Genomic DNA, 69,866 nt, shown 5'->3' on the forward strand with positions numbered 1-69,866 from the left:
GTATTTCAATGAAAGTATCACGTAATAACCATTATTACAATCGATATCTTTATTACAATCGCTATCTTTTAATGTTGTTATGTATATTGTTTGTTTGCCTTACCGAGTACACTAAAAAATATAATCTAGGAGGTAATAAGTCACTAAACTTTTTGTTAGTTAGATATGATAAAAAAACTGCAACACTAGCTTATAAGGCGACACTAGCGTATGAGACACCACCGGGAGGACAAGCAATAACAGCTCACATAGGAACATGAAACTAATCACCAAATGTTTTCTATTGTGATGCGAATCTTGAATTCTGCATTTAAGTATGAACTCAACAACAATATTTGTACTATGTGTCATGTTCAAGATCTCTAATTTCTATACTCAGGAGCGGAGCTCTCAGTATGGCAAGATATAAGACTCGCCATACCTTATTTTTCCAATGATTCTTTAATTTAAATTACTGTTTACAATAAATGTGTTGGTTGTTGATCAAACATGAGAGATGCGAGGGGTGGGAAAGAGAGAGAGCCGAATGAGTGAGGGGTCAACCCCCTCTCCACCTTCCTTCTCTCCCCCTTTTATAGGAAAGGTGGGAGGGGAGGTTTTCATTATTCTCCTTGGTGGGCTTGTATTTTACAATAGAGTTTCTAGAGGGCTATAAATGGGACCTAAACCTTATCCTAGAAGTCTGTAAGCTATGTAATTGTGCCCTAAAACAACAATGAGGTCCCTGACATATAGTACACCCCCAACAGTAGTCCCTCGGCTATTCAGTTTTTATCAAAAGTACAAGACCCAATGGCCCAATTACAACTCAGTCCCGACATGCAGCTCTTGTCTATACAGAGACAATGTCTGTGGATGATTTTGTCGTTAGCTAGTCTTCGGTGTCGACCTTCGCTCAAACCTTCATGACCCTATCCCTGGCAGAGCCCTTGATACCTCCTCTCATAATTGAACCATCGTCGAAGACCATTGATGTAGTCAAAGTAGGCGAAGTAATCAACGTAGGCGAGGTAGTTGTAGATGATTACGACAAATCTTCAAGCTTTCACTCACAGGCGCCAAGCAAATCTTTTGTCTTCAAGTAGATTGCTTGTCCAATGCGCTCCTCACCTGCCCCTCTTGGCTTGTGCTTGTGAGAAATTCTTTTGCTTGCTTGAAGTAAATGACGCAGGCATGGTTGATGTCACAGAAGTCGTAGATGGGGACCCCCCACTCCAATTGACGTCGAAGGCGAAGTCGAAGATGCTAATGGCAATCTCTCAACTCCAAAATGTTGGTGAATGTGTAATCGAAGATGTTAATGGTGACCCTCACTCTAAATCGATGAAGGTGGCGTCGCTTACCCCAAAGCTGATAGCGAAGCCCCTTGCAAAAAAATGATGATAAAGGCATAGCCGATGATGTCGAAGTTGGAGTCGAAGCCCCTTGCTGAAACATTGGCGAACACATTGCAGAGAAGTTTAATCGGATGGATGTAGTTATACACTAGAAATAGCCTAGGTGCAATTATTCCATGGTTCAATTCATGTCTTCATGCATCCAATGCTTGGTCTGTTCATGGCCCCATCTTGTTCATTGTTGAGGCCGAGGTAGAAGAGCCCGACCCAGGCAGCCTTATTCGTTTTGGTGGGAATTGAGGAGGTTTTGAAGGGATTGAGTGAGATTGAATCGATAACAAGTCAAAATCTCTCTCAACCCCTTTCAATCCCCTAAGAGAGAGGACTAATCGAACAAGGCCTGAGGACACAACCAACAACAACAATACCAAGACGCAACCAACAACAATGACATCAAGATGCAAGCACAAATTTTATGACAAATCATCACTTTGTTCAACCGCTCACCCCATCTCGTGCAATACACCAAGGAACTTGGACATTAATGATAACAGAAAGAAATTTTGATGAACAATTCAACGCTACGCAGACAATCTGAAGTTACTGCTATAAGAGATTCAAGCAGGGGTCGTGCCCCCCCAAACATAGTGAAATTTTTTAACACCCTATAAGAAATTCAATTTCATAGCACAAAAAAATTATTTCACCTAATTTTTATGATGGCATTGTGTTTTTTTGTTATGAATACTAAATATATGTGTATAAACATTGAAAAGCTATTAAGACATACACTTTTTGTATATATTTACCATGTTTACAATGTGTCGTCGTATTGTCTGGCCCCCTTAATCAAAAGTTATGGTTCCGCCACTAGCGCTATCGACTTCGCCTACGCCAACACTTCGGCTCAAGGGGCTTTACAATATACTTTGGCGTTATCAACTCTGCCTTTACCTACACTTCGGATCGAGGGGCTCGTCGTCAATATCAGCATCTTTGATTTTGCCTTCACAACCAATTTGGAGTGGGGGTCACCTACATCATTAGCTACAACATCCACACCTATGTCATCTACTTCAAGTACGTGAAGAATCTATCACAAACACCAGCCAAGAGGGGCTAGGGATGGATGGATTGGAGATGCAATTCGCCTGTGGACAGAAGCATTGTCCGGCACTCGAGCACTCGAAGGCATCGCAACCATCCTCTATGACTACTTCGCCTACTACGTCCACTTTGACTACATCGACGATGGCTTGTCCATGAAGTGAAGCTATCAAGGGCCCAAGACCACACGAAGGGTCAAGCCGTGAAAAGTCAAATAAAGAAGACTCTAGTGAAGGTTGCTATTAGAGACCAGCTAAAGACCAATGCATCTCTAGTCGATCTTTGTATAGTTGAGAGCTGTGTGCATACTTTTTTCACCATACCCTTTTTTCCACTGGGTTTTTGGTATGGAGTTTTTAGCAAGTCACACACATATAGGTTGTGAAGCGCGATTCTCACAATCGAGATCTAAGAGGGTGTTTGGGACTACTCCACAAACTCCACAAAAAACTAGAGTTTGTGGAGTACCTCTTTAGGTGCTCTCGCAACTCCACCCTTTTTCCTCGAAAGGAGTGCGTGGAGCTGAAACTGTTTGGCTAAAAAAATATGGAGCGAAGCTGAAAAACGTGGAGCGGAGTAGTCCCAAACACCCTCTAACTGTAATTGGGCTTCATGTAGTCAAATAGTTATTGTGTATGTAGTTCCATCCAAAACCAAATAGCTGAGGGGCTACTATTTAGGGGCGTGGCATGTGTTAGGAAACCTCATTAGTGTGTAAAAAAGCTAAATTATTAAGTCTAAGCGTTTGATTATGAGTGTTTTGGGGGCCATTATAATTTGTAGGGACTCATTTGTAACCGCAAGCCACATCAGGGGAAGAAATGAAAACCTCCACCTCCCACCTTTTCCTATAAAGAAGGGAAGAACAAGGTGGATAGGACTCCACTCTCTCAATTGTTCTCACTCTCACTCTCCTTTCTCCCATCTCTCATGTTCGTTACTGAACCAACAATAACTCTCAATACAATTGTTGTCTTTAAATGTGTTGGTGTGTATGTTTTCGTTTGCCTTGCGGAGCATACTAAAAATACAAATAAAATTTGTAGCTGTACAATGTCTATACTAGTTGTTTTACTTTTCTATTCAACTAACTAACTTCTGAAACCAAATATGTTATTCATATTTGTCAATACATGTTAAATATTTGCTATTTTTATCTATGCCTAGTGGCGTCAAGACTCTGGCCCCTCAGAACACTCACCGCCGTGAGACTCCGGTCGCTCAGAGCACCTGTCGCTGCTAGACTGCGACAGTTTAGATGGCCTATTGTTTGTGTTTTAAGCTATAGAGAATGAGGGATGTGTTTGGAGCGATAACCTGCTACTGCACTAGTCAATGCTTGAGCAGATCAACTGGATTTGTTGGAGCAGTTGTACGTGTTTGTGTGTAACAACATTACATGGTATGTCATTTTAATCAAACTTCATTTCTTAATAAAAATGAAAAATTAAACTAATTAGCACATTCTTTCCATACTTTCATTGTAGAAGCACCAGCTTTGGCAGCAACACCAGCACCAGCGGCACTAGCTTATTATGAAGCGGCACCAACTTATGTGGCGACAACAGCTTATGAGGCGCCACTAAGAGAATACCAACAACAACACTAGCCTATGAGGCGGCACTAGTGGCACAGCTTATGAGGAGCCACCGGGAGGACCAACAACACCAGCTTAGATAGAAACAAAAAAAATAATAACCACATGCTTTCTATTGTGATGCAAATCTTGAATTTTACATTTAAGTATGAACTCAAGAACAATATATGTATTATTAACAACTCAGATAGGACCAGAAATCTTGACTGCTACACCAGCGGCACTAGCTCATGAGGCGGCATCAAGGCTCTGATGCCCGGATCAGTCAGTGAGAGGTTGTAGTAGCACTTTGCAGTTCACGAAATTGATCCTCTCTTATTTCTCTTTAAAAACTTCGTACTCAACTATTATCTCTTAGTAGGTATTATACGATGATGTACAATTAGTCCATGATGAAAGGCTATTCTACTGCTATATACGATGATCATTCAGACTTCTTAGGCAGCGTGCACTCACCACAGATCAAAGGCAATCAGCGCAGCGCCCACAAGGTATAGTAAACAATTAGACATGTAATACTCTTGTGTAGGTGTTGTGTGATCCAAATAGTCATTGATAATAACTAACATCATGCAGCCCAATTTAATCGTATAATTCATACTTATCATGTTATTTAGTTCCTGTATACCAAATGACCGTGTAAATTTTAAAATTGTTTGCTAAATTTGTAAATGGTTTTGCCGAATTGTATATATGAAAAATCTGATATGGCATAACCCTTAGATAAAATCCTCCGCGACCGGCCCTCAACTGCAACGCCTCATCAGGTAAGCCCAACAGCTCCTACCTGCTACAGACCTAGAGTTAACCTATTTATTTTATTTTTTGGTTGTTGGATAGTTGGATGATTAATTAGTTAGTTAGTTCGGTTGTTAATTTATAAGCACATTAAATATAAATTATCTAAAGATGGATGGATACAAAAGGAAGAGGTATATATTGTATTTTTGTAGGCATGAGGCAAGATCTGCGTGTGCCCCCAACATGTGGACGTCTAGAAAATTTTCATTTTATTTAACATCTTACTTATGTGACATCTTTGGTTTAGACTTTATTTGCTTGTTCTGTGGATGATGTAGTTGTACTCTAAAAATAGGCCAGGTGCAATTATTCCATGGTTCAATTCATGTCTCGACGCATCCAATGCTTGGTCTGTTGATGGCCCCATCTTGTTCATTGTTGAGGCCGAGGCAGAAGAGCCCGGCCCAGGCAGCTTTATTCGTTTTGGTGGGAATTGAGGAGGGTTGAAAGGGATTGAGTAATAAGATTAATAAATCGATAACAAGTCAAAATCTCTCTTAATCCCCTTCCAATCCCCTGAGAGGGAGAGGGGACTAATTGAACAAGGCCTGAGGACTCAACCAACAACAATAACATCAAGATGCAAGCACAAATTTTATGACAGATCGTCACTTTGTTCAAGTGCCCACCCCGTCTTGCGCAATACACCAAGGAACTTGGACATTAATGATAATATGAAGAAATTTTGATGTACAATTCTACGCTACGCAGTCTGAAGTTACTGCTATCATCGGACCTCCTTAACTCCGTGTTTGAGTTGTAATATACAAATGTCTGCGGCGGGTGCACATTGAGGTCCCAATCCAATCATTGTTGCTTTGGTTGGTTTCGGTTGTTAGCTTATTATTGGTTTTATTATAGTAATCACTATCGTTGCTATGCCCCTATGGGTTTGCTGTTGGTTCACTCACTGATGTATGGGTGAAGTATCTGGTTCAACTTTCAAGTCCATGATGGCCCACAAACGCTACCGAAAAGAATAGAAAAAGTATCCTACTCTTTCATGCACATTGCCTAATCTGGGCCTTTTCTTCTTTTCAATATATATACAAAAAATCAGTAGCTCGTCTAAACAACAACAACAACAAATAATCACAGCTAAAACCAGTTTCATCTGTTGGTATCCTTTTTGCTGAGCTTCTGACATATATTGGCTTATTAACAATGAACATCGTCAGAATGCTAAATCCAGAATGCTAAATCCTGAAAACCGGAGATAGAAGGGAGTTCAGCATCAAGTACAACATGCCAGTGTTCATTCTTCCCTCCTGAATCCCCAAATTCTCTTTTTCTGAGCCTTGTCCTCAAGCAACCTGAAAATAAAAGGAAATTTGAGATGAATGTTTAAGGTTTTAAATCCTGACAAAAGTGTTTGTTGTTATGTAGAAACCCTTCCTTTTAGTATATTTAATAACCTTATGAGACACTCTCTTGAGTGTCTTTCTCAAAACACAGGACATGTTTTAGTAACTAGTTTCACTAATGAGGATAATAGCTTATCGAGGATTTGAGGTGACAGATTAGTTTTAAGTGTGAAAAAGATACTGCCAGAAATAGATGCAGCTCAAGCTCAAGTGCGCAATAATTTGGCCAAATAGTGTATTTCACAAAGGAACAAACATGTTTCCTGTCTCAGAGACAGACATTGGAAAGTGAAGCTGCAAAACCCATCGAGGAGTAATATACTATTATGTCCAAAAGTTCCAGATGGTCAACCCTAAAAAGTACCTCTTATCAAATGCAGGTGGAGCGCCAACATTCAATTACGTAGATATGTGTAAAACTAGTGTTCATAAAATCTTATCATCATCTTCCACATTGCAGCTTTTTCAGATGATTCATTACTGTAGGACCATAATTTCAAGAATAATGCACAATGCTGCTAGAGACTTCACCCCACCTCACTGTGAGCAAAATTGTTGTTAGAATGTCAAAATCTTGATGTTACAAAAAATATAATCAGCGCGTTCGGCTAGTATAGTGCTGGCTTGTTTCAGCTTATTCTCTCTCACAGAATACTATTCAATCATCCAAAACCATCCAAGAAACACTGTTCACCAGACCATCCGAACGCCCCGATTACCTGGTACTCAACTCCCAACTATGTCGCCCCCCCCCCCCCCCCCCCCCCTTCTTTTTGCATCAGCGTAGGCAAAAGGTGCTGATTGTGCGGTGCCCAAAATTACAACTTGTACTACTATCTATACTACAACACAAAACTAGCAGTAATAACAGAAAAACAGGTACTGTAGCAAAGAGAATCATATCATATAAGAAAAAACGTAGAATGCACTCATATGCATGAGCTTGCACAAGATAGATAATTCCGTGGCCTTAATTCTAAGGTCCCCAGTAAGTCAGCATGCTACAACCAATTAGAGAATGCATAGGATATCAGGATCACCTTGTGCTCCCACAAAGGTACCCAAAACCTAGTAGCAAAAACACATGAATAGATATGTTCTGAGAAAGGCATCTTTGTTTTTTCCTTTTTGACCTACAAACCTGCAACAAGTGTATTACTGAGTTACACCCATTTGCATCTCTGGAAAATGATCTATGAAGATTGACATTCAAAATAGGCATGAAGTCAAGTCAAAATTCATCATCCAGATTCTCCTTAAACAATGTGTGGCATGTTAAGGAGCCTTTCTTTTTGGCCTATAAACTGACTAGAGCAAGTGTTGTGCAGAGTTACACCCGTGTGCAGTTCTGAAAAATGATTAACGAATATCGAACATTCAAAATGGACAGCTGAACCAGCACTTGTACATTTCCTAATGTAAGCAAAAAATTCCAACATATTATGCCCCTCATTAACTCAATCATATCGTTCGGATATGCCAATGTCACATAAAATTCACCAGGATACAAGTCCTACTTCGAACTTATTATCAATTTAATTTAATTACCCGTGATTGAACAACAAATTTCACTAGAGTCAGAGTACAAGTCATTTTTGCTCAACTGTGGTGGTCATATTGCCAAATATCGTGCTCTTAACAGTGACCGCCAACATATGAAACTATAAGTCTATAACATATTTTTTTTTTCGAACAATGAAACTATAACATATTGCTTTGACGCTATTCAATTCAAGCTGACAACGCAATGGAAAGTCCATCCCTCCTCTCAAAAGAGAAAAGCAAAGTCCACTCAATTTCGATGAAGTAGTCAGATACAGATTTGTGCACATTTAGATGAACATCCGGACTCCAGCCACAAACTAGGATCAGAAAACTACACGAGCCAATCTGCAGTGCAGCCAGCGATGGGATACGAAACTGAAAAGCGTTGGGCAACCGCGTACCTCAATCGACGTGTTGGTGGATGTCATCCCCGTCGTCGTCCTCATCATCCGACGAAGAAGAGGAAGAGGAGGAGGACGAGTAAGCGAAAGGGTGCGGCGCAAGCTCGGGGGGCCGGAGGACGAGGAAGCGGCGGCTGCGGCGGAGGCGGAGCGGGGCGCGTGCGGGCCCGGGAAGGAAAGGGACGCAGAGGAAGGCGGCGAGGCGCGCGAGGAGGTGGAGCGGCGCGCAGCAGATGAGCGCGAGGACGCGGTCGGGCGGGAGCGTCTCCGGGTTGCACGCCACGCGCTGCCACGCCGCCGCCGAGCCACGCGCCACCCACACCACCCACCCCGGCCGCACCGTCATGAATTGGAACCCCCAATTCAGCAATTCGCCTTCGCGTGCGCGGGGAGCGGAGAACGGAAGGGGAGGGGAGGGGAGGGGAGGCGCGCACGGCACGAAGGCGGCCGCCCCCGTCCGCCTGCCGCGTGGATCTCGCCGCCGGGTTTGGGTTTGCTGCTGTGAATTCTCTGTTTGCCGTTTGCCGCGACCGCGATCGCGATTCGCAGTTGGATTCATAGCCGGCTCTAGCTTTATCTACTCGGCTGTATACGTGGACATGGCAGTTGACTCAGCGCCTCAGCGTCTGCGGTGGAGCCCGCCTATCAGCGGAACATTTCTGCTGCGAATTGAACGCTCGGGGCTCGCTCTCGCATCGCATCTCCGCAGCGGATCCGATTCGTCGAGGCATTTCCGGGGCTGGGACGGGCTCGCGCATGTACCTCTCGTTCCCTACTCTCTCCATCGCTTGGGTGGATGGATACAAGCAACCAAACGAAAGGTTGCTCTGCATCTATTCACGCCCGTACGTGGGCCCGTATGGCTGGGACAAGACAGGCTGTATTGCAACGAAATCAATCACGCCCGTACGGCACTACAAGAATCTAGCTTTGCATTAACACAGAAAATAAGCAAGTGATACAAAAAATCACGATCAAAGAACACTACGATAGCCACCCAGCAGCTGAAAAATTCACAAGTTAATAATAGTGGAAGACAAATTTGCTCCCATTAATTAGAAGGGAAAACAACAGCTACAGCCCATGGTCAATGCACCATTGCATGAACAAGTAAAAAGGAACTTTCGTTGGAACAAGAAAAGAAAACAGTTTCGTCCACTGCATTTTATTTCATGCATTCTGATTTTGCCGTAAAGAGAAGACTTGCGACCATGTCTAATCAGCACTCTAGGGAAGTGTTCTCTGGTAGAGTGGAAGGGCTCCCAGTGCTTCACGCTCGGCGTTTTCCTTTTTCACCTGCAAGAAATGTGATATATCAAACAATAGCCACTTCTCATATGGATTCAGACAAAATAAAAAAGGGAAACAACTTTGCTGCTTTTAAGTCTAAATCAAGAACTTTGCAGCATAGTGCTAATCAACAGCTTGAGCTAAGGAGTTTCTTAAGCAGTGACACATCGCATGTCTGCAGTTAAAATTCTACTCCTAGAATCACAACAAAAATCATGTTAAGTTGCAATGTTGTTTACAAAATGGTTATTGTACACAATATTAGAAGCACGCCATATATAAGTTGTCCAAGAATTTGTAAAAGCTACGATTTATATCTTTCACTGAATATTGGTTTGCAAAAGTAAAATAGCATCAATATGATAGTGACCAAGAAAAGGAGTGAGACCCTAGGGAAATACCATGGAGTCCAAAGGTTTTAGACTCAGTAGAACTAAAACTGAGTATATGAGATGTGATTTCGGCACTACTACTCGGGAGGAGGAAGATGTTAGTTTGGAAGGTCAAGTAGTGCCTAGGAAGGATACCTTTCGATATTTAGGATCAATGCTACAGAGGGACGGGGATATTGATGAAGATGTTAGCCATAGAATCAAAGCAGGGTGGATGAAGTGGCGGCAAGCGTCTGGTGTCCTATGCGACAAAAGGGTACCACAGAAGCTAAAAGGCAAGTTTTATAGGACGACGATTAGACCTGCTATGTTGTATGGTGCAGAATGTTGGCCTACGAAAAGACGACATGTTCAACAGCTAAGTGTCGCGGAAATGCGTATGTTGCGTTGGATTTGCGGTCATACAAGAAAGGATCGAGTTCGGAATGATGATATACGTGAGAGATTAGGGGTAGCGCCAATTGAAGAAAAGCTTGTCCAACACCGGTTGAGATGGTTTGGACATGTGCAACGGAGACCTCCAGATGCACCGGTGCGTAGCGGAATCCTAAGCCAGGACAGTAACGTGAAGAGAGGCAGAGGAAGACCGAAGTTGACTTGGGTAGAGGCAATAAAAGGAGACTTGAAAGGATGGAATATACCCAAAGACTTAGCCTTAGATAGGAGTGCTTGGAAGACAGCTATTCACGTGCCTGAACCTTGATTGCTTCTGATGGGTTTCAACTCTAGCCTACCCCAACTTGTTTGGGACTTAAAGGCTTTGTTGTTGTTGTTGTTGTTGTTGTAGTAAAGGCGGCCATGGAGCCACACAAGAACAAGTCATGATATCTAGGCTGAGATGAACTTTATCATTGGACGATACATGATATGATAATGATTAATGAACTACCTAATACAATGGCTTAATCATTAAAACTACATCCAATCCAAAGTACATTTTCCCTGATTCTTCCATGTTTACGCCTACTTAAATGCTAACTAATCAATGCAGTAGACTTGTCAGTTGCACTCATATTAAATCTAGCAACGATTGATAGGCAACACACTCCCAACCTTAATTCTTATCATGTAGATTAGCTCCCTTGTACGCATGAAAAAGAGGGAGTGGAGTGACACTAATGCAAAGGTATGTGAAATGCCAATGGCATGAAGCAAAAAGATTCTTACCAGAGCCAACATGTCACTCAAATATCCTCTGAATGGAACCTGCTGTGCCTGTACAAAAAGGTAAATGTTTCACAATGTGTAAGTTTACAAGGTTATATTTAACAATATTTTATGATACTGTAAGCATTACATGATGTGGAAAGAGTATCCGGACACAAAACTCAAGTCCATAGAGAAGAAAATTCAAGAACATGTACTTCCAAATTATAAGACGTTTCGGCTTTTCTAGATTTTTAGCTTTTGCTACGCACTTAGATATACCATGTCTAAATACATAGTAAAAGCAATGTATCTAACAAAAATCAAAACGTCTTATAATTTGGAACGGAGGGAATAGCTGATAACGATATGATTTCACACATTGGAAATTCATATTTTAAATTTTTAATGAACTAAAGGCTTTACATTCTCACTCTATTTTAAAATGTTGGCATTTTAGCTTTATCCTAGGTCAAACGTCTCTAACTTTGACCAATCTATAATACCAAATAAATGTACTATCAAGACATATCATGGTGGAATTAGTGAAACTAAGTTCATGCTGTAAATGTTGGTCCATTTTTATTATATACACTTGGTCAAAGTTAAAGAAATATGGCATAGAACAACTGAAATGACCGAAATTTTGGAATAGATGGAGTGCATGACAATATCTGCAAGGCTGAAAAGTACAAACAAAATTCAGATTTAGCATTCATCTAAACAGCTAGGCGGAACATCTTCAAGGAAAAATTTAGGACGAGCATGAACATTAATCTAAATCAACAAAAAGAAATTCTCAATCCAAAATGGTACACTGAATTAAAAAATGCATAAAATGCCTGAAATAACAGAAACAAACTCCCTCCTAGCCAATGTCTACATTTGGAGACTGCATATACAAAGACAGGCTCATCCATAAAAATCCTGGAATCAATCTGCCCATCAGCCTGAAGGCAAATGCTTCCCTAACAAAAGAATGCTGGAATCAATCTGCCCATCAGCATGAAGGCATGTGCTCACCCAAGGCCTGGTTTAGTTCCCAAAAATTTTCACCCCAAACTATCACATCGAATCTTGCGGCACATGCATGGAGTATTAAATATAGACGAAAAAAAAACTAATTGCACAGTTTGGTTGGAAATCGCGAGACGAATGTTTTAAGACTAATTAGTCCATGATTAGCCATAAATGCTACAGTAACTAACATGCGCTAATGATGGATTACTTAGGCTTAATAAATTCGTCTCGCAGTTTCCAGGCGAGCTATGTAATTAGTTTTTTTTTATTAGTATCCGAAAACCCCTTCCGACATCCCCGAAACATCCGATGTGACATCCAAAAATTTTCATTTCGCCAACTAAACACAGCCTAAATTCCTAACGCGGCCGCATCATCAGCCTAATGCTTATTTCAATCTCATCTCTCACTGAAACTTAGTTGAAGTGTCCACCCTATTCAAAACCGTTGGCCTCCTTTGAAACTTCAGGCAAGTAGAACAATATGAATCAAAGGTACAACCCAAACACATCAGCGGACACGTTTCACTTGACATGCAATCATCCGCAACATTACAGCGATAATGAGTCACGTCAGTAGTAGTTTTCAGTAGTGCGACCTAGAACCTATCTAATGCAACCTCGGACGCTACCGTCACAACAATCACGACCATAATATGAATCGAGAGATCCAGATCAAGGGGAAATGAAGGGGCACGAACCTGGAGGTGCTCGGGGAGGTACTGGTGCTTCATGGAGAGGTCCATGGCACGCTTGAGGCGCTGGATGCGTGCATCGACCACCTCCATGGGAAGCCTCCCGAGCGCCTCCTTGATGTCCAGGTCGAAGTAGGGGTCGTACAGGTCGTCGTACCTCAGCCCTGTTGGGTCGGATCACCGGATCACACGCACGCAGCAGATCCGAAACGCAACGCCAGTCAGATCAAGGGAACAAGAAGGAAAATGACGAAATCGAGAAGGGAACCCGGCAGGATCGAGGCCATCTCGGATCCGGGATTACCGTATTTCCTGAGGCGCGAGGAAACGGCGTGCATGTGGAGGCGCGCGAGCGGGTTGCGGCGCGGGTTCACCAGCCAGTTGGACAGCGCGTTCATCAACGACGACATGGTGGCGGCGCCGGGACCGAAAACCTCTTCCTCGTCTCGTGCGGCGGCGGGACGCGTTGTTGTCCTTCACCTCCTCGCTTTTGGGGCAGAGAAGAAGAGGAGCGGTGGTGGGCGTGCGTGGGTGCGTGGACGCCGTCTCGGGCCGGGGCCTTTGGGAACTAAATGGGCTGGGTACTAATAGCCGGCCCGCACCGAAGAATTTGTGGCCTTATGGGCTTGCCCATCGTGTTCGGTTTGGAAAGCCTCTGCAGTGGATACGGTCCCAGATCGCAAAGTTTAATAAGCGACCGGTCGCGCTCCGCCTCCAGCGCGCGACACCCGTCCGTGACGGGCCGGCCCAGTAGTGGCCATCGCCTCCCTAGGCCGAAGCACCAATCCCCACTCCGGGCGTCTCCTTCTCCACCTCCTTCGTTCGCAGCACACCTCTGCGCTCCGATCGAACCTCCCGCATGCCGTGTCCGAGACGAGATGAGCGAGCAAGCAGCGGTCGACGAAACGCCCCCGACGCTCTCATGCCGCACCGCGCTCTGCGGCGCGCTCTCGGTACACGGCCGGTGTGCGGAGGCGCTGGCGTTGCTCGCCGTCCCGGAGGCGGCGGCGGACGGCAGGGCGGTGACGGTGCTCCTGGCGGCGTGCGCGCGCCGGGATGGTGACCGAGGGGAGGCGCGTGTTCGCGAGGGTGCCTCGACCCGCTCTGCAGCACTACACGTGCATGGTGGAGATACTCGGGCGCGCCGGGAGGTGGAAGAGGCGGAGGGCCTAGTGGTCGGGATGGAGGCGCATCCGGACAGGGTCATCTTCGCGGCGCTCCTCGCCATGTGCACGGCCGCGTCAACGTCGCCGAGCCGGTGTCCGAGCTCATGCGCCGGTATGGTATTGAGTGAAAACGCACGGTCTGACTAATGAATCAGCAGTTGAAATGCAGTTCAGACCCAAGATCTGATCATCCATCATCGTGCATCTTTTGCGATGATTGCTTGGACATGAACCTGACTATGTGGTAGTGACCTAGTGTTTCCTGTTAGTACATTGGATTCTATTCAGTCGTTCATGCAGCAAGAGCCCTCCTAGCTTCTAAAATCAGAAATCTATTGACTGTCAGTCTGTCTGCTGTGGTGAAGGTCTTCAGGTCAGTTCTGGCATCACATGAACATTGCGCCTGAATGCAACAAATGGCCATGAGATGTGTGTATATAGATTGTCATGCCAATTTTCTTGTCTCAGTCTGTAAATTGTCACATCAACTTTGTTGGAGCTACCAGTACAGCCAGGACTTGTGAAACATGGATGCTTGATTACAAAATTTTAACTTTTAGTCAAGTTTTGTGCAACAAGGTTCTGATTGAGACTTCCATGAAACTCACAAATTTGGCGTTGTTGTCATGTCAGGGAACTTGTGGTGATGCACACTCATAATTAAGGTCTAGAAGCTGCCGAGTTTCCAACATGTTCCGTGGTATGGAATGTATCTGCTAATATTGTTGAAAATGGAATATTAATGGCCAATGTAAGAATCTTAACATCCAGCGGTACCATATTTCCTGAGTTAACATGAAAATTTTTCTTTTTCATTGTGTCTACATTAGTTTTCAACTTCTATTTGTCAATTTCAGTCTCATTATCTTGTTGTCAATTTCAGTTTTAGTATTATATTTCTTTCTTTCTTTTATTTTATTTTATCTACTTTAGTCCTCAAGAACTAAAATTGTCGATTTCAGTTCAATTTTCTGGATGTTATTTTCAGTTTCAGTTTTTTTCACTGTTTTGTACTATTTACCCACTTGTGATGAGATCTATGAAACTATTTAGCCACTTGTGATGAGATCTATGAAATAAGACCGATGCATGTGTTTTCAAAATAGTTTGTATGTACTAGCAACTTATGTTATATATGTAATAGCTATTTATGTATTAAGCGTGTAGCAACATATATATTAACCTTCCAACAAATTATATAAACTAGCAAACGTGTAGCAACTTATGTATTAAGCGTATAGCAACTTATTTGTCAATTTCAGTATTCATTATTTGGTGTCACTTTCAATTCTAGTTTATTGTACTTTCAGTTTTAGTTTTTTTATTGTGTCTTCTTTAGTTTTTATTTTCTATTTTCAATTTTAGTTCTATTTTTTGTTTGTCAATTTCAGTTCTATTTTTTTATTAATTTCAGTTTCATTTTGCAGCAAGTCATGTTTGCTGGATTTTGTAATAACCGTCTGCTAGTTGGAAGCAAGTCTTTTTTTAATGTTTTTCGTTGTGTCTGTTTTAGTTATCATTTCCTATTTGTCATTTTCAGTTTTATTTTCTGGTTGTCATTTTCAGTATTAGTGTCTGGTAGCTATTTTCAGTGGTTCAATTTTTTGTTCAGGTTTGAATGCCAATTTAAATCCTGCATGTTAACTATTCTTCAATATTTCCTTCTTTTAAATATTTCTTTTTTTAATGCTTATTTTAGTTTCAGTTTAATGAGTTTTGAGCAATTTCATTTTTTTTGTTTGTCAATTTCAATTTTTTCCTATAATTTTACTTTCAATGCTATTTTGCATTTTTTTGTTTTTTAGTCATATTTTTTTTAGTTTTAGATTTCAGTCACCTTTTAGGTCTCCTGCATATTAGTTGCCTCACCTACAATATATAAGTTGTTACAAAAGGGTAGCTATTGAACACATAAGTTGCCACAAAAGAATTTGCCTCCCAGTTTCAGTTTTCAGTCAAGTTTTTTTTTCAGTTTTATTAGCTCCAGTTTTCAGTGTTGTCTTTTTAATATTTCTTAGTTTCAGTTCTCAGTCACCCTTTTAGGTTTGAATGCATTCCTAAATCGTACATATTAGTTGTATAATAACTTATTTCATTTTTTCTCAATCATTTGTTTCGTTTTCTGGTTGTTAATTTCTTTTTTAGTCACCGGTAATTTCAGTTTCTGTTTTTTTCACTGATTTGTACTATTTAGCCACTTGTGATGAGATCTATAAAATAAGACTATGGTACATGTGTTTCAAAATAGTTTGTATGTACTGACAACTTATGTTATATATGTAATAGCTATTTATGTATTAAGCGTGTAGCAACCTATATATTAACCTTCCAACAAATTATATATACTAGCAAACGTGTAGCAACTTATGTATTAAGCGTGTAGCAACTTATTTGTCAATTTCAGTTTTCATTATTTGTTGTCATTTTCAATTCTTATTTATTGTGCTTTCAGTTTTAGTTTTTTTTATTGTGTCTTCTTTAGTTTTTATTTTCTATTTTCAATTTTAGTTCTATTTTTTGTTTGTCAATTTCGGTTCTAATTTTTTTTGTTAATTTCAGTTTCATTTTGCAGCAAGTCATGTTTGCTGGATTTTGTAATAACCGCCTACTAGTCGGAAGCAAGTCTTTTTTATGTTTTTGGTTGTGTCTACTTTAGTTTTTATTTCCTATTTGTCATTTTCAGTTTTATTTTCTGGTTGTCATTTTCAATTTTAGTGTCTGGTAGCTATTTAAGGTGGTTCAATTTTTTGTTCAGGTTTGAATGCCAATTTAAATCCTGCATGTTAACTGTTCTTCAATGTTTCCTTCTTTTAAATATTTGTTTTTTCAATGTTTATTTTAGTTTCAGTTTAATGAGTTTTGAGTTTCATTTTTCATTCAAGGTTTGAATGTATTACTAAATCCTACATATTAGTTGTATAATAACTTACCCTCTAAGTTAGCACCTTATGTAATGCTTCTTCTAATAATTTATGCCACTACTCTTATCTTTTAATAAATCTCCCACCATTTTTCAGCTCGTCATGTTTCTCGGCTCATACAGTGGGTTATATAATAACTTGCTCCTCTAGTTGACAGCTTATGCAATGCTTGTTTTAGTAATATGCTCCTAGGTTACAACTTGTCTTGTTTTGTGCCGCTACCCTTATTTTTTTATAAATGCTCTTAGTGGCAGCAAGTCATGTTTCCTGGTTTTTTGTAATGTGTTGTATAATAATTTGTCCCCTAATTAGCACCTTATGCAATGTTTATTGGAATAATTTGCCCCTCCAGGTTGCAGTTTGTCTTGTTTTGGTCTGCTACTCTCTTTAGGGGTTACTACCTTATGTAAATACTATATAACAAATTTATTATATTCCTATGGTAACAATCGATTTGCATACCATGTAAAAAAATTATTTTATTTTTGGAGTAGCAAGTTTAGTATTACATGGTAGCAACTTATTTCATAAATCTCTTAGCATATTTTTATACATAAATTGCTACTAAAATAGATTTGTTTGAAACATAGATAAGTGGGGTCTAGTTTTGTTTGACTCATCATGTAAAATATACCGGTGCAAACGGAATTAAAAGGGTATATCTACTCACCGCTCGGGTGATTTAGGCGGACATGTTACCCGGTGGTTGTAGCCCCTACAATGCTCCGTTCCACGAGAAACAAAACTCGAGTGTTTTTTAACCATCTAACACTTGGCATCTAGATCTAGCGAATCAAAAAAAAATATTAAACAAATAAAAAAATAGCCAGATTATTTCTATAGAAGGTAAATTAAAAAATTTCAAAAGAGAACCAAATAAAACAACCAGAAAATAAAAAAGGCAAAAAAATCAGATAAATGTTTGAGTAATTTTAATCATATCTCATTTATGAATAATCAATTTACACCAGTTGAATATAAAATTTACATCTAAACTGAAGTAGTAAAATATGGTTCAATAAAATATAACTTGCTCTTACTAAAGAAAGGAATATAGGGGCTAGGTGATTTGACGCTACTAATCAGCTAGTCTCTGCACCTGCCCATGCACAGACATCACTGCATAGCACACCACCGGCGCGCATACAGCCATACAGGGGAGGATGAGGAGATGCAAACCCAAAATGCGTTACGCATAGTTGCTTTGCCTACCGAAAACAATCTCCAACGGGTGACCCAAAAACATCACCCATTTTGCGTACCGGCACAAACCATACGTAAAAAAGCATCACCTCTCTTCTCGCTACCCAAATCTCCGATGCCACCGCCGGCGGCAGCGATTTCTCCTGTGAGGGCTTCGACGCGGCGGACTGCGAGCTGCTAGCTGCGCTCGGCTCCAGTGCGGGGGCAGAGCGGATTCAGAGAGAGAGCGCGGGGAAGAGAGGGCGAAACAGAGGGAGAGCAGAGCTCGGCGACTGGCAGCAGCCCTGGTGGTGCCCGGCTCCGGCGACTGTTGATGGCGAGCGCGGTGGTGCTCGGGCACATCGACGCCGGGGCCGGAGCTCGGCCACACGGTGGCGCCGGATCCAGAGCTCGCGCCCCCCCCCTCGAAGCGTCCGTCGTCCCGGTCGGACCCGCCCGCGCGCGGCCGCGCCAGCCGCTGCAGACGCCGCGCACGCAAGCGGACGGAGGAGTTGGAGGAAGATGATGCGGAGACGGAGGCAGGTGCCTTCGGGCCGGGGCTCGGGAAGAGTGGGGGCGGCGTGGACAGGAGCCGCATCGCCATGGATGCGGGCCGCGCTCGGCCTTCGGACTTTTGCGTCCGTCGTTGGAAACGTGGAGTTTTGCATCCCGGAGCTTTTCCCTGTGCGTGACCTATAAGAAGGAATGCGTCCCGTATTTGCGTTCGGCCCGTTGGAGACAGTCTCAGAGGAGAGAGAGAGAGGAGTGTGTCAGAGTGGAGAGCGGTGTGGTGTGTGGGCTCTCCCAGGCTACCCTCTCCCATTCAACGTGTGGGCCCATTGCCAAAAAAAGAAGTGGCGTAGACGATCTCGATCTCCGCATGAGCAGTCAGCCTGGGCACTTTTTCACCGAAAACCGAACACCGAAACCGAAACCGAACCGAATAGTCGGTTTTTCGGTTCGGTTTCGATTTTCAGTTCTGTGAAGTTCGGTGTTCGGCTTCGGTTTCGGTTTTTATGCAATACCGAACCGAAGTACCGAGAAACCGAACCGAACCCTGTTTTTTTCCTGTTGTTTATCAAAACTGATGGAGTACTGTGGTTTATTATCAAGAATGAACTGCAAATTTGTAATATTTGATTTGAGCATTGAATTGTTAAGTTTGTAACAGTCTTGAGTCTTCAAATAATATGCTGTGCTGTGCTGTCAATTCTAAATCATGTCTGATGTTTTCTTGCATCGGTTTATTCGGTTTTAACCGAAAAATCGAACCGAAATTGGTTGGATTTTGGAATTTTAGCAAACCGATCGGGGTCATTTTCTAGAACCGAAATTTTAGAAAACCAAAAAAACCGAAACGAACCTTCGGTTAAAACCGAACGCTGATGCAGCAGCGGTAGGAAGGCTCCGCCTGCCACCTTGGGCCCCGCGACCGCTCGCTACATCTCCACCGCTGACAACAGCAGGATGGACGGCCAACAAATCGAGTAAGAGAAGCGCTAGGATCAGCCGAGTGAGCTACAAATTTAACGAATTAAAAACGGATATGTCGTTCAAAAGTTATAGCAATTTAAATAACATGATTTTCTTTTTTCAATTTTTGTGCAAGGTACCTGCGCTGGTTTGGTCACGACTCACGAGCGTGGAGCGTGGGGCCCAGTCCTAGGGCTGGTGTCGCTTTGCCGCATGCGCATGCAGTGAGTGGGTCGCTACTCGCAAATGTCTGCTCAACCACTGCACAGGCTGGGGTCGCGGGATTTGCCTATGCGCGACGGGTCGCGCTTTATCCCTGTCCATCGCAGATGGAGAGTCGCCGCTCCAACCGTATTTTTTACTATTTGACTTTTTTTCCGAACAAAATTTATGTTTGATCCCTGAAAGACTTAAACTCATCTTTGGATCATAGGGGTCGGCGCCATGAGTCATGGCGTCAAGATAACACATCTCGGCACCACAGATCTTGACGTCGAGGTGCCTGGCCATGCACTGCAGAAATCCTAGGTGGCGTTGCCGTCGCCGGTACCTCGGCGCCAGAATACATGACGCCGAACTCGGCGCCGAGCATGCATTTAAAGCATGCACCAGTACCGCATGTCTCCATCCAACAAGGACTTCACCTCATCGACCGGTGTGGCGCTGCGTCCCATGGACTCACGGAGCAAGCGGAGGAAGGAGAAGGGGAAGCGAGCGAATCGATTCGAATCCATCTCGATCACGTAGTAGTAGCAGCGTATTGTAGGCTATGCTAGCTACTCCTAGCTGCTAGCACGTCGTAGTATGATCTGGCAACTCAATCGCCATCAGTCACGTCCGTGCGACAGCGCAGCCTGCCGTGCGAACGGCACGTCACTCGCTGTTCGGCGGACACGGCTGCGGTTGCACTGCCTCCGGCTCTGGCCGGTTGCCCCTGCACCATAGCTCCAGCGATATCGACGACTGGCCGTCTGACACCGAAGGGACGGGACGAGGCGAGGGGGGCAGGGGCATCATCACGCCTACCGGCTACCGCTTCGCTCTCCCCGCGCTGGGCGACGTCACTTCTTTACATGGACTCCAAAAAACAAAAGAGCAAAAAAATAGAGTAGAGCCAGGTAGCCGAGATATGACTCCTACACTAGCAGCAGACGAAGATCTTGTACCTTGGAATTCGCGAAGATCTTCATCGTCTGCTGCTAGTGTAGGAGTCGTATCTCGGCTACCTGGCTCTACTATATTTTTTTGCTCTTTTGTTTTTTGGAGTCCATGTAAAGAAGTGACGTCGCCCAGCGCGGGGAGAGTGAAGCGGTAGCCGATAGGCGTGATGATGCCCTTGCCCCCCTCACCTCGTCCCGTCCCTTCGGTGTCAGACGACCAGTCGTCGATATCGCTGGAGCTGTGGTGCAGGGGCAACCGGCCAGAGTTGGAGGCAGTGCAACCGCAGCCGCGTCCGCCGAACAGCGAGTGACGTGCCGTTCGCATGGCAGGCTGCGCTGTCGCACGGATGTGACTGATGGCGATTGAGTTGCCAGATCGTACTACGACGTGCTAGCAGCTAGGAGTAGCTAGCATAGCCTACATTACGCTGCTACTACTACGTGATCGAGATGGATTTGAATCGATTTGCTCGCTTCCCCTTCCCCTTCCTCTGCTTGCTCCGTGAGTCCGTGGGACGCAGCGCCGCACCGATCGACGAGGCGAAGTCCTCAGTGGATGGAGACATGCGGTACTAGCGCCTGTTTTAAATGCATGCTCTGCGCCAGAATACATGGCGCCGAGCTCGGCGTCAAGATCTGCGGCGCCGAGCTCGGCGGCATGTATTCTGACGCCGAGGTACCGGCCACGTCAACGCCACCTAGGATTTCCTGCAGTGCACGGCCAGACACCTCGGCGTCAGGACTCATGGCGCCGATCTCAGGGTTAAAGATGAGTTTAAGTCTCACAGGGGCTAAACGTAAATTTTGTTCGAAAAAATGGCCAAACAGTAAAAAAAAAAATACGGCCGCTCCAATCTCGCGCGCGCCGCTGGCGGCTGGCGAGGATCCGGTGAAGCGTCCTCCTCAGTTTCGGTGAGCGAGGGGCGAGAAGCTGCTGGGACGGAGGCAACGAGCGCATGGACCGGTGAAAAGAGACCCAAGATCCAAAGCACACCTACACCTTCTGGGGATCTCGGCAACGTTGCGCGCGATGGTGCCGGCCGCTCTTCCGGCGAGATTGTCCACGGACAAGACCAAGAGCAAGAGCAAATCGAAGGCCTTGACTGGGATGGCGAGAAGCTCACCAAGGAGATAGATGGTTTGCGCAAGTGGATGGACGTCCCATCCCTTGATGACGATTATGCTTCTGCTCATGACGATGAGCTTTGGGTTCACTTCAATGAGGAGCAGCAGACAGCATTGAACCAACGCCTCGCCCTGTGTCGCGTCAGGGCTCATGAGGTAACTTTTTGTTACTATTAGAGCATCAGATGCAGAATGCCATGTCAAGATCATACAAAGTTAAACTTTGCTTTGGGGACGTTGATACAGAAGAAATACCGGGGTCTGGACAATGCAATTCTGTTAAGGTCTGTCTGGATGTAGATATTGGATGGCTGGCATTGAATTGGGTACCAATACCAAATCATCCTATATTGGAAATGAGCTACAATACCAAATAAGATGTTTGGATGTAGATGAAATTGCTATTTGGAATCAAGGACATGGCAAATACCAAATAAATGTTTGGATGTACATATCTCGTCGAATTGAATCGACTCGCCTTCTTCCCCACCGACGATGTCCTCGGACGCGGCGCGCTGCCCCAGAGATGCAAGACCTGGCTCGCTGGTGACAGAGAGGAAGAAGGGGATCCTAGATCCCCGGCTGCAGACCGCCGGCGGTGGGGATCCAGGCACCTCAGTGGTGGCCTCGAGGAAGAACTGCTCGGTCTCCTAGATCCATTGTCGAGCTTGGGAAGAAGGAGAGGATCCCACACCTCACCGGACATGGGGAAGAAGGAGAGGGCGGCGAGCTTGACCGGTGGGGGAGGGGTCGGGGCGGCGAGGGCGCTCGACGGGGGAGGCGTCGGGCCGGTGAGCCGGCGGGGGAGGGGTCGGGGCAGTGAGGGCGCCCGGCGAGGTTGACCGGCAGGGGCGCGAGAGGGAAATGTCGGAGCCGCAAGAGGGAAGCGTCGGGGCGGCGTCGGGGACTCGGGCAAGGAACCGCTCGGCCCAATTCCACCCAATACAGAGCCTTACCCCTCTGTATTGGGAGAGGTCACTCCTAGTTCTGGTCCAATACCAAGGCATTGGGGTTGCAATTCTAAATCTCAATGCCATGGACATCCAAACACCAGAATTCGGGAAACATTATTCCAATTCCCAATTCCATGCTCCAATATATACATCCAAACGGGGTATTAGCGATATTCCCTCCCTCGGTTCTTGAAGACAATGGGTACTATGATCATTATGAGTGCGATTTTGATTGGTTCTTTGACCCTACGTACTGCAAGTTTGCTCGTGTGGAGGATTACCAGCGCATGGTGCTTCGAGTTACTGTAAGTGTTAAACAACTATATTCCTTAGTATGAGTTGTTTTCTGTTTTGACTGTTACATTATCACGACCTGTCATTCTGAAGCTGAGAGATGCTGAGGCCATATGCTAGGAAGGTTTCACACTTTGTATAGACCACTAGGTACTCAAATCCCATTGTTGGTTTGGAGTTTGGAATGTGTCACTTTGCAAGAAAGAATGCAGTCCAGTCCTTGTGCGTTGTGCACAAAGGTAAAACAACTTATGCACAAAAAAATGCTGCTAAGCCCACATGGCCACATTATGTTGTGGTGGATCTCTTGTTCTCCTACAATAAAGGCAGAGCCCTGTTGATATAATCGCACGGTTGCCCCCTCTGATGCCTAACTATGCGTTTCCCCTCCTTTTCACTTTGCACCACGCCTCTACTGCAGCATGATAACATCACATACAATGGAAATAAGCTGCTAGTATGCTTGAAATACAAACAGAAAGCTATCAACCATGTCATCAAAACGAGTTCTTTACTCTCTATTGAGAGAAATGCAATAGTGGACAGCATATCTTTAATACAGATGGTGGAGAGCTCATCCTGTCATGTACATGGCCATGTGAGCTTTGTGGCCAGATCGATGATATATAGAACTTTATGGGCAGATAAGTAGTGAAATCACTACATTCAGGTGCACACCTATGGCCAAGAATTCTTTAGCATGCAGGATTTAGCTTACATGCAATTAGGTGATGCATAATGACAAACCCAAAGTTTGGGTGTACCTGTGGGCACAAGGCACCCGTCCTAGCTCTGCCACTGCCCTACTGTTTCTGAATTGTTTGCAGTTCGCACCATGCCTACTTTGTTTACAAACCATGCAAATGCAAATAGACAACAGTCCTTGCAAGTGCCACATAATTTTTTTCCACAACGGCATAGCCGAATTTCATTACTTGACAGCAACAAAATTACATGAGTTTGATGCAACCAAAACATAAAACGAGCCTGGCAAGAAGCCACTTTGGAATGAACACATAGGGTTCATCCAACTGGCGCCAAGAAACTAATCCGCAAACGTTTAACATAGCAAAGTGCCACATAATACATCATTTTAAACTTTAAACCTCCACAAGGATGATAAACTTATCCCATAGTTGCTAAAGGTGACCTATGTGAGACGTTTAGGAGACAGATGATGCCATTGACTGCCGCTATAGAATTTCTGCAAGGATAGTATAGCACTGGTTATAGTGGTCTATGCATGAATACTGTTGCTAGCAATGAATGTGCTACAGATAATGTTTTCATTGTGCAGGTAGAGTTCGAAGGCTTGGGAATTTGCCCCTACACTCGTAATAAGCTTGCAGATGACCAACAATTTATCCATTTCTGGGAGAAGTTATCAAGAAAAACTAAGGTGTGCGTAATGTGATCTTTGTACACTACTGTTCATATGTCATCAGTGTTCTGATTTGCCTTCTTTTCTCATGCAGTTGATTGGATTGTACATAACAGAGAGGTCAGGGAAGGTAAATATTCACCAAAAGTCTCATGGTTAAAGGTTTCACTGAATGCATTTGGTTCTTTACTCTTGCAACTTACATTCTAAAAGCTGCTTTGTTGTTTAGTGTCAAAGAATTGAGAATCTGCTCTTGTATCATGCATTGAAGATCGCAGAAGAATTTCCCTCTGTTTACAACACTACAATTGTCGCAAGATTCTATGTAATGCCCTGCCATCGCATGTTAATTTAGTTGGCATTGCAAATTATGACGATGTTTGATATTTTATTTTTTATTAAGGAATTTGTGTGGGGGTGTGGAGGATGATTATGCTTATGCTGGTTTCCTTACTAAGATGTGGGAGCTGCTTGCTAGGAAACAGGTTTCATTCTTGCCTGAATATGCTAAACCGCCAAACCAGGGATGTTGTGTTTTCCCCTCTATTTGTTCAAGCTTTATATGCTTGCTGACAGAGACATTTCTTTGCTTTCAACATTGCTTAGATGAATTTCACAGATGCTTTGAGATTCGTGTACAATGAAGACATGTATCAGTCCATGTTTCTATGGGGAACTCAGTTCGAACCGAATCTATTTCCAATCGAACGGCTTGTAAGTTGCCTTTCTCCACACATGTTATGTTACTTCAATTTCTCTAGCCTTTTGGTTCTGCCCCCCCCCCCCCCCCCCCCACACACACACAAAAAAAAAACTATTTTATCATCTGTGTTTAATTGTTTTATATCTTCTTGTCCAGTATAAACCCCATTTGGATCGCATTGTTAAAAAGGTAACCTTCTTACATGAGACCAAGGTCTAATGGGAATGTTTCTCCACATCGACTTGTTTTTGCTCGTTGTAGTCTCAAGATGGTGATGTTCATCAGTTGGTCATGGACACCATTGTAGAAAACGTCAGTGGCTTCTTTTTCTTTCTGAGATGATAGATGTACCTCTGCTCTAGCTTTCAATGCACACTCAAATTTACTTTACTTTGCTGATATGGCAGCTTTTCATTTTCAGTTTTGGAAACCAAGGACGTACTATGAGTATGTGAGAAAGAAGATGCGTATTGCTGAAGAAATCGGTTTGATCCCCAAGCGACCCCCACACAAGTATGTACAATTTTTCCAGATTGCATGTTTATACAACCAGATCGGACATTTTTGGTTTATAATAACATACTGTGTATAATTCTACCTTTAGGCTCTACGTCCCTGGCTGTTACCTCCGATGATGTTGAAGCGACGATGAAGACTTCAGGCGGGAAGATGGTGTGCTCTGCTGAAACTTATTAGAAGTTGCGCCTAGAACCTGAATTTCAGACGGGAAGATGGCGTGCTCTGCTGAAACTCAGGAGGAAGCTGCGCCTAGAACCTGAACGGGTGCACCGGCCCTATCCACAGCGCTATGGCCCAGACTGAAGCCCATTGTATCGCATGTGTGTTTTTGTGTCTCCAACTATCTGGATTGTTCCTCTTTTGGAACATATGAAAGGTCGTCATGAACTTGGAGATGATTATTATGTTTGAACGAGCTATGGCTAGTTACTAGTTGGACAAAAAATTAGCTGAGTTTTAGACTTGGTTAAAAAATTAGCACATCTATTAGCCCTCTTGTTTGATGTACTGGGATAATTTTAGCTAACTAGTAATTAGCTCTTGTATCCATACTGTTGGCCGATGGCCTTTGGTGATAAGGAAGAAGGTCCTCAATTGAGGGATGAACCAATGCCAAAAAAAAAAAAAAAAAAACTTGGCATTGGTCCAGGTTACTAAACTAATCTTTATATAACTAAATATACTCAATTTACTGTTCATGATGGTTGGTTCAAGATATATAAATAATAATAATATATTCTTGTAAAGTAATATGTCATATCTCTTTTTAGATATTGTCTTTTCTTATGTTTTAAGACGCTGGAAAACCCCAAGAACAGAAATTGATGTTGTTGTTGACTATAAGTTTATTGGAAATCTATGAGTAACTGTTGATACATTTTAAATTATTTAGGTTTGAATTTTTAATTTATCTAAATTAGATGATAATCCACGTTTTCATTTTTATTGATGAACTCTAGCATTTGAATTGTTAATATCATCTAAATTAAATATACACATTATGCTACTTTTTAAAATTTACCAGGGAGTTACGAACTCATTAATGCATTATAACATATCTAAAATAATAATCAATATTTGTAATGAAATTCTCTCTAGAACTAGTAATGTTATATACATAGTTCAAATACTATGAAAGGGGAAAATGATGTTTTGTGACACGCTGTAGAAGAGGTGCTAGCATAGAATAAAACAAGTTTTTCCAAGCCATTGGTTGTGGAAAAGCAAAATGTCAGGCTAAACTTGTAGATTGATGACGAGGCACGAGAGTACAACCACATTAGTAAAGGACTACCTAGGATTAAGGCTTATAGAAACACGGCCAATCAGGGAAGCTTTAAAGCCCAGGCGAAAATGGCCTAGGAGAGCATGGCGCCAGCCAAGTCCGGGAGAAACGAAATCTTTTTTTTTTCGGGGCCGGTCCCTACCGGTCTCTAGGAAAACAAACCGGCCCTACTGCACCCGCCAGGCATGGCCTATAGGCGGAGCCGGAAAACAAACATGTTTGGACGTATGTGTATCTATAGCTTTGTTCCAAATGTTTCCAACCAAAGCTCTCGGATCGGACGGATATCCGGCACATTTTTTCAGCGTCACTAGGAGCTGTGCGGGGAGGAGGTAACGTCTATTGTCTTGCGAGTGTTGCGAGGAGAAGATGACCTCTCTATTATCAACAACACAAGCATTGTTTTGATCCCAAAAGTGGAGAATCCGGAGGAACTTGGTCAATTTAGACCGATCAGCCTATGCAATGTGCTTTACAAAATTGCATCGAAGACGGTGGCTAATAGGTTGAGGGGTATCCTTCCAGAGGTAATATTTGAGGAGCAGTCGGCCTTCGTTCCAGGCCGGCTAATTACATATAATATAATTACAGCCTACGAGTGCTTGCACTTTATAAAGAAGAAGAGAGCAAGGGATAGCAGATCACTACGGGAGAGACAAAATTCCCCGAGTGTCGCTGGCTTCCCCGAGTGTCAAAAATCGGACACTCGGGAAAGAGGATCTTCCCCGAGTGTTGCACTCGGGGAAGAATTGCACTCGGGGAAGAGAGGCTTTCCCGAGTGCCGCAGAGATCCTGGCACTCGGTAAAGAGCAGCACTCGGCAAAGGCCCTCTTCCCCGAGTGCAACACTCGGGGAAGATCGGCACTCGGCAAAGAAACATGTTACTTGACGGTTCACCCCGCCCACGCCGTTAAAACTTAAAAAAAACAAAAATTCTTCCCCGAGTGCCTTCCCTGGCACTCGGGGAAGAGGCACTTTCCCGAGTGTCAGAACAGGACACTCGGGGAAGAGGCTGCCTTCCCCGAGTGCCCTGTCCTGGCACTCGGGAAAGGGCCTCTTCCCCGAGTGCCAGGGAAGGCACTCGGGGAAGAATTTTTGTTTTTTTTGTTTTTTTTACCTCATTTTTTTTGTGAGGCCTTCCCACATTGTTTAAAACTGCATGTTCATATTTGGGACAATTTTGACTTATTTTGTTATATTTTGTTAGTTTTTTTCATTTCGTTGAATTTTTTTTGCATACTTCGAATTTGAACTGCAGGTGCATGAAATAATGGAATTTGGTGATTCAAAAAATTATATTAATGATATTTGATGTATGTTGATGCCTTATCCAGGAACTTGCATGAAATGTCGAGCATCTTGTTGACGTAACATGACGAACAACTTGCGGGAAAAATGTATTTAAATTATATAAAATCCGAACGAAGTCCGAAAATCACGAAACTTGTCTGGGCGTCGTGTTATCGCATGTAGAGGCTATGATAAAAAATTGAGAAGGTTTCGATGAAGTTGCGGCGTCGGATGCCTAAAACACAGACATCTCCGCATGCCTATACAAGTGATCACATGCGGAGATGTCTGGGTTTTAGACATCCGATGTCGCAACTTGCTCGAAACCTTCTTAATTTTTTATCATAACCTCTACATGCGATAACACGACGCCCAGACAAGTTTCGTGATTTTCGAACTTCGTTCGGATTTTATATAATTTAAAAACACTTTTTCCGCAAGTACCTCGTCATGTTACATCAACAAGATGCTCGAAATTTCATGTGAGTTCCTGGACACGGCCTCAACATACACTAAATATCATGAATATTATTTTTTCAATCAAGAAATTCTATTATTTCATGCACCTGCAGTTCAAATTTGAAGTATGCAAAAAAATTCAACGAAACGAAAAAAATTAACGAAATATAACAAAAAAAAAGTTAAAATTGTCCCAAATTTGAACAAGGAGTTTTAAATAATGTGGGAAGATCTCACAAAAAAAATGAGGCAAAAAAAACAAAAAATAAAAATTTCTTCCCCGAGGGCCAGAGAAGGCACTCGGGGAAGACTTAAAAAAAAGCCCACTAGCCGGCCCGCCGTGGCCTTATCCTAAACCTAACCGGCCACCACCCCCACCCGCGCCCCACACCACGCGCGCCTGCACCCGCGCCGCCAGGAGGCTCTTCGCCGCCACCCGACCCGCCGCCGCTGGCCCCCCCGCCGCCGGCATGCCCCCGGCCCCGCGCGCCCCCGCCCCTGCCTCCCGCCCCTGCGCGCCGCCGCCCCGGCCCCCGCGCGGCCTCGGCCCTGCATCCCCCGACCCGCCGCCGCCGCCGCATCCCCCCCTGCCGGAGCGCCGCCGGCCCGCACGCCGCGGCCTCCGCGTCTCCCCGCGCCTCCCCTCCTCTGCGGCTGTGCCTCCCCTCCTCCGCGGCCACGCCTCCCCGCAAGCAGCACGACGACGCGACGAGCCACGTCCCCGAGCCGTCCAGCCCCGATCTGTCGCGGCGAGCCACGTCCCCGAGCCGTCCGCCCCGACTCCAACTCCGGCGAGCCCCGACGCCGTCCGCCCCCCAGTTCGCCTCCAGCAGCCCCGCGGGCTCGGCGTCTGGTCTGGAGGAGAAGCTCGCGGGGCTCTCAACGGGCGGCGACGGGCAGAATCCTCCGCCGGCGGGTGAGGGCGGAGAGGAGCCTTCCTCTCCCTTGAGCCCGTTGGTTTTCCTTGGTATTTCTGTTCCTGATTCGGGGGTTGGTTGTTCCGTGTTTGATGTGTGCAGCGCGAAGAAGAGAGAGGAGAAGAGGAAGAAGCTGGAAGAGGAGCGGAGGCTCAAGGAGGAAGAGAAGAAGAACAAGGTGAGGAACATTTGTGTTGTTGTTTCTTCCTGTTATTGCAATTCTTGTTATGTGCTAAATCAGTGAGTCCTGGATTAATTTTTGGTCAGAACATGTCATTATGTATTAAATCTGTAGTTGGCAAGTTTAAGCAAACAATCTGCTCTACCTGATTTATGTCATTATGTATTGTATAAAATTCATATAGCAATCCTTCTCTTTCCTATTCTTGATTTATTGTCATAAAAATCTTGCAAACACACAAAAAAAACTAAATAGCACTATCAGCCTAAATTTTAATAGCCAGAAGGCTTGAGTATTTCACTCCCCCCCCCCCCCCCCCATGAAATGATGCGCTAGTAAGTTGTATAAGTGAGGTTCCATTTCTGTGTTCCTCATTTAATTAACGTCTGCTCACTTAGTTCAAATGAATAAATGATTTTCTAACTGGGGCCTTTACAGAATTTGTATGATCATGTGAATGCATCATTCAGTATACATTTGTCTTGGCATGGTTTTGCAGAATGGAGAGACAGTGTCGTGAGGATGAGTTGAGAAATAACAGATCATCTAAGAAAGGACAAGATGCAGAACAATCCAAGATGAACCGGGTTTGACTTCTGCCTCTTTTCTCAGGATGCACAAACCTGTTTACTTAAGAGCTGTACTAAAAAAGCGACCGCTAGACTCGGTATTAGTTTTTTTCGTTTCTGTTAACATTCTTTTTCATTCATTAGGCTTCAAGCCCCCAAACTGGATCGGATGAAGCTGGTGGTAACCTGAAATCAATGAAGGATAAATCCAATCAGCAAGATAAGGATACAAAAGAGGGACCAAATTTGCAGGTTGCTGGGCCTGGCGGCGAAATAACTGCAGGTATGATAATGTGCCATAGGGTGGAATAACCATCATATTCTCTCATAGCAATTTGGCAGTGCTTTTTTTTCCTATGTAACTGTACTAGAACGCTTCAGATTTTCTAAAATTTCATTGCCTTGTCAATTTTAGTTTACTTATATTGCCTGGAGGTGTGCTTAGATGTCAATCTTACTTATATTCTGAATACTACAATCGCTGTTTGATAGATGCTAGTGAGGTTTTATTCGAGATAATTGTTTATTTGATTGTACCTCGCATTGATCAGGATTCCTGCAATAATCAGTACCACTCAGAAAATTGAGTAACCCATAGCTTCTGGTTATTCATATGCGTGTTCACGTGCCGGTTAAATTCTACTATTATTATTTAGATTGATCGGGTTACAACATTCATTTGTCCTTTTCAAATATACAATGCTTGATTATGATAATGAATAAGGCATCATAGCTTATTGACTTTTCTGATAACAATTGTTTCCTTCTTTGCCAAAGTAACTGTTGTTCTTCAAGTGATATGTATGACATAAATAGTATGGTAAAGGCATCAATAATTGTTGTTCTTCGAGTGAGATGGCATATATAGTATGGTAAATGCATTCAAAATTTGTTTTTGCTCTTTGCAGCAGCTAAATCCTTAATTGTACCCTCCTATGATTGTGTCTGATGGATGCTTGTTATTTGAGATTTAAGATATTGGTTGGTTAGGTAAATTTGTTAGCGCTCTTTATTGCAATATATACTTACTGCTTCAGTACACAGGTTTTTGCGAGCTTTGACTTGGATATGTTACTGTGATGCAAAGAACATGAATTGGCTCATTTATCTGCAAAACTGTGACTTTTCCATGCTATAATTTGAGTGTTTTTTAAACAAGTATTTTTCTAACAGTGTTGATCGATTTGGTTTCAATAAAAATGACAGGTTAATTTTAATTCTAACTTTCTGGAGTATGTACTGCAATCTATTTATCTTCTTTTACAGCTTGCCTTTATCTTTTGCCTGTGAAGTTTTCCCACTTTATGCAAAGCTTGTCCTGCAAAATTATATGTGTATGCTTGTTTCACATATAGCATCATTCAGATAACATGGAATGTCAGTTAACTAACATACTAACATGAAGTGTAGTATGATCTCTCAAGAAGTTAATCAGTTTTTTACGTGGTTTTTCCAGAGCAATAGGACTTGTTTGGATTAAATAAATTACTATGCATTGGAACAAGTTTTTGTATATGAACATGTAACTGCTGTCACACATACAGTGTGGGCTGCTCTAACTTATAAAGTAGTATTTTTTTAAAAAAGGAAAGAACATCAAGTTCTGGCTTGCTAGTTGGGAACTGGACATGGTTGAGTATTGGCGTGGCTTCACTCCGTGAAGATTTGAGGCCAAACTAATGCTTTAGAAAATTAAGCACTTGGCCTACTTGGAGACAATTGTATTTTTCTTTTATATTTCTGAATTTTCATGTATTAGGAAAATCCTTTATGCTATCTCTTGGTACCTGCTGCACATAGGGCTACATAGATGTATGTACTAGTGACCATTTACAATGATTTGTATATGTACCTGTGACCATTTTCTTTCAAAATTGCACTAAATTTCCTAAGTCTGGCAACGTGAACATGTTATGCAATGCATATTGTGAATTTATCATAATTGGCCCATTGAGTAATTTTATAGTTTGGGTACCTTGCTCTTCTGCTATTGTAATCTTTTTCAAGTTATCTTAGATCCAAAAATTGTGGCTGTACTAAGAAACGATTTTGTATTGTATATTGTGTTTATTTTGGTATTATAGCACTTCAGTGCAATAATACCCATTGGTGTGACCTACAGAGCATGTACTGTTACTACAATCAATAATATGCCATAATAGACATCTTTTTTTTTAAAAAAAATAAGAAAACAGGCTTCCACGAGTGCCTGGTCTGCGGCACTCGGGGAAGAGGGTTTTTTAAAAAAAAAAACAAATTTCTTTGCCGAGTGCCACAGCCCAGGCACTCGGGGAAGAGTTTTTTTTTAAAAAAATAAAATTTCTTTGCCGAGTGTCTGAGCTGCGGCACTCGGCAAAGAGTATTTAAAAAAAAATCAAAAATCTTTCCCGAGTGTTGCACTCGGGGAAGAAAATAAAAAAAAAGAAAAAGAAAACGGCGTCGGCCGTCGGCCAACGGCGTGAAATCTTCCCCGAGTGCCAGCACGGCACTCGGCAAAGCCTTCCCCGAGTGCACGATTTTCGACACTCGGGGAAGGCGCCTTTCCCGTGAAAGGATTAGCCGGAGGCTCTTCCCCGAGTGTTGCACTCGGGGAAGGCTTCCCCGAGTGCAACTGGGCCTTCCCCGAGTGCAGCTGGCACTCGGGGAAGCCAGCAGTTCCTGTAGTGGATGTTGTGCTTTGAAATTCGACATGAGGAAAGCATATGACAGGCTGGAGTGGGATTATTTGCAGAAGATCATGGTTCGGCTGGGATTTCACCAGTTATGGGTTTAGATGATTATGAGGATTACGTGGCAGAACCGTCTAATCTAATGTTTCACAGAAGTACTTGTCTTTCATTAGACACTAAGTACTTAGGAGAGGACACTAAACTACGCAGTTCCGTCGAACACACCTCAAAGGAGAATTCGAAAATCCATATTTTTCCATCATGATCATAAATGAGAGAATAAAGCTTATAACATTCTTAAGCCATTTCTTACATCACTTTATTACCGTAACATAATATTACCTCAATTGATTATAACAGCGGAATATAACAAGGTTATCGGAGTTACAGAGGGAACAAAGATTAATTTAATGACATGGTAGAGCATTAACGTAGTGGACATTTATATACAAAAGACGCTAGCAAATTTTATATCTTTTCTTATAAAAAAACTTTAGTGAGGGTTATAAATAAATACTACGGTCGCAGCGAGAAAGAATCCTCTCTGGGCCCACCAGGAGGTTTCCACACACAAGAGTCAGCTCTAAGTATCATCCGATCACCTGCAACAGGGGGGAATAAAACCCTGAGTACTCGATTGTACTCAGCAAGACTTACCTGACAGGAGAAAAATAAAAGACTCCAAGGATATGCAAGGCTATCTAGCTTGTGGGTTAATGCATCTGCAGGAAGCATTACTAAACGTGCGTCTTTATAGTCAATTTTATTAGCAGTCATCATTAGTTCATTAACTAACCATTCTATGTAAGCACCTATGCTACTTTCAAGAAGGTGGTGAGCAATCAGAACCATTTTACCATCTTTCATATTCCAGTTCTTACTACGCTGCTAGACCATAGCCAAGTCGTCCCGTCTCACGGAAACGGCGATTCACGAACCAATGTATCACAGCTGGGTACCCCAAAACACACGCCCCGTTTGTACCCCAGGCACAAACGAGACCAACCCATTTCACTCTTGTCAAGGGGTCCAGGTCCCTGTCCAAACTTAGACTCCAAGCCCCCACACTTGAGACCCGATCTCAGTATGGTGCTTAGACCTCCACCTTTCCCCGCCTCCAATCAGTCGGTCCAGAAAGAGTCGGAACCCACGACAAGAGCGTAATGAGTCTTTCCGCTCCCATAAGTAAGTATGTGCTCAGGATAATAAGTCTGTGACCTGACTACCATCCACAGCAACGGACGGTCCTCAATCGACATAGGCGGAACAAATGCAATCTGAGCCTCGCTCGAATGCCTAACCAAGTCTAGATCCAAAGTACCATTCCGCCCGGTCTCCAGTTATCATCCATATATATTCCATGTGATAGTAATATAATAACAACAATAATATCTTTACTATCTCTCGCGAGTGACAGGTAATCACTCGACTTCTACCGAATTCTATAGCATAGCAATCTACATGATCCTGATATACTAGTAGGACTCATAGGATAAGGATATATATATGCAAGTGGTTTTCATTCAACTCCTTAAAACTTAATGCACAAGCATCAAATAAAGTGCAGAATAATAGGGGTTATGCACCGGGGCTTGCCTAGGTAAGATATAACCAAAAGTTAGCATTCCTTTATGGTAGCACGATCATCAAGGCACCATCTTTTCCGCTACTTCAGTCGACTCCATGATCCATCATTGTTCCTATTATGATATACATGGGTGCAACGTAGAGACATAAATAATCAACGACAACTGCAACTCTAAAATACGATTACGCTCCGCAAGCTATGAGCTAGCTTTAATGACTAACGTACTAGTCTACGTATCCACGTCGTCAAGTAAGGCTTCGTTTCCCATAAAGTGTTTTAGTTCTAAACTCTCAAGGTGTTTCGACATGTTATTGATTAACTCCGGGTGCTGTGCCGACCACTCCAGTGGAACAGGGGACTCCATCGACGCCGATCGAGTTCGTCTTACCTCCAAGCGACATCATAGAGTTTGTGGATGTTTTCCATGACGGTGAGGAGGTATGGTTCCGTAAGCTGGACAACATCATCGGTGGCACAGGGTCCTCAGGTTTGGCGGGTCGGCTGCTCAATGACCTAGAGCTGCTTTTTATTAGTGTAGAGGAACCACCCACGTTCGCGCTGGCCGAGCGCGATGCAAATTGGTGACGCGCGATGCTGGAGGAGATTGTAACACCCTAGGTATTTGGCTTCCACTAATTGCATTTTATCTTATAAACATGTGCATCATCTATCTTATCATGCCATTGTTGCTGAAACATGCATATGCAACATTTTCAACTGTGTGTGTTTCATACTGGATTGTTGTGAATAGTAATGGTGTAACCTGTGAATGCAACATGAATTTCTCATACCTTGAAACATGGCAATATGGTAGTAATGTGACAAGTGTAAAATAACAACCAAGTCATGAAACATGTGAAACATGGAATTGAAACATATGAGTGAATTGCTTGTTTTATTTGCTTTATCACATGTGATCATTAGAAGTTAGTATAACAATGGTGTAAGGTGGTTGATCATGGTCTAATACGCCTTAACTACACTTAGGGTAATTGTTTGGACATTGTTCATGTAGATCTAAATGACAAAATTGCCCTCAAGTGGAAGTTTGACTGGAATTGACCCCTAGAGTGCCACAGTTTGACCGATTCAAAAGACCAACTTAGAGACTTTGCATGGTTGTGCACTCTTTACCAAAGTTGTAGCTAATTTATCAAGGAACAAAAGTTGTTTTATGATCAACTCATGAAAATGTGTGGAACAACCTCAAACATGGCCCACAAGTCAGAATTTCATGCTGATTTCACACTTAGAAAATATTCTAAGTCTTAACTACATTTTCAGTTGGATCAAGCCCACTTTGACTTGATGTAACTGCTGATCCATGGTGAATTAGAGGATGGTCCTTGAAAAGAAGTTGTAGATGGATGGTAGGCCTACATTTTTCATGTACACTGTTTTCACAATAGATCGATGGATTAGCCGTGTTGACGCGTCGAATACGTGCTGTCAGTCATCACCATCGAACACTGAATCGCCATTTTCAGAAAATGGCCAGTGTCGCCATGGCCGACCGGCTCAGGAGACGCTCGCCGCATGGCGTTCATGCGCTGCCGAGGTCTCCACGTCGCGCGTCCGTGCTCTAGAAGTGGGCCAGTGCCTGCCCGAATGCACCCGCCAGCCCCATTACTTCCCTTTCGCCTTCTCCGCGCGCAGCGCCGAGTCCACAGCAGCTCCACCATTGTCGACCGGGTGTCGCCATCGCCTAGCTCACACCTCGTAGCAAAAATGCATAGCCCCATTCACCCTGAGCCTCGCCGTGATCCCCTCTACCATCCCCAATGTGCAATCGGGTCAATCGAGTCTCGGTAAGGACGAATGCGTCGTTTTCTTCCACCGCCGCCATGGCTGACCTCGCCGGAGTTGGCGCTCCACGCGGCCAGCTATCCTCGTGCCCTTGCCATCCCTCCACTGCCTTGCGCTAGGTCCTAGGAGCACTGCTGAAGCTCGTAGGGTCACCATATAGGGCTGCGACGCCGTCATCTCGCCGGAGCCAGCCATGCCATGGCCGTGCGCCGCCATGCTCGTCGCCAACCCCTGTAGCCGTAGTACTAGCTTCAATTGAGGGCACCAATAGATGCGCACGAGTGAGTTAACCGCCGTAGCACCGCTGACCTCGCCGGAGGAGCCACCGTCGACGAGCTACGCCATCGTCTCCTTCTCCTCCCCTGCCTGTCTCTCTGTTGCGTGGGTCCCGCGCGTCAGTCGCCGCGGCTGAGGTGGGAGCCTGGCTGGGCCGTGCCTACGCCTGCTCGCGGGCTGCCATTTCCTCGGGCCGGCCCACCTGTAGTTGAATAGGTTTTCTTGTTTTGTTTTGTTTTATTTATTTCACAGATTTGTGTACATATTCAAAAATATGTAGCTCTTAGATGGTAGATCCAAATGACGTGGTTCTAATTTTGTTGAGTTCATGATAATGTCTAGTTTCTACTAAAAATATAATCCATGCCATGTTCTGTTATGAAAATGGGAGTTTCTATTTATCTCTTTTAATCATGCAAGAAATAGGGGTAATTATATCTTTTTCTAGGTAGCTCCAAATGGCATGAAATAGGGGTAATCATGCAAGTCATTTGAAGTTATAGAACTCTGGTTATGAGTGAATTAAGAAACTACTCGTTGCATGTAAAACCTTAACTTTGATTTAAGTATGCCTTTACTATTTCTAAGTTGTGGTAATGTTCCTAGGTGTTAGGCCTTTAACTGAAGATGAGCACCTTTATCTTAGGTTATGCAAGTTAGGTAAGTAGATCTCGTTCTTCAAGTTAAGTGAGATACATGTTTTAAAGTGATTTGAATAGAGCTATTTTAAATCGGTAAACGAGTGTCCAGTGATGTTTTTGTTAAACATTTACTGTGATTCATTCATCATGAGCATCATGTCATTCCTTATGCATCCATGATATTTATCTTGTGCATCGGCATGCAATAGGTGTACCAGAGGGAGTAACACTGCTAGAATTCGAGGAACTGAGCGAGCAGCAGCAGCCGACACCGAAGGTTCAGGAGGTGCAGCCTTCAGGAGAAGTGCCAGACGAGGTCGCCGTTGAGTGCCTGGATCACCGGCCGTGCAACTTTGTGAAAGGCAAGCCCCAGAGCATATTAAGCCTCCTAATTTCCGAAATGCAGTTACAGTATTATTGTTACATATATATATTGTTGCATTAAGTTTAGGTGTTGGATGCAAACACTTGCTGCATTGGTTATCCAATCCTTGTCCAGATATTGTTACCCTGAGTCCTATGTAGCTCAGGTTAGTGAGAACTTGACGGGCTTATCTCCAATGTAGATACACTAAATAACATGATGGTTCGGAAATGATGATATGATGATGACAGCCTTATTATACCTGCTATGGTTAATATTATTTGCTCCTAATAAGTGAGTGCTCTAGTACATGTGCTAATCTAGTGGACAGGTAAATGATGATAAGCTTGATGCTAAGTTTAAATTAGTTACTATAATCATAAGCTCTTTTATGCAACTGTGTCAAGCTAGCCCACCTGAAAAGCCTTGCATGATCCTTGGTGTCTTTTATTTCTGGTTTTGACGGGTAAGTCTAGCTGAGTACCTTCTCGTACTTAGGTTTTATCTCCCACCTGTTGTAAATGACCAGTTCTACTTTGGTTGCTGCAAGTACCACCTTCTCCCAGCTGGGGATGAAGACTAGACCGTTGGGCGCGGTCTCTACTAGTTCTCGTACCTGATGATACTTTTGTGGGACATGACTCAGACTTGGCAATGTATTTGAAAACTATGATGTTTTGTACTAAACTATGTTGCTTCCGCACACTCAAACTTGGTTTGTAATATGTTATTTGAACTCTGATGGATGTAATTCGAATGCTACTTATGAAATATTGTAACGGATGATGTGTTGTGTTGAATCACTACGATCTTGGTTTGTATGTTGAGAGTTGGTTGAAATCCTTCATGATTTTCGAACTACCGGGATTATGGGAGCTTAAGTACAGGAATTTGATCGCTTCGGTGATTGTTTTTGTACTTACGTTCTTAAGATTTGGTTGGTTCTGTTACAGAGATGAAGGCGATTGAGGAAAATAAGATGGGAGCTCGTCGATCCACCTATAGGATGTTGTCTGATCGGCCTGAAGTGGGTGTACAAGGTCAAGCGGGACGAGCGCAGCGCCATTAGTCAAGCACAAGGCATGCCTCAGTCGCCTGAGGCTTTGTCCTAGCAGTGAGGGCATCGACTTCGAGGAAGTCTTTGTGCTGGTAGCGCGCATGGAGTCTATCCAACTGCTACTAGCTTTAGCAGCAGCGAAGGATTGGCGCGCCCATGACCTGGACGTAAAATCAGGCCTTCCTCAAGGCGAGCTGGTGGAGATGGTCTTCGTCATACAACCTCTGGGGTTTGCCATCAAGGGAGTGGAGCATAGGGTGCTCCGACTACGCAAGATGCTCTATGGGATACGATAGGCCCTGTGAACCTGGAACGCTAAGCTTGACACCACGCTGGGCGAGCTTAGGTTCATACGGTGCACAACTGAGCATGCGCTCTACACACGGCAACGAGGGAAGGAGGAGCTCATCAGTCGGTGTGTATGTGGACGACTTGATCATCATCAGCGTGCGTGCGAAGGACATCAACAGCTTCAAGCGTGAGATGGAGGCTCGTTTTTGAATGAGTGATCTCGCCATTCTCTCCTACTACCTCGGCATCGAGGTGAGACAGGGGAAGGAGGTGCTCACGCTCGGTCAGAGCACGTATGCCTCGAAGCTATTGGAGCAGAGTGGCATGGCTGAGTGCAAGCCATGCGTGACTCTGATGGAGGAGCGGCTAAAGCTAACAAAGGCCAGTACTACGGCGAGGGTAGATGCAACACTCTACCGTAGCATCATCGGTGGTCTATGCTACCTAGTAGTCCACACAAGGTCAGATATTACGTTCGTCGTGGGCTACGTCAGCCGCTTCATGGAGGATCCTTGAAAGGATCACTGGGCCATGGTAAAGCGGCTGCTACGCTACGTCAATAGGACGGTGGATCAGGGGATCATCTTTCCCAAGACCGGCAGAAGTGGGCTATAGCTCACTATGTTCAGCGAATGCAGACATGGTGGGGGACATCGATGGATGGCGGAGCACCTCTAGCATGCTCAGTCTTCCTCAGACCGGCTCCAATCTCGTGGCTATCGCTGAAACAGAAGGTGGTGGCATTGTCCACGTGCAAGGTAGAGTACGTGGCGGTGGCCATAGCGGCGTACCAAGCTGTGTGGCTACATCGGCTGCTGGGCAAGCTGACTGGTGTGGAAGCTCACCCACTAGCACTGATGGTAGACAACCAGCCCGCCATCACCCTCACAAAGAATTCGGTTCTCCATGACCGGAGCAAGCACATCAACATCAAGTTACACTTCCTTAGGGACTATGTCGATGGAGGACAGATCATCATCAAGTTTATCGAAACTGGTTGGCAACTCATGGATGTCTTCACCAAGTCGCTCGGCCGTCTTTGGTTCAAGGAGCTAAAGAAGATGATTGGCATGGTGAAGGTTCTAGGGTTAGCAGCAGGATTAGGGAAAGAATTGTAAAGTAATCTGCTGCTCTCCTATCTCTGAACGCATGGCAGGGGCAGGCACCGAAAGGGATCCCTGCTGCTGCACTAGTAGCGACAGCAGGTGCAGACGCCGAAAGGCTTGAAAGCTCTAGTTTGGTTTTAGGTTAATTGATAAACCATAAGTGCTAACCTAGTTTATCAAAGTGATTATGAGATAGGTAGTACTATTCCAAGTGGTGAAGCAAATGAAGATCATTACATTATGATGGTGATTCCATGGTGATGATCAAGTGCTTGGACTTGAAAAGAAGAAAGAGAAAAACAAAAGGCTCAAGGCAAAGGTATAAGTTATATGAGCCATTTTATTTCGGTGATCAAGACACTTAGCGAGTGTGATCATATTTAGGATCGATAGCCTGTACTATTAAGAGGGGTGAAAACTCACATCGAAATGCTGGTTATCAAAGTACCACTAGATGCTCTAACTCATTGCATATGCATTTAGGATCTAGTGGAGTGCTAACACCCTTGAAAAACATTTAGGAAAATATGCTAACACATGTGCACAAGGCTGATACACTTGGTGGTTGGCACATTTGAGCAAGGGTTAGAAACTTCACCAGCGGAGTGTCCGCCGTATAGTACAGACAGTCCGATGGTGCCACCAGCACACTGTACAGAAAAGATAGGGTTTCACAGAGCGTAACAGATGTGTTCGGTGGCTAAACCCAGGTGAACGGAGGTCACTGTAAGTGACCGAACGCTGGTCTCGGTAGGACCGGTGCATCCGGTCAGTGGCAGCAGTGAGCGCGTAGTTTCGGTCTCATGACCGAACGCTAGCGCAAGAAATGATCGGATGCTCAGGGCCTGAGTCCGGTCAGTATGATGTATGATGACATATGCGGCGCACAGGGGAGACATTGAGTGACCAGACGCTGGGTGAGTCCGGTCAGGCATGACCGGACGCGCCCGGTCGTGATTTTTCGCTTCTGAATGCTTACTGGAAACGACCGGACGCTGAGATCCTACGTCCAGTCACTTCGAAGCAGCACGTCCGGTCACAACTTAAATGTACTGATGATCGTTGAGATCGGGCGATTAGCGTTTGAAGTAGGGGACATGTGGCACACATCGCGCAACCGAACACTATGGTCCAGCTTCCGGTCGATCTAACCTGTGCTGTCCGGTCGTCCTGTTTTTTAGTGGACTGAGGAGCCAACGACTCTATTTCATGGAGGCTTCTATTTAAGCCCCATGGTCGGCTCAAGCTCACTCTCTTGGCCATTTGCATTGACATAGCAACCTTATGAGGCTTAGCCAAAGCCTCTCCCACTCATCTCCGTCATTGATCTAGCATCAGTGTGAGATTGGGAGATAATCCGAGTGCATTGCTTGAGTGATTGCATCTAGAGGCACTTGGTATTCGTGTTTTGCTGCTGGGATTCACTTGTTTCTCTTGGTGGTTGTCAGCCACCTAGATGGCTTGGAGTAGTGAGGATCATCGAGCGGAGGTTGGTGATTGTCTCCAGGCTTCGATCGTAGGTGATTGTGAGGGGTCTTATGCCTTCCCCAATGGAGCGCCAAAAGGTAACTCTAGTGGATTGCTCGTGTCATTGAGTTACCTCACTTGTGGGTAGGTTCTTGCAGTGTCCAATTGTGTAGACTGAGGTTCATACAACACCTCTTAGCTGCTGAACCACCAAGTGTTGGTCGACATAATGGGGACTAGCGTGCCGGACAAGCACGTGAACATCGGGAGAAAAATTGGTTGTCTCTTGCCCTTTGGTATTCTCCTAGTGATTGATTTAGTATTCATCTTGTGATTAGGTTCACTTCTCTACACGACGGTATAATCACCCTACTCACTCATTTATATTCTTGCAAACTAGTTGTAGCAAGCTCTTTAGTGTAACTAGAATTGAGAGCTTGCTTTATAGTTTAAGTTCATCTAATGGAGCTCTTTAGTGTAGCAAGTGTGAGAGCTCTTAGTGAGTAGTGACATAGCAAATTGTGTGTTTAGTGATCATAGCAACTAGAATTGTTGGATAGGTGGCTTGCAACCCTTGTAGAGCTAGAGTAAGTTTACATTTTGCTATTTGTTATACTAATCAAATTGCTCTAGTTGATTTGTAGATTTTTAAATAGGCTATTCACCCCCCTCTAGCCTATATTAGGACCTTTCAAGGCTCCCTTGCCGCACTGTAGCCACTAGCAATGATAGACATCAAAGTCTGCCCTGCTATCATATCTAGTCACTATAGCAGCATGGCAGCCTGAGCATGTCTGTGTACTTAGGATTAGATGGGTAGAGTTATATATATAGCTTCCCACTGTAACTCAGTAAAGTGAGAGAGTTCAGTTTTGCCATCTCCTTTATATAGCTTCGACCAACGCTGGTGCTTGTGCTGTGTGTGTGCGCGCTCTGTTCTCCCTCCCTCTTCTACCTCCAGCCATAGTGTGTGTGCGAGAACGCCGGTGACCGGTCGGCTCACCCAATGACCGGTCGGCTTACCCGTGCGGGAGATCCTAGGCCCAACACCCACCCCGCCCTTCTCCCACCCCAAAACTATTTTATCACCTATCTAATTCTTTCATATGTTCTTGGCCCGGTATAAACCCTATTTGGATTGCATTGTTGAAAAGGTAACCTTCATTTACATGAGATCAATGTCTATTGGGAATGTTTCTCCACACTAAAGCAACTTGTTGTAGGCTCAAGATGGTGATGTTCATCAGTTGGTCATGGACACCATTGTAGAAAGGGAAAATTGTCTGGCGGACATCCAAAGTTATGGTCATTTGCTGGCGGACACCCCTGTTTTGAGCAGTTTGCCAGAAGATACTCTGGTTCATTAAAATTAGGCCACAGGACACTGTTGCCCGGTTTTAGCCGGTTGAGGAGAGAGAAATTTTAGTTTTGGACATCCGGTGCCCCTGAGCCACAGTTGGGTCTGCGCCCCCAACCTGGTCTGGTTGGACCACGTAAGAATCGGTCATTTTTCTTAGGCCAGGCCCAAGCCAGCCTCGCGCTGGTTCCTGTCACCGCCCCCGCCATTACTCTGCTACTCCTTCCCATCGTTCTCCTCACCTCTACTGCTCCTCCCCACCAATACTCTACTGCTCCTCCCCTGTCGGTGGTGTTCCCCTGCTTGTCCTCTCATGGGTGGTGGTCCTCTGCTTCGATGAGCTCCTCGACTTATGCACGCGAGCTCCGTGGACCGCGCCCAGAGTGAAGGGGTTATGCCAGAGGGAGAGAAGACTATGACGGTGCCATGGTCGTTGGCGGTGAACCGTCGCTAGCGCAACCCAATCTCAGGCTACGAAGCATGAGAGACCATGATATCAAGTACGTTGGACTCAGGAGCTCACTGTGAAGTCGATGGAGGGTATCTCATCGACGGGAGTGGCACCGAGAGGGGAGACATTGTGGAGAGGTGGATGGATGGCGTTGACATGCTTTGGTGAGCTCAGTAGCACCCCCACAAAGGCCACGCATTGGTGTCGAAGAGGGTCGCAACGGGTACGGTGTTCTTCTACGAGGACCAAGAGCATTAATAGCAAGGCGAGCGTGGGCCTGTAGTAGGAGAGCAAAAGCTCGGATGTGTGCTCGCCAATGGCGGCGGTGGCTGTAGGAGGCGTTGTGGGATAGGGAGAGGGAGCGGGAAGCAGTGGGGTGGGGGCGGTGTGCTTACATAGGGGTCAGGGCTTCCCTTGAATAGGTTAGAGTGGGGGGAGGAATGAGTGGTGGGGGAGCTCGGTCATATGCCACCCTTGATGGCTACGATATAGAACCACACGAAGAGCGTGTCCGTGGTGGACTGGGGAGGAGCGGACGAGGTGGAGCAGGGAAGGGGAGGGGCTTGGTCCTCGCGATAGGCTCATTCTCGTGGAGCAGCCTGGTCGTGCGGGAGCCGGTGATGGCGGAGGTTAGGGACGACTAGAGGTGGGAGATGGTCCTGACGGGTGGGGACTACATGTTAGAGAGAGGGAGGCACGGCGTAGGCCAACTGTGGCTGGGTCTAGACCGCTGGGTGACCGTGGGAGAGGAATAGGCTGGCCGGATTCGGCTCAGGGAGCGAGAGAGGTTTTCTTTTCTTATGGGGTCCAACTAGGCCAGGTTGGGGGCGGATCCAAGAGTGGATCAGGGGCATCGGATGTGCAAAACTATTTTTTCTCTCTCCTCAACTGATTGAAACTGGACCTGTGGTGTCCTATGGCCTAATTTCAATGAACCAGAGCAGTCTTCTGGCAAACTGCTCAAAACGAGGTGTCCACCAGCAAATGACCATCACTTTGGATGTCCTGCCAGACAATTGTCCCTTGTAGAAAATATCAGTGGCTTATTTTCCTTTCCAAGATGTTAGATGTACCTCTGTTCTAGCTTTTAATGCACGTTCAAAATTTACATTATTTTGCTGAATGTGGAAGCTAAATTCATTTTCAGTTTTGGAAACCAAGGACATACTATGAGTACTGTGAGAAAGAAGATGTGTATAGCTGAAGAAATCGGTTTGACCCCCCCCCCCACACACCACCACCACCACAAGTATGCACAATTTTTCTAGATTGTGTGTTTATATAACCAGATTAGACATTTTTTGATTAACATACTATGTATAATCCTACCTTTAGGCTCTACACCCCCAGTTGTTACTATAGAATGGAGATGATCAACTGGATGATTTGCATTGATCGTATACGGCATACATATATAGATTACAATGGCCTTTGGCCATGACTACACACACACAACACACGCGTGAGTGGGCGAGCGCCCAGAATGGAGAGTGGGCGCCGTGAAGACCGAGCGCGCGTGTGGGCGTGGTAGAGCACGCTCTCCAGAGGTAGTTGGCGCGGCAAGCGCTCGGGAGCGCAGGACGTGGGCGACATAGGAAACTCGGATGAGCTCTAGCCATTAGAGATGTTGATCCGCTGACACCCCCCGCAGTCTAGATGTCATTCATGGTGACAGAGAGGCTGTCCCTAAAGTCGTTAAGCAACGCCGACGGAAGGCCTTTGGTGAACACATCAACGAGTTGTCGCGCACTGGGAACATGCGTGACATGGAGCTCACCAATGGCGACCTTCTCCCTGGATGAAATAAATATCAAGCTCTATGTGCTTGGTTCGCCTATGGTGCACTGGATTCTAGGACATATACACGGAGGAGATGTTGTCGCAGAAGGCGATCGTCGCGGAGGGGACCTTGCAGAGCAGCTCAGCGAGGAGGTGACAAAGCCAGGAGCACTCGGCGACGGCGTTCGTGATGGCTCGATACTCCACCTCGGTGCTCGACCTTGAGACCGTAGTCTGGTGCTTAGAAGACCACAAAATGAGGGAGTTGCCGAGGAAGACGCAGAAGCTTGATGTAGATCGACGTGTGTCAGGGCATCCAGCCTAGTCCGCATCTGAGTAGGTGGTGATCGTCGGTGTCGTGGAGGTGCGTAGCTAAACCCTGAGTCCAATTGTCCCTTTGATGTACCCGAGGATGTGCTTTAGCATTGTCTAGTGCATGTCTCGCGGCGTGTGCATGTGCAGACATACTTGTTGCATGGCGTATGCAATATCCGGATGAGTTAGCGTCAGATACTGCAGGGCGCCGATGATGCTCTGGTAGGAGGTAGAATCATCGATGAGCTTGCCATCTATCACCGAAGCCTTTTGCCTTGTGTCTAGTGGTGTTGTGACAGGCTTGTAGTTCTTCATTCCAGCGCGCTCCAGAATTTCTTCAACGTACTGGCCTTGGGACAGGAAGAAGCCCTCACGATTCCGGTGAACGCTGATGACGAGAAAGTGATGGACTTGTCCCATGTCCTTCACGGCGAATGCATCGTGAAGCTACGCGATGACATGCTGAAGTAGGCGTGTCGACGAGGCTGAGAGGATCATGTCATCGACGTAGAGCAGGAGATATGCCGTCTCGCCGTTGCAGTGGTATACGAAGAGCGATGAATCAGCCTTCGATTGGGCGAAGCCCAGTGATGTCACATGGGCGACGAAGCACTCGAACCACGCCCGTGGTGCTTGTCGGAGCCCATAGAGCGACCTGGAGAGGAGGCAGACATCGTCGGGGTGTTGTGGGTCGACGAACCCGGTGGGCTGCTAACTGTACACCTGTTCCTGTAAATTGTCGTGAAGAAAGGCGTTGGAAACATCAAGTTGGTGAGCCAGGCCAGTTGTTCGTGGCCACCAGCATCAGCACTGTATGGATGGTGGCCGGCTTGACCACTGGGGAGAAGGTCTCCCCAAAGTCGACGCCAGGTCGTTGATTGAACCCATGAACGACCCATCGAGCTTTGTAGCGCTCGAGGGTGCCATCGGGATTCATCTTGTGCTTGAAGACCCATTTGCCGGTGATGATCCGAGCACCTAGAGGTCATGGCACAAGAGTCCATGTTCGGTTGGTCTGCAATACATCAAACTCCTATTTCATTGTAGCGTACCAGTTTGGATCCTTCACGACGGTGCGGACGCTCCGAGGGATTGGTGAGATGATGGCCACCAGTGCGTACTTTGGATTGGGCTTGTGGATCCCGGCGTGCGCCTGAGTCACCATCGGATGGCCAGTATGGCCGACGTCATTTGAGGGTGTGCTGGGTGATGCCACGGTAGGTGAGGATGCAGACGATGCAGAGGGGTCCGCGATGCTGTGCGCAACAGATGTTGATGATGTCGCGGTAGTGTCGGGAGCTGGAGATGTGCTATGCCGACGCACGGTGCGTGCGTGTGTCGGATGAGGCGTGAGCTCGGTGATGAGGCAGGGCGGTGACTGCACCAGTGAGACATGTATGACTGTCGTTAGTTGGTGAGGGGGGCGGGCGGTTCACACGGCACGAAGCGCGGTGCGTCGGCGTTGGCTGTGGCGTTGTCGCGGAATGGGAACACTGCTTCATTGAAGACGACATGCTGTGACGTGATGACATGGCCAGTGGTGAGGTTGTAGCAGCGATACCCATGATGATCCGCTGGGTACCCAATGAAGACGCACGTCGTGAAGCGTTCGGTGAGCTTGTGGCTCGAGGTGGCGATCAGGTCGGGGAAGCATCGGCGCCCGAACATGCGAAGCTCGGCATAGGAGGGCGCCACACCGAAGAGCAGGGCGTACGGCATCATGGAACCGATGGCTCGGTAGGGACGGCGATTGATCAGGTACGTCACCGTAGCAAGCGCCTCAGCCCAAACGTCAGGGGAGCTGCACTATGAATTAGCATGGTGCGCAAACAATCGTTAACAATGCGGAGAATTCTTTTGGCTTTCCCTTTTTGCTGCGACGTATACAGGCAGGAGAGACGCAGTTGGGTGCCAAGAGAAGAAAGCAGGAGACGCATGGCGGTGGAGTCATATTCCCGTCCATTGTCAGTCTGGAAAGCTAGGATGGGTAGGCAAAATTGAGTATGAACGTAAGAAATAAACGCTCGAATGGTGGGGAAAACATCAGATTTATTGCGAAGTGGAATTGTCCATAGGTAATGTGTGTAATCATCAAGAAAAACAACGTAATATTTATAACCAGAATGACTATGAACGGGTGATGTCCAAACATCTGAATGAACAAGTTGAAAGGGGAAAATGTCTGTGAAGTAGATTCAGTAAATGGTAAACGAACATTCTTGCCCAACCGGCAAGAAGAGCATGAGTGAGCATCAGCTTTATTACACTAAAAAAAAGGTTTGCAAAACTTGAGAGGTGACTGGATCTCCAGGGTGTCCCAGTCGCTGATGCCACAAGGATGTCGCCGAGGAGGCCATGAGAGCTTGATGATAAGACGAAGAGGGTAGAGATCGCCACTGCTCTCACATCGGAGCATCTTCACCCTGGTAAGAAGATCCTTGATAGAGAAACCAAATGGATCAAATTCAATGGAAACTGTTATTATCATGAGTAAGACGACGAACAGAGATCAAATTCTTGACGAGTGAAGGTGAAATAAGAACATCATTGAGGTGAAGAGGGGAAGTGGCAGTAGGAATGAGTGTCTGTGCCTGGTGGGTGACAGGGCATCCGAGCACCATTCCCTACTGTGATGATGGAGTTAGAATGCCGAAGGGTGGAAGAGGGAAAGTTACCAGGAGAGGACGACATGTGCGACGTCACTGCCTGTGTCGAAGTACCAATCCGAGGCACTCGATGGATGGTGCTGGACGCCGGCGGATTGGAGCACTGCGTAGAGGGCACTGTTGTCAAAGACGTTGGATGGACTGGCCGGTGAAGGCGGTGGAAGATGGGTGGCCGCCATCGCTTGCTGTGGCTGGAACAGAGGCCAGGGTCCCAGAACACTAGCACCAGGGGCACGGAATGGCATGGGCTAGGCCTGCACCATGCCTTGCCATGGATTGTAGTCCACGGCCCAAGGCACGGACGAGTTGTTGGAGGAGCGCGAGGACCCGCCACCATTGTCGTGGCCGCGTCGCCGATCGGAGCGGTTGTTGGATCGGTTGCCGCCACCGTTATTGGAGCAGTTGTTGGAGCGCGGCACGTTCGACGCTAGAGAATCGTCGTTGGTGCCGGCTGCGGCAGAACTAGAGGAGCCGTTGGATCGCTCGCCATGGGTCGCAGCGAGAGCTTGTCCAGCTTCGGCGTTAGTGTCGTGCTGGAAACTGAGTTCCTCGAGGAGGAGGAAGGAGCGGGCGCTCATGAAGTTGTGCGACGGGGACTTGGAGGTGATCACCGGCTTGACGTAGCGGTACCGGGGATTGAGGCCACGGGAGAAGATTAAGCACCTGACTGGGCTCAGAGACGGGGTGGCCGATGTCGCGCAGCTGATCGGCGAGCCGCTTCAACTTGGTGCAGTAGTCGTTGATCGACATGTCCCCCTGCTGCAGAGAACGCAGCTCGGCTTCCAGGTACACTGCGCGCTGCAGCTCATTGTCCTGGAAGAGGCCCTTGATGGCGTGCCAGAGGGAGAAGGCGGTGTTCCGGTCGCGGCGAACGATGTCGAAGACGCCCATGGAGACTGGTGGTGAGGATCCAGTTGGTGACGCATGAATCCACCATGCGCCATTCACCATTGCAGCTCATCTGACGGGGTGGGCGAGTGAACGTGGCTCTCAAGGCCGAACTTGCCGAGAGTCGAGTCGAAGAAGAGACGCCACTGGCCGTAGTTTCCCCTCGTCCATGTCGAGGGTGACTGGAACGTGGTGGCGGATGGAGATCGTCTGGATGACAGTGGCAGGGGCGGGGGCGACGAAGGAGCCGTCATCAGAGGAAGAGTCAGAGTGAATGGAGGAAGGCGCCATTGGTGCGGAAGGAGAGTTCGGCAAGGGAGTTCTGGAGGATCGAAGAGGAGGCTGATACCATGTAGAATGGAGATGATCAACTGGATGATTTGCATTGATTGTATACGGCATACATATATAGATTACAATGGCCTTTGGCCATGACTACACACACAACACATGCGTGAGTGGGCGAGCGCCCAGAACGGAGAGTGGGCGCCGTGAAAGACCGGGCGCGCGTGTGTGCGCGGCAGAGCGCGCTCTCCGGAGGCAGTTGGCGCGGCGAGCGCTCGAGGAGCGCAGGACGTGGGCGACATAGGAGACCCGGATGAGCTCTAGCCGTGGAGACGTTGATCCGCTGACAGTTACCTCTGATGATGGTGAAGCGACGATGAACACTTCAGGCGGGAAGATGGCGTGCTCTGCTCAAACTCAGGAGGAAGCTACGCCTAGAACCAGAACGGGTGCGCACAGGCATCTGCTAGTTGAGCATATGAGCGACACAGTGACAGTCGAGGAGGCATCTCGTTGAAAGCAAGAGAAGAGAATGTCGGTTTCATCCTCGTGGGCCTGTAGATGGGCCGTCCTCTTTAAGGCCTTGGACCTGGCAGCATTCTAGAGATCTAGTATAGTACTTCCTCCGGTCTCAAATGTAAATCTCGCTTCTCAGTAAGTCTGAAGATTCTTAATTTGATCAAATATATATATAAAGAAGCATTGATGTTTATGATGTGTAATAAGTAGGAGTATTAGATTAGTCATAAAATCTGTTTTCACAATAAACATATTTGGAGATCTAAATATAGATAATATCTTCTATAAACTTAGTCATACTTAAGATTTTTGGACTCCCCGTGAAGCAAGATTTATATCCTTTTTGGGTCCGAGGAAGTAGTATACTATATAAGTGTTCTAAAAAAATAGTACAACTTCGACAGGAAAAGAAACTCACAATCAAGGTAGCAATCAGTAGACAATAACTACCATCAGTTGTGAGGTTCTTCTCAAAGGTCACCATCCAGAGGCGGCCATGCATTTGTCTGCACTTATCAGAAACGCCACATTGCATAAGCTTCAAAGATTAGGCAAGGCAACTAATCAAGTTGGGCCCATACTAAACTGGTGTAATGAATGGGTATGCACTAACACAACACAAATGAGTAGTGGCACTGTTTATTAAAGAAAACCAAGCATCAACTGGCTTAATGAGACACCCAAAACTTTCTGTATGGAAAGGACGCTTACATTGATTTCTGCAGGAAGGTTCTGCTTGAATTTTTAAAGAGTGAAGTAATCAAGGATCAAATCCTGGTCTGGCCACTTTAATGGAAAGGAAAAATAATAAATTCTTGGCAGCCCCAACACTAGAAAAGAGGGCAAAGAAAGAGAGAGAAAAATTAGTGAAGAATTTAAGTCTGATACAGACAGCACAACAGTAAGGCAGCTTTGCAACAAAATTCATGACAAGAAATTTCATTGAGCTGCAATTGGAGAGGTTGTCAATGTATGAGGGTTTTCCGCTATGGCATCCCATACCCATATAAAAACAATTCAATGAACATCACTGCCCACCTAGAAGACTGTTAACCCATGGCTTTCTTCGTTTAATATTGCTCATCCATTTCAGAACCCACGACTTGCTCAACAGTTTCAATGAATTCCTGTATGGAGGTGATGATGATATTTGGCAATCTTAAGCTGAAAGGGAAACGATAACAGAAAATGGGAAAATTAAGAAATACTGAACATTCAAGTGATGAAATATGAAGTGGTGTTCTTATCAGTGAAGAAAAAATTGGTGGCTGGAGAGGTTCAATTTATTGTTGCCGGCTCAAAGATAATGCCTCATTCATTTTATTAATTTTTCAACATCAGAGCTGAAGTGGTCCATCAGCTGGAAAAGCTGTTAAGTTTCATGATCCATTCTCAGCGTCAATACGATCTCGTATGAAAAGCACTAGACCTGCACCCAACTTATTGGGTGGGCAAAGTCGGCAAACAGAAGGTGTGACTAAAACCAGAAGAAAAATGCTAAAAACGATCCAAAAATGCACAAAACAATCTCTTTTGAGTATTAAAAGTATTCACAAAACTGAACAGAATTCCCGTTGACTAGAGTTGCTTCATCTGGACTTCAGAATCCTCATCAGGATGATCAGCTTGCTGCAGAAGACAAGCACATTCAGGTGCCCACAGACAAGCACAAAAAGGGGCAGCTACCAGTGTTACAAAACCTTGATTCTCACGTATTCACGTGTCCTGATTCCTTAAAACTCCACTTCGAACTTTTCCACTGGTTCAAAGTTATATTGAGATGTACTCCTAAAATTTTTCTATTCAATAACTGCTGAACTAGATGACAGTTTATACACAGGAGAACAAGAAGCAATTCAATGTTTTGTTGAACGCTATTTATCACAACAAATAAACTGTATAGGAGCTGAAAATAACTCAATATTACACAAAAGGAAGCCACGAAAGAATCACTTAGACAGTTAGACCAAGTTGTTTTATCTCAACTTCAGGATACTCATCAGAATGATCAGTCTCTTACAGAACATAGGCACATTCAGGTGCCCACAGATAAGCACAAAAAGGCAGTTATCAGTGTTACAAACCTTGATGCCCACGTCTTCACGTGTCTTTATTCCTTAAAACTCCCAACTTTTTCACAGGTTCAGTTCAAAGCTATATTAAGATGTATTCTATAATTTGCTATTCAGTGGCAATTGGGAGTGATCACAAGACAAACAAATGGAGAACAGACAGAACTCAAGCTGTTGGACGTTACTATCACCAACAAATAATCAGAGCTTTGATATACTTTACATAATGACAACATTCTCTTTCTTTGGCATGGCCACCGATTGAACTATTTGATCATCGGAATTATCCTCACTCAAGGCAGAAGAAGAAGGGTGAGAAGGAACAGAGTGGCAAAAAGCCACTGGGATATCACATAACTTGCCAACTATCCAAACAAAGCGTTTATAAGAGATGGCAAAACAAAAAACAAAAGAAAATGAAAGAACATATATTGGAGAGCCTCCATAGCATTCTGATGAACAGACACTCAACAAAACGTCTTTTGTTAGCACTAAAGAAAAGGAGGCAGGTGCAGAAGCAAATTGTGATCCTGCAAAAAAACCTATTCAACCTTCCACGCATGCAGGATCAGCGAGAAAACCAAGACCTTGCAACTGGGACTCCCTAAAAATCTGCGAATAGGACCATGGCAGCGACTTCTCAGGTGCCTGGCATGTCTGAAACATGAACACCGCGTTGCTTGCCGTTGATCCAAAGAGCCAACTGTGAACATCCCAGAACACCTCCACAGGCAAGCCATCAACGAGAATTGTCTGATTTCCCCTAAACTTCCATGCCAGTCGCTTCACCTGCATCACGGGCTTCTTATCAACTCTTATTTCAAGACATGGATCCTTCAAGCCGACGGTATCGCACTCTATGGCAATGTCATGGAACTGGCCATTGTCGCAGAATTGCGCCTTAGCGGAGTAGATCTTCTTCCCATATATGTGCTCCCTCCTCGCCACAAACGCGGCATTCAGCATCGATCGGCTGGCTCCAGTCTTCTTGTACGCATCCTTCTTCATGTCGCCGAGCAAGAGCACGAGCTCAAGGTCGAACACCACCGCAACATAGAACCCCTCCACCGGTTCTGGCCCGGCCCCGAACTTGGCGCCCGACAGGTCCCAGAAGATCTCGATCTTGCCGTCCTCGACGTCGAGGCTCTTGGACCCCTTCTTCTTGGAGAAGAGCCACGGCTTGATGTCCGCCTTGCAGAGGCAGTGTCCGGACAGGTCGTCGACGCCGATGCTGAGGCCCTGCCCCATGAGGCTCTTGCTCCACGTGAGCAAGATCACGCAGGGCCGGCCCGAGAACTGCGTCTGGTAGAGGCAGGTCACCAGGTTCTGCGCCGCGCCCTTGCCGGCGCTGGACGAAGACGACGACGCGTCCGCGATCTGGACGCCGCTCTCGCCGAAGCAGGAAGGGAAGTCCCTCATGGCTGCCTGGCCCGGTCGGGGTCCTTCGTCGAACACCTGGCGTGCAGCCACCCGCCGCTTGGATCACAGAGCAGAGCACCGCTCCTCACCAAAGCAGTCCGCACCGCCCCGCGAGCCCGCCTCGCAATGCCGGTGAAGAGATGACCAGCCGCGCGCAGATCAGCCACGCAGACACGCAGGCCGCCGTCGGAAATTGCTCGATCCGGCAATGCCACCGCCGGCGGATGCGAGATCCCGCTTTTACTTGCGAAAGGCAGCACCGACAACCGCCCGGAAATCGAGGGGCAGCGGAGGGAATGGTGTCGGGGCAAGATTCCTTCACGGCCCCGCCCCGCCCCCTTCCCTTTCCACCGCGATACGACACAGCGGCGCCGCGTAGGCCACCTTCTTCGCCGCGAAACCGCGGCGACGGAGCAATCTTCCCTCCGCCGGGACTCCGTCGAAGGACGGCTCAGCCCTCCACCTTTATACCGCAGCAGCGGCAGCGGCGAACCAGAAGCTTTCCCCCAGGCCAGGCCAGGCGAGAAGAAGCAAGCAATCAGCGGTAGATGTATGGTTGCACACCCATGGCCATGGGAGAGTGGATTGAGAGGAGCAAGTGGGGGAGAAGACTGGCAACCACTCCAACCAGTGTACAGGCTAGAGATGAGGGAAGCAAGCACCAAGCAGCCGCAGCAGCAAGGAGCTCAGAAGAAGTAGTGGGAGGGGTGGAGGTGGTGGTTTGGGAGGGGAAGGAGACAAAAGGTTAGCGAGAGGAGGGGATACAGTACAGCCATGCAAGATACAGCACGCGCTGGCAGCCAACTCACTTCACTTCATCAGCTCAGGCTGCTCAGCTCATGGAGATGGAGGGAGGGAGAGGGCATCTCAGCAGCTCAGGGCAGGGCAGGAAGAGCTGCAGGCTGCAGCCGCTGGATCACTGCTCCTCAGTCCTCTCTTTCTGTGACTGCTGCTGCCATGCCATTGCCCAGTGCTACTGTGACTACCGCGCGCTAGGTACCAGTACATTTTAATGCTAGGAGAGGGACTGGACTGGACTGCCTCTGTGAATTGTGATCTTGCAGATGATATTCACATCTACTGACTTTACTCGCAAAAGATCTTGAAATCTGGGACTATGAACGGCCAGACAATCAGGAAAAGGAATCGGTCAAAACACTTGAGCCCATGCCTCAAGAAAACTCAGACAGACAGACAAACACAAGTGAACAGGTGACGACGACGACGACAACAACAGAGCCTTACACGGGTACAGAAAACGTTTTGACAGGTGGTGGTAGAGGCATTTATACAGGCGGCCAAGTCCACCGCCTGTACTAGGAGTCAGTACTAATCGGCCCACAGTACAGGCGGCGGGCCGTGAGCCGCCTGTGAAAAAAGGGTTTTCACAGGCGGCTCACTTTATCAGCCACCTGTGAAAACCCATTTTTCATAGGCGGCTCACTTTATCAGCCGTCTGTGAAAACCTATTTTTCCACAGGCGGCTCACTCTGTGTGCCGCCTGTGTAATTATTTTTTTTATTTCAAATTTTAATATTTGCCTCCACACTGTACTATATTTGTCACACACACACACACACATATATATATATATATATATATATATATATAAAAGATATGCAAATATGAACCATAAAATTGCATCATACATACAACATATATAAATATTACAGATATGTACACATGAAATCAAACATCAAGCATAAAATTACATATAATACACGTCATTTCATGTTATGAGTTCAACCATTTGGTGTTTACATGTCATTTCGTTTCAAGTTTAGACCTGCTAGGTCTGTCAGCGCTCTAAATCTTTCATTTGCTAAATCACCGGCTTCATAAAAATATGATCCGGTACTTGGAATTATTTCTCTCATAATAAAACCGCACAAGTCTGCTACTATATCTTCCATAGTTTTTGGAGTGAATGGCACGTCCTTTCCTTTGCTTCTCGGCTGGAAACAAAGTTTAAAAGCATCATTGACACATGTCCAATATTAATATTTCCAACTTTAATGAGAAAACTTCATACATAGATATTTTTTACCATATTTTTGTTCCTGACGTATCGTCCCCGCTGCCTTATGAACTCACACACATAGTATCCACAGTAGACCGATCCAGGTGGTTGCTTGTGGCACTATATAATTAATGAGCAAAAGATTAAACTAAAATTGTCATGCCTTCTGTATTATTTATATGATGATATGTGTTCGGACAACTTACCGGATAATGGTGTTGTATCGTCAATGGCACACTAGGATCTGAGCGAGCGGCGTCGACCGGTCCTTTTTGCTTCTTATAAAACCGCCATGCCCTGTAGATATCGAATATAAAACACTATAGTTATTTAGAAACTCTAATTCATATAAGTACGGATGTGGTTGCATGTTGGCTCACCTTTCTAAATGAATCAGGAATGTTTGATACGACTGAGGAGGATAATGTAAGGAGTCTAGGATAAGCACCTTCCCTTCGAATGGATAAATATAAAAAACAATCCAATGGTCACTGCATGAATAAACGAGTGAGCGACACATGTACTTAGGGTTAACACGATAATTTGAAGTACGTATACGAGGTCACGCTTACCCAAAGTTGTAGGGTGCCAATATAAAATCCCTGTACTTATATCTCAGCATTGCTCTACCGAGATAGAGGGCATATTTGTCCTCGTATTTTCGTTGCAATTCCTTTACAGCTTCTGCAACTTGTTCTGGTGTTTTGTCCTTCTCTATCTTTGCTCTATCTTCATTTGTAAGTACAAATTTGTGCATATTTTCTTGTAACCTGATTGGACTCAGGTAACCGACCATCGATCCTGTAGTTAACGATCTCTGCTCGTGGTCTTGCAAACTACATACAACATCCACATATTAGAGTTTATCACATTCCAAATTTAATAATAACAATGTGTGTGCATGAGTGATACTTACAGGCACCAGATTGTAATGAGTTGGACGTCAAGTTTCCTATAGTTCAACAGCAGGTGCATGTCCTCGAAGGTAACAAATGCCCCGCTTTTATCCTTGCTAGTAGCAAACATGTCTGCTGGTATGTCAACACTAACTGCATGCAGGCCAGCATTCACTGCTCTCATGTACCAGTCATGAAACCTTTTTATCGTCCATGGACCCTTTTCAAGCACCGTCCATTGCAGCATAGGCCTTCCGGGCACATAGTTACTGGGGACATTGACATAATCATCAACCGTTGGCTTTCTTATATCCTTAAGGGTCAATGGTGTATTTGATGGCGGTTCGACATGTACATCGCCACTTGGGGCTTCCTTTGTTGGTGGCACGGCTTCAATTGCTTGGCCGGCGGCTTCCTTATTCTGTGACGGTTCGAGCTCAACGACTCGTGCCGTCCGCTGCTTTCCAAGCCCTTTCAGAAATAGAATTGTGCCTGCTGCTTTCCCCTTTTTTGGCTCATAGGGAGAAACCAATTTTGGAATTGGAAATTTCTTTGCCTTCTTGGAGGCCGGTGCTTGTGGGGGAGTTTGCTCTGCTTCCTTATGCTTTGGTGGTGGCGGGGGAGTTTGCTCATCTTCATTCTGCTTTGGTGGTGGCGGGGGAGTTTGCTCTACCTCCTTCTCTGGTGTTGTGTCCTTCTTGGCTGGCGGAGTCTGCTGCTCAGGCATGTTCTTGGCTGGCCCCTTGAGCTCATCCAGCGAGAATGACATATCATGTATTGGGGATGACGACGGTGGCTCATAAATATACGGGGATGCTGGGGCATGCATTGGCGATGCTGGCTGTTGACTTGTTTCGGCCTCTTGGGATGCTTGATGCACTGGTGGAGAGGGTGCCGTTGGTGGATCAATCAACCTTACGTACCATCTCGGCCATTGTATGAAGTTCTTGATTGCTTGTCCAAGCTTCTCTATACCCTCAGAGGTCGGGATGTCGATGAAGTCGTCTTCATATCCACTCTCGACCGTCAACACTTCCACCCTGCAGTATGCATCTTGCATCTCGACACCATGGAACCTACGTCCAGGGATGGCATTGCCTGTGGCCACTTGCTTTGTATGCTGATTCCTAAGGCCATATCCAATTAACAATGAGCAAGGCCAAGGTTTATCAATATCGTCAACTGGATAATGGTCCTGATTTGATGTTGACGCTATACTGCTTGGAAAGGGCATAGATTGTGTGGCCATCTCCTGGCTACCCAAGGGTTGAGCTAGGACATGCTGCATATATGAAGGAGCTTGTGATGACATCTGTTGAGCAGACACTGCTCCCGCCAACCGCTTCATCACTTCAGGATCAGGGTTTTTAACGAAGTCTTCCATCAAATCCCTAAATTTTTTGGCAGCCTGCTGCTCAAAAAAATCCTTCATGTGCTCCTTATGTCGTTCTCTTTTCTTATACATGCCTTTCCACTCTTCACCAAACCCTTCTTTCTAGGTGGTTCTGGATGAGACGCCCCGTACACGACCTGGATGCTCGGGGTTACCTACAACATGATATTTAATGTCAATGCCGATTTCTATTTTACTCGAACAAAATGGAAAATATAATTTTGTTACCTAGAGCATGGGAAAGGCTGTCCCTCTCCCTCTGTGACTTGAAGGCACCTATCTTTTCCAGGTTTGTTGCTTCCAAAACCTTCTCGGCAACTGGCTTGATCTCATCGGGACAGGAGATCTCATCGCTCTCAGTGTTTGCCTTCCGAGCGCGAAGCCAATTCGCACTTCGTTCTGGCACTATATCTATCAATGCCAACTTGCCCTCTCTCCTCTTTGCTTCATCTTCTGCCCTCCATTTAGGAATCTTGGTCTTGTAACCACCAGTGCCGAGGTGGTGGTGGTACTTGTTCTTCTTCGCAAGTCTTAAGGCGGCTTGGCTCTTAGCCTTGGAGTCGTCGGAGTTTTTTATGACACTAAAACGTGCCCACTGTTCTGCTGTGATAGGGTACCGCTTCGTTGGGTCCCGCCCCTTCTGCAGCCACTTTTTATTCATATCGTGCCTATAGCCCCGGAATGATATTGCTAACTGCTTCATGACATGACCTCCTGTCAATTCAATTGTTAGGTACATACATACATATGCATTATTCTCTCGTATAGACAATCTACGAGCATATATACCTCATCATCATTTGGCTCATCTTCAGGCTCGTAATTAGGGTCACATTCCAACTCAAGACGGGCCTTCTTAGCTCTAGGAGATTCATGTGGTGATACGCTCGGGCTCCTATAAGGTTCGGATCCAGAGGAGTCAGATCCCGGTGTACCTATCTAGGCATCGGCCTGCTCAGCATTTGATGGAGTACTCATCTGCATGAAATATAAGTATAACCACGGAATATAAGTATAAACATGGAATACAAGTATTAACATGGATTACATAGCCTAATCAATTAGCGAACCTATTATTAACAAACCTAATTAACTAACACTAATTTGCAAACCCTAAATAATGAATATTAAATAGGAAACCCTATTTAACAAACTAATTATTATTTCACAAACCCTAATTATGCATGAAATATAAGTATTAACATGGAAAAAACATAGCTAAATTATGGAAAAAAACCCTAACAAAAAACATAGTACATACCATTAATTACTAACTAAACTAATTCACAAACCCTAAATAAAGGGAATAAATAACCGTTAATTACTTACTAAATTAACTAACAAACCTATTATTGATAAACACTAACTAAATTAACTAATTACTAAATAAACCCTAACAAAAAATATTACTAACTATTAATAAAAAACCATAACAAAAAACATTCCTAAATTTTGCAAACAAACCCTAACTAAATTAACTAACTAAATTAACTAATTACTAACTAACTAAATTACTAACTAACTAAAGTACTAACTAAATTAGCTAATTACTAACAAAATTACCTAACAAACACTAATAAAACATTACTAATTAATAAAAAAAGGCAAGGCGGCCTGCCAAGCCCAGCAGGCCCAGCAAGGGCCTGCCAGGCCCAGCAGGCAACGCCGCCGGCGCTCGGAGGGGCGCGCGCGCGGCGGCGCACATGGCAACCGCCACCGCACCGATCGGAGCCGCCTCGGAGCGGAGCTCGGCGGTGGCGGGTGTGTGCGGCCTACCTCTCGGCGTTCCGGCGAGGTCGCGGCGGCGGTGCGTAGGCGGATTCCTGGCGCGGTGCGGCAGCTGCTGGCGGCGGCGGCTCACTGCGGCGGAGCGGAGGTCCCTCGGCGGCGGCGTGGAGGCGTGCCGGCGGAGTGGAGGTCCCTCGGCGGCGTGGCGGCGGTAGCTCACGACGGTGGCGGTTCGGCGAGCAGTGGAGGAGCGGCGGCGGATTTCGGCAGCCTGACGGCGTCCAATTTCTGAACTCGCGCCTCCGGGACTTAGAAATTTTCGCGGGCCACGCGCGGGAACTTATATTGGAGCACATTAGTACAGGCGGGCCATATTGACCACCACCTGTAAAAATCTTTTCACAGGCGGGCGTCATTGACCGTCGCCTGTACTAATATATTAGCACAGGCGGCTGTTAATGAGGGCCGCCTAGTACAGGCGGCCCTCATCAACAGCCGTCTGTACTAATGTTTTTTTTATTTTCCACAGGAATTCAGATTATTTATTCCCTTTATTTAGGGCCAGCATTGCCTGCTGGGCCCACCTTGCCTACTGGGCCTGCTGGGCCAGCGTTGCCTGCTGGGCCCGTCTGTACTAATTTAGTTAGTTAGTAATTTAGTTAGTTAGTAATTAGTTAATTTAGTTAGTTAATTTAGTTAGTGTTTATTAATAATAGGTTTGTTAGTTAATTTAGTAAGTAATTAAAGGTTATTTATTCCCTTTATTTAGGGTTTGTGAATTAGTTTAGTTAGTAATTAATGGTATGTTAATTAGGGTTAGTTATTATTTCATGTACTTAATTAGGGTTTGTGGATTAATTTAGTTAGTAAATAATGGTTTGTTAATTAGGGTTATTTATTATTTCATGTACTTAGTGGATTAATTTAGTTAGTAATTAAAGGCTTGTTTAATAGGGTTAGTTATTATTTCATGTACCTAGGGTTCGTGAATTAATTAAGTTTTTAATTAAAGATTTGTTAATTAGGGTTAGTTAATATTTCATGTACCTAGGGTTAGTAAATAATATAGAATCCAAAGGTATACAAGAAGGGGAAAGAGGTTTTAATTAAGATTTGTTTAATTAAGTTAGAAAATAATATCATAGTCCAAAGGTATACAACAAGGGGAAATGTAAACATCTTGCTTAATAAGAAAGAGTAGCATTAGGTACAAATGATAAGTGATACATTAGTTACATGATAAACAATCTAGCGTGCTACAGTCCTTCCTTGTCCATCATGGCGCACCCAGGGCAAAGAGGTTTGCGGGATACTTTTCTCCACATTTTTGATCTTTTCTTCAAAGTTTGTAAAAAGAGACATCTCGCTGAACTGGTTAACATCCTCTAAATCCATTACACCATCAACTCCTACAATTTGTTGCTTTCCAGGGATTGCTACGTGCTTTGGCTTTTGGGTACTTTTCTTTTCATTCGTAGATAGAATTTGTTCCACATAGAACACCTGTGCAGCACGGTTAGCAAGGATCCACGGATCATCTTTGTAACCTACTTTACTTAGATCAAGAACTCTTTGGCCATAGTTATCCACAGTGACATGTTTATCTTGAACCCATCAACATCGGAACACTGGAATCTGCAGGCGTGGACCATATTCAACCTCCCATATGTCATCAATGAATCCAAAGTATGTAGTTTCTTCACCAGTTGTATCATCTACAGCCTCACATCGAACGCCACTATTCTGTGCCATGCGCTTGGTGTCCCTAAAACTGGTGGAAAATGTGAAGCCACTAATGTCATAGCTCTGCCATGATATGACCTGGCTTGATGGTCCAGATGCTAAAATCTTGATGGTTTCTGATTCATCTGTCATGTCCAAATTCTTTAGCCATGCGGTGAACCGACGCTTGTGTTCCTTGTGTACCCAATCATTTGTGCATCCTGGATTCTCCTCACGAAGCTCTTTCATGTGCTGCTTGGTGAATGGGTCCATTATTATGAGTTGTTGTAGTATGCTATAATGTACCTCTAGGACTACGTTGTAATATGGCGGGATGAATGATTTCTGTCCCATCCTCCCTCGTCCACCAAGCCTTCCCTCATGTCGCAACGGAGGCAAACCAATTGATACCTGGTCTTTTAGGAGATTATTACATAATGGTCCTCCAGACTCAATGGCCTCTTCTGTAGTGTATGCCTCTATCATGGAACCCTCCGGATGAGCACGATTTGACATATAGCCATTCAATATTGACATGAAACGCTCATACGTCCACATTTCATGGAAATACATGGGGCCCAATGCCTCAATTTGAGGCACCAAATGAACAATAAGGTGTACCATGATATCAAAGAATGATGGGGGAAAGCACATCTCCAACTGGCTCAATGTCTCTACAGCAAATTTCTATAGGGACTCTAACTCATCACGGATAATTACCTTCTCAGATATCTTATTGAAGAAGTAGCACAACCGTGTGATTGCCATCTTTAAGAACACTGGATTTATAGCCCTAATGGCAATAGGAAGAAAAGTGGTCAGCATTACATGACAATCATGTGAGTTGTAGTTGGTGAGTGTAAGGTCTTTCATCAAAACAAGACTCCTTATGTTGGAGCAGAAACCAGATGGAACTTTTAAATTCTTCAACCACACACACATTGCATGTTTCTCCTCTCTATTTAGGTTATAGCTTGCTGCCGGTAGATGGTACTTCCCATTCTCTAGGAGTACAGGGTGAAGTTCTTTTCTGATCTTTAAATGTTGCATGTCCAAACGTGAATTGAGACCTTCCTTTGTCTTGCTCTTTATGTCTAGCAAAGTTCCAACTACGCTGTCAAACACATTCTTCTGAACATGCATACCATCGATCGCATGTCGTACGTCTAAGTCTTTCCAGTATGATAAGTACTTAAAGAAAATAGACTTCTTCTTGAATGTGTCCCCCTCATTTGCCTTCACAACCTTTCTTGGTTTCCCATCTTTGGTCTTTTTTCCAAATACAAACTTGACATTCTCAACTATCTTATACACTCTGTGCCCTTTACTATAACCTGATGGAGCAGTAGATTTTGATTCATCCATATTGTCAAAGTACTTATTCATCTTTTGTAAGCGGTACTTATGGCCTGCCGGTAGCCACCTCCTATGCCTCATGTACACTATCTTGTTAGATGGAGGAAGAGACACGTGCCATGTTCCATCTATGCACTCTACACAACCAACCTTTCCCTTGAACTGGCCTGATAATGAGAAGAGAGCAGGATAATCATTAATTGTGACAATAATAATTGCTCTCAGTGTGAATGTCTCTTTGCGGAACGCATCGATCATTTTCACACCCACTTCCCATAGTATTTGCATCTCTTGCATTAAGGGCTCTAGAAATACATCCATATCAACTCCAGGTTGTGTAGGTCCAGAAATAAGAATGGTTAGCAAAAGATATTTTCTTTTTTGACACAACCATGAAGGAAGGTTGTATATTGTCATGATCACTGGCCATGTGCTGTGCGTGCTGCTCATCTCGGCAAATGGATTCATTCCATCAGTACTCAGAGCAAACCTTACATTTCGTGGATCCTCGGCAAAGTCTGGATATTTCTTATTGAATTCTTGCCATTGCTTTGCATCGGCTGGATGTCGTAACTTTCCATCATCTTTCCTTTCATCAGAAGCATGCCAGGTCATAAGTTCCGCATCATCAGGGTTTGCAAACAAACACCTCAAACGATCAACCACAGGGAGATACCATATCACCAATGCAGGAATTCTTCTCAACGCATAATAGTCCACTTCGATATTGCTAGTGGGCTTTGAACGTTTGTCTTGTTGAGTCTTTGTTTGCGTCTTCTTTTGCTTCCTCCCTGAAGAAACAGAGGCTGCATTCTCTTCCTCTCGATAATCTTTATTCGTCTTGTACCTACTAGCACCATAGTTTGGACAACTATCTAAGTCTTTATACTGATCACCCCGATATAGAATACAATGATTTCTACATGCGTGGATCTTCTCAACACCCATCGTAAGTGGACTGACTAGCTTCTTTGCATAGTACGTGTTAGCAGGCACTTTGTTCTCCTTAGGAAGAAGGTCTCCAAGTACACGCAATAAATCATTGAAACTAGCATTGGACCAACCATATCTAGCCTTAATCGTCAAAAACTAAAGAACAGCCCATAGTGTCGACCACTCTTTGGTACAACCTTTCGACTCGTCGTACAAAGGCTCTTCTGCTGCCTTCTTCAAGGCTTCCATTCGCTTCATGAAGAATATTGATGGATCCGCACAACGGTTCATTATTGCCTCTAAGAAATCTGCATCTTCAATGGCATCAGTGTTAACATGCTGAGTTTCATTAACATCAGACGTAGAATTATGAGTTTGATTGACATCTGGCATAGCATGATGGGTTTCATTGATATCTGGCATAGCATCACATTCATTGAGATATGGCATTGGACCCTCCACATTGATGTTACTTGCAGTGTTGTCAGTTGTCCGCATATAAGGTGTAGAACTACCCTCACCATGTTTTGTCCAAATCAAGTAGTCCTCCACAAATCCTCTGCAAACCAGATGAGAAGTGATTGCTTCCACATTGTCAAATACCACGATATTTTTACAGTCTGCGCATGGACAACATATGTGCTTCGCCTTTGTTCTCTGAGCATGTATCTTCACGGCATCAATAAATTTTTGGACCTCCACTACATAAGATGGGTCTAATCTTGATAAGTTGTACATCCATAATGACCTCTCCATATTTATCTGTAATTAGTTAGGAAAATATTGTATGTTACTCTAAAAACAAAACGAAAATAACCCCTCATAACTAAGATTCTATCCTCCATCAATTAAATAGATATGAAAACCTACCTCTTACAGAATTTACAAAATAAAAAATTTAAATAATTATTTAAACTCATTTTTATAATTATAAGAATTAATTAAACGGAGATGGCATCTTGATTAACAAACCCTAAGTATAAGCAAAAATAACAAACCCTAATTAACAAACCCTAAGTACATGAAATACTAACTAACCCTAATTAATAAACCATTAATTACTAACTAAATTAATTAACTAACCCTAAGTACATGAAATATCTAACCCTAAATAATAAACCATCAATTACTAACAAAAATTATTGAAAAACCTAAGGTACATGAAATAATAACTAACCCTATTTAACAAACCCTAAGTATAGACAATAATAACTAACCCTAATTAACAAAACATTAACTACTAAATTAATTCATAAACCCTAAGTACATAGATTAAAAAACTAAATTAATTCACAGTTTATAATTACAGGAAATAAGTATAACAATTGACAAGACTTTATAAAGTGTTAATCATTATTCTATTATATAGATCTACTCACAAGAATTCTAAAAAGTATTTATTTTCTATAATCCGAGCAAGATACAATTTACTATGAATTTACAAAAAAAAATAGCTAAAACTCTCTCTCTTGCCCTAGCTATGAACCCTAACCCTAACCCTAGATTTAGAGCACCTCCAATACAAGAATTGAGCCAAAGAATCACTAAAAAAATGGCGGCAACGACACTAACTAACCTTTTGGAAGTTTCTCACCAAAGAAATGAAGTTCAAAACCTCCCCCCTTGGAATCGCCACTTCTCTGTCCGCCACTGTGCACACAGCACGCGAGTAACTGTTCTTGTCTGGAGGTGGACGAAGGGAATTTATAGCAGCATTAACATAGGCGGTTGGTAAGGAGGACCGCCTGTGTAAAACAATTTACACAGGCGGCTCTCCTATCTCTACCACCTGTGTAAATACCTGTATTTACACAGGCGGTTTATAATGTCAGCCGCCTGTGTAAATGGTATTTACACAGGCGGTTGTCATTGTAAACCGCCTGTGTAAATACACGTATTTACACAGGCGGTAGAGATAGGAGAGCCGCCTGTGTAAATTGTTTTACACAGGCGGTTCTCTTGCTGGGCCCACCCTATTTTTTGTACTGGCGTCATGAAATTGTGAACCACCTGTGAAAAAAAACAACGTGCCAGCAAAAATGATTTCTGTAGTAGTGACAACTGCAACCTAGGTCTGGTTTAGTTGGCGAAATTTTTTAGAAATAGTACTGTAGCACTTTCGTTGTTATTTGACAATTAGTATCCAATCATAGTCTAATTAGGCTTAAAAGATTCGTCTCGTGAATTTCGTCTAAACTGTGTAATTAGTTTTATTTTTTATTTATATTTAATGCTTCATGCATGCGTCCAAAGATTCGATGTGATGAGGAATCTTAAAAAATTTTGCAAAATTTTGGAAACTAAACATGCACCTACTACAAATTGTTTGAAACTGACAGACTGAAAAGAGACAGAATTAAAGCCATCTCGGCAGAACATCCAGACTAAGCCCGTGTTTAGTCGGAGCACTTTCGTTTTTATTTGGCAATTAGTGTTCAATCATGGACTAATTAGACTCAAAACGTTCATCTCGTGATTTCCAACTAAACTGTGCAATTAGTTTTTTTTCGTCTATATTTAATGCTCAATACACATATCGTAAGATTTGATGGGATGACTACTGTAGCACTTTTTGGGAATTTGGTTTTGGAACTAAACGTATTCTAACACCAAATTCACCAAAATCCAGACTGCTTGAACCACCTTTCCAAAGACCTTGAGGGAAGTAGCTTTATGTAGATCAGAGTAACCAAAATCCAGACTGCTTGAACCACCTTTCGAAAGACCTTGAGGGAAGTAGCTTTATGTAGATCAGAGTAGGAAGTCCCGTCATCCTTTCTTGTTGTCGTCGTCGCCATTCTTCAACAGCAACTGTCCATCCTTGCCCAACTTCTTGCCCAACAGAGAGGCAGCAATCTTCAACATAGTGTTTACTCCAGCAATCTTTGGCTTATATGTAGCGTGGTAGTAAAGGTCTGGGATATGAACAATGTATGAACCATCTTCCAAGTTAACAAGATTCCTCTGAGCTCGTCCCCGTGCTCTGCTTTTCTCCCCCAACTCCGATTCCTCCCTTTCAATCTTGGCTGCTTCCTCCCCTCCTCCGATTGCTGTTAACAATTGGTATCGGAGCCCTCCTTCCTCGGCACTGCTTCTCGTTCCTCGCCTCGATCCCGGATCGTAACTCCCGTCGACAGGTTGATCGCCGATCTCTCACTTCGGTGTGGATTGTGTGAACCTATAGGTCCGAGCCAAGGCTGATCTGATCGGCGTTGAATCAGAAGTCGGTTGCTCGACCACCCCACCCTAGAGCCCCACCAAATAGATCACGACCACTTCACCCGCTTTCGCAGAGATCGGGGAGCAATGGAGCCCAACTTCAAGTTGATGCTCGATGAGATGAAATCCATGAAGTTGTCGCTGGAGAGCAGTATTGCCAGCGTGAACATGTCCCTCGGCAACCACATCGGTGCCATGGAGCGCACTCTCGCCGACCGCTTTGGCCACCTCGAGGACGCTGCCAAGGTGTTCGATGAATGGAAGCCCACCGTGGACGCGTCGGTCAAGGAGCTCCGCTCGGAGATCGGTGCGATTCGCAAGTCGGAGGACGCCGTGGAGAAGATACAGGAGGAGATGACGGCCCTACGCAAGACCGTGAGCCACGCAGCTCTCGGTGCTGCGTCGGCCGCAGCATCTGGCGTCCTGCCTCCTCCACTGGTGACCGCGGCTTCATCTTCCGCCGATCCCAAAGTTATTGGCCCGTTGGTTGGGCACGGCATTGAGCACCATCACCGGGGATTCGAGTTCCAAACTCTGTCCCCGGTCAAGGGTACGCACAGTCACTTCCCTCCCTTTACCCACCCTCATCCATAGTCTCTTCCTCGTCCTACTTTTGTGCTGCGTAAATCATACTCTAGTTCCATGCTGGATACGGGTCAGACCGCTGTGGAGCTGGGGTTAGGAACACAGGAAGCACCTGAGCTCTGGGATCCTAACCAATCTACTGACAAACTACCTAAACTGAATTTTCCCAAATTTGATGGCGAAAACCCACGCCTATGGCTTCGCAACTTGTCGGTGTTTTGGACCGGCGGGCCCTCAACCAACTAGTAAAATATACTGCGTGCCCCTAATCCCGGATGGTGATGCAAAGAGACACAAGGTTTATACTGGTTCGGGCAATAGGTGCCCTACGTCCAGTCTGAGAGATCGATCTTGTATTCCTTGCACTGAGGTGCTCGTAGTAGGGGGTTACAAGCAGGGCGAGAGAGGGAGCTAGTCCTAGGTCTCTGCGTGGAGCGGCGTGGATTGTTTGAGACGTTGACCTTAGGAGGTGGGGAAGCGTGCGTGTTATAGAGTGTCGAGCGTGTGTTCGTCTACCTCATGAGCCTGTCTATCTCGTGTCCTCGAGCCCCCCTAGAAATGGCCCCGATCCCTCCCTTTTATAGTTGAAGAGGGGACAGGGGTGATACATGTGTTAGCTACGCGGCGTCGTGCGAACAGAGGCGACATGTCCAAGCCCTGTAGCCTGTTACTGTGGCGGCATGGTTGATGGAGTGGTCCTACCCTTGAAGTGCTGGAGCAACGCGCCGGTCACATCTGATCCTGTGCGTCGTGGGAGCTCCAGTAATAGCTTGATGCAGGGCCTGGCAAGTGACATGCTGGTTACTGTGTGTTGACCGTGTGAAGAGCCAAGGCTCAGTTGATGCCGAGGCCAAGTCGTCGTGGGGGGCTTGGCGGGCACGAATCCCGAGGTTGCTGAGACCTTGAAGTAGACTGTCGGGGCGTGGAGGGAGCAGTTGGTCTGGTACACTTATTCTGAGGCTATAGTAACCCAGACTTGACTCCGCACGCCGCGTTGTTCCTAGAGTAGGGGTTAGGTAGCACAGCGTGGTACGGGCGCCGATCGTGGGCACAACACCGGGCACAGCGGCTGGTAACCCCTGCCCTGTCCTGTCCTGGACGGAATGGCTTCGATGTGACTGGCGTCTCGTCGGCCACTCCACTGTGTCGAGCCGTCGTTCGACTGATATCGCAGGAGCGGTTGAACGCGCCGGTCGGACGTGACATCTTGTCCGAGAAGTTGGTCGAGGCGGAGGCGACGGGGTTGTTTTGCCGAGCTAGCCTTGAGTCGAGGCGGAGAATCGACGTCTCGTCCGGGGCTGTACGCGTGGGGCCTCGGGCGAGACGAAGAATCGGTTCCCCGACCGAGGCCTTTCGTGCGAGGCCTCGAGTGAGGCGGAAAATCGGTAGATCGTCCGAGGCCTCTCGTGCGAGGCCCCGAGCGAGGTGGAGATTCGGTAGGTCATCCGAGGCCTCTCGTGCGAGGCCTCTAGCGAGGCAGAGAGTAGGTGGCCTCGGACATGGCCGAGGTTTAGCCAATAGTTGTCTCTTGGCTTTGATTTTGACGGGGTCTAAGCGATTTTTTCAATTGTTGCTTAGGGGACCCCTTCTCGTGGTACCCGACAGTAGCCCCCGAGCCTTAGGGAGAGTGCGAGCGCTCTCCTTGAGGTTTTGACGAGACTTGGCTCGCAGCAGCTCCTGGTGGGATGGTGTTTCGTACTTGAGGCCTCGGTGGGTGCGCGCGAGCGCACCCACCGGGTGTAGCCCCCGAGGCCCTGGAGGAGTGGATTCATTCCTCCAGGGGCTTTTCTTACGTCGTGAGAGGGGTTTTATTACGTTTGCCGAGCCCATGAGTGCGAGTTCGGGTTGCTAAGCTTTGGTAAGGTTGCAGGAAGAGCTCCCTAGCCTCTGCACAGAGCAAGAGGGCCGTCAGAGGTTCTCCTAGCTTTTTGTGCAGCCCTCACGTATCCTTTTTGTTTGGAAGGAGGGGTGGAGGGTGTCATGCTACCCTCGGTGGGCGCGAGCAGTGACATCTTCGGTGAGCTGTTATTGGGTAAGTCCGAGTGGAGGCTCGTGCCCCATTCGATAGGGGTCGGCTAGCGGTCTAGGGACACACTCCAAAAGTACTAGAGGGCTTCTCTAGTGGGTGCCGGGGCTGTTCGATGGGCCTCGGTGACTCGATGCCTCCCTATGGTAGAATCCCATTCGGAGACCTCCCTATTAGTCTTGGACACAACTTAGGGCATCCCGAGCAATCGTTTGCTCAGGCCTTGGCCATGCATGGGCTCGCCCATAGTTGTCCTTGACTCTGCTACCCTAGGGTGGCTGTTGAAACCCTTCGGGGCCCAGCCTTCGAACCCCTGGACCGTAACGGGCTCGATGCCCTTTATCGCATTTTTCTGAATCTTCGAGTGCGAGCTTGGGTTGCTTGTCTCTGTCCTGGGTGCAGGAAGAGCCCTCGAGCCTCCACACGGAGCGAGAGGGCAGTTAGGGGTTCCCCTAGCTTTTTGTGTGACCCTCGCGCGTCTTTTTTGTTCGGACGGAGGGGTTGTTTGTCGAGCCCCCTCGAGTGCGAGCCTGGGTCGCTGGGTCTCGACAAGATTGTAGGAAGAGCCCCCTAGCCTCTGTACGGAGCAAGAGGGCCATCAGGGGTTCCCCTGGCTTTTTGTGCGACTCTTGCGCATCCTTTTCGTTTGGAAGGATGGGTTGTTTGCCAAGCCCCCTCGAGTGCGAGCCTGGGTCACTAG

At 45.4% G+C, this 69,866-nt stretch overlaps 7 protein-coding genes and 1 long non-coding RNA gene across 9 annotated transcripts; 3 read left to right on the forward strand and 5 right to left on the reverse strand.

Annotated features, from left to right (window-relative positions):
• Window positions 1–5,841: 5,841 nt before the first annotated feature.
• LOC136537779 (uncharacterized) lies at window positions 5,842–8,881 on the reverse strand. Of its 2 annotated transcripts, XR_010779138.1 has the most exons (3): window positions 8,153–8,881; window positions 7,247–7,347; window positions 5,842–6,155 (listed from the first exon to the last, which is right to left on the reverse strand). XR_010779138.1 is itself a non-coding variant. In XM_066529747.1 (2 exons), the coding sequence occupies exon 1, from the start codon at window positions 8,709–8,711 to the stop codon at window positions 8,154–8,156; it is 558 nt and encodes a 185-aa protein (XP_066385844.1). In that variant the 5' UTR covers window positions 8,712–8,876; the 3' UTR covers window positions 5,842–6,155; window position 8,153. The 2 variants fall into 2 exon arrangements, 1 of the variants encoding a protein (XP_066385844.1); XM_066529747.1 differs by lacking the exon at window positions 7,247–7,347 and having other exon boundaries at window positions 8,153–8,876.
• Window positions 8,882–9,193: 312 nt separating this feature from the next.
• Window positions 9,194–13,225, reverse strand: LOC136537781 (cytochrome b-c1 complex subunit 7-like). The gene is made up of 4 exons (XM_066529749.1): window positions 12,999–13,225; window positions 12,701–12,858; window positions 11,002–11,049; window positions 9,194–9,448 (listed from the first exon to the last, which is right to left on the reverse strand). Exons 1-4 carry the CDS (start codon window positions 13,102–13,104, stop codon window positions 9,380–9,382), a joined length of 381 nt encoding a protein of 126 aa, XP_066385846.1. The 5' UTR covers window positions 13,105–13,225; the 3' UTR covers window positions 9,194–9,379.
• A 303-nt stretch (window positions 13,226–13,528) lies between these two features.
• On the forward strand, window positions 13,529–14,779 carry LOC136537782 (uncharacterized). Its single transcript, XM_066529750.1, has 2 exons — window positions 13,529–13,972; window positions 14,494–14,779. Exons 1-2 carry the CDS (start codon window positions 13,573–13,575, stop codon window positions 14,505–14,507), a joined length of 414 nt encoding a protein of 137 aa, XP_066385847.1. The 5' UTR covers window positions 13,529–13,572; the 3' UTR covers window positions 14,508–14,779.
• A 10,383-nt stretch (window positions 14,780–25,162) lies between these two features.
• LOC136537783 (uncharacterized) lies at window positions 25,163–26,142 on the forward strand. Its single transcript, XR_010779139.1, has 3 exons — window positions 25,163–25,364; window positions 25,474–25,565; window positions 25,657–26,142. It is a non-coding gene; the product is annotated as an uncharacterized lncRNA (long non-coding RNA).
• Window positions 26,143–27,041: 899 nt separating this feature from the next.
• On the forward strand, window positions 27,042–38,392 carry LOC136536021 (uncharacterized). The gene is made up of 7 exons (XM_066528451.1): window positions 27,042–27,081; window positions 29,024–29,521; window positions 29,625–29,700; window positions 30,203–30,290; window positions 30,417–30,555; window positions 34,876–35,147; window positions 37,462–38,392. Exons 1-6 carry the CDS (start codon window positions 27,042–27,044, stop codon window positions 35,112–35,114), a joined length of 1,080 nt encoding a protein of 359 aa, XP_066384548.1. The 3' UTR covers window positions 35,115–35,147; window positions 37,462–38,392.
• A 9,961-nt stretch (window positions 38,393–48,353) lies between these two features.
• LOC136536022 (uncharacterized) lies at window positions 48,354–48,996 on the reverse strand. The gene is made up of 2 exons (XM_066528453.1): window positions 48,769–48,996; window positions 48,354–48,719 (listed from the first exon to the last, which is right to left on the reverse strand). The coding sequence occupies exons 1-2, from the start codon at window positions 48,994–48,996 to the stop codon at window positions 48,354–48,356; spliced, it is 594 nt and encodes a 197-aa protein (XP_066384550.1).
• A 3,118-nt stretch (window positions 48,997–52,114) lies between these two features.
• Window positions 52,115–53,520, reverse strand: LOC136537784 (uncharacterized). The gene has a single exon (XM_066529751.1). The coding sequence runs from the start codon at window positions 53,286–53,288 to the stop codon at window positions 52,416–52,418; it is 873 nt and encodes a 290-aa protein (XP_066385848.1). The 5' UTR covers window positions 53,289–53,520; the 3' UTR covers window positions 52,115–52,415.
• A 7,419-nt stretch (window positions 53,521–60,939) lies between these two features.
• Window positions 60,940–63,834, reverse strand: LOC136536023 (uncharacterized). Its single transcript, XM_066528454.1, has 4 exons — window positions 63,534–63,834; window positions 62,240–63,422; window positions 61,768–61,840; window positions 60,940–61,299 (listed from the first exon to the last, which is right to left on the reverse strand). The coding sequence occupies exons 1-4, from the start codon at window positions 63,832–63,834 to the stop codon at window positions 60,940–60,942; spliced, it is 1,917 nt and encodes a 638-aa protein (XP_066384551.1).
• Window positions 63,835–69,866: the final 6,032 nt, after the last annotated feature.

The sequence above is a fragment of the Miscanthus floridulus genome, chromosome 2, assembly GCF_019320115.1.
Source record: "Miscanthus floridulus cultivar M001 chromosome 2, ASM1932011v1, whole genome shotgun sequence".
In the NCBI taxonomy this organism is placed as follows: Eukaryota; Viridiplantae; Streptophyta; class Magnoliopsida; order Poales; family Poaceae; genus Miscanthus; species Miscanthus floridulus.

Excerpts from the sequence above, each read along its gene's own strand:
- LOC136537779 (XM_066529747.1), bottom strand. The coding sequence starts at position 8,711 with ATGAATCCAACTGCGAATCGCGATCGCGGTCGCGGCAAACGGCAAACA.
- LOC136537781 (XM_066529749.1), bottom strand. The coding sequence starts at position 13,104 with ATGTCGTCGTTGATGAACGCGCTGTCCAACTGGCTGGTGAACCCGCGC. Across the intron at positions 12,859-12,998 it reads CTCGCGCCTCAGGAAATACG|GGCTGAGGTACGACGACCTG; the intron begins GTAATCCCGGAT and ends CCGACCCAACAG. Across the intron at positions 9,449-11,001 it reads TGAGTGACATGTTGGCTCTG|GTGAAAAAGGAAAACGCCGA; the intron begins GTAAGAATCTTT and ends CATTTCTTGCAG.
- LOC136537782 (XM_066529750.1), top strand. The coding sequence starts at position 13,573 with ATGAGCGAGCAAGCAGCGGTCGACGAAACGCCCCCGACGCTCTCATGC.
- LOC136536021 (XM_066528451.1), top strand. The coding sequence starts at position 27,042 with ATGGCCTATAGGCGGAGCCGGAAAACAAACATGTTTGGAC. Across the intron at positions 30,291-30,416 it reads AACAATCCAAGATGAACCGG|GCTTCAAGCCCCCAAACTGG; the intron begins GTTTGACTTCTG and ends TTCATTCATTAG. Across the intron at positions 30,556-34,875 it reads TGGCGGCGAAATAACTGCAG|TGGAACAGGGGACTCCATCG; the intron begins GTATGATAATGT and ends CGACCACTCCAG.
- LOC136536022 (XM_066528453.1), bottom strand. The coding sequence starts at position 48,996 with ATGGGCGTCTTCGACATCGTTCGCCGCGACCGGAACACCGCCTTCTCC. Across the intron at positions 48,720-48,768 it reads CCGTCTCTGAGCCCAGTCAG|CCGGTGATCACCTCCAAGTC; the intron begins GTGCTTAATCTT and ends CGCTACGTCAAG.
- LOC136537784 (XM_066529751.1), bottom strand. The coding sequence starts at position 53,288 with ATGAGGGACTTCCCTTCCTGCTTCGGCGAGAGCGGCGTCCAGATCGCG.
- LOC136536023 (XM_066528454.1), bottom strand. The coding sequence starts at position 63,834 with ATGCGGACAACTGACAACACTGCAAGTAACATCAATGTGGAGGGTCCA. Across the intron at positions 63,423-63,533 it reads TTTGTACGACGAGTCGAAAG|ACCTTCTTCCTAAGGAGAAC; the intron begins GTTGTACCAAAG and ends GTGTACTTGGAG. Across the intron at positions 61,300-61,767 it reads TCAATAAGATATCTGAGAAG|CACATGAAAGAGCTTCGTGA; the intron begins GTAATTATCCGT and ends TTCACCAAGCAG.